The following is a 71,865-nucleotide window of genomic DNA, read 5'->3' as shown; positions in this document are numbered from 1 at the left end:
ACCACTTCTTCCTCTACCACAGCCCCAACTGGATCTCCAGACACGGCCCCCACTACAGCCAAAACCACCGTTTCCTCAGCCACCACATTGGGGCCCACGGACACGGCAACCTCCTCAGCATGGGCGACCACCTTCTCGTCCACCGCAACGGAGACGTTGAGCTCTGCAACTGCATCTGCTGGGACCACGGACATGGCATCCACCTCATCTGGGATGACCGCTTCTTCCTCCACCACAGCCCCAACTGGATCTCCAGACATGGCCCCCACCACAGCCGAAACCACAGTTTCCTCAGTCACCACAGCGGGGCCCACAGACACAGCAACCTCCTCAGCGTGGGCGACCACCTTTTCATCCACCGCAACAGAGACCTTGAGCTCTGCAACCGCATCTGCTGGGACCACGGACACGGCATCCACCGCATCTGGGATGACCACTTCTTCCTCTACCACAGCCCCGACTGGATCTCCAGACACGGCCTCCACCACAGACAAAACCACAGTTTCCTCAGCCACCACAGTGGGGCCCACAGACACGGCAACCTCCTCAGCGTGGACGACCACCTTCTCGTCCACCGCAACAGAGACCTTGAGCTCTGCAACTACATCAGCTGGGACTTCAGACACGGCATCCACCGCATCCGGGATGACCACTTCTTCATCCACCACGGCCCCGACTGGATCTCCAGACACGGCCTCCACCACAGCTGATACCACAGTTTCCTCCGTCACCACAGCGGGGCCCACAGACACAGCAACCTCCTCAGCATGGGCGACCACCTTCTCATCCACCGCAACAGAGACCTTGAGCTCTGCAACCACATCTGCTGGGACCATGGACACAGCATCCACCTCATCTGGGATGACCGCTTCTTCCTCCACCACAGCCCCAACTGGATCTCCAGACACGGCCTCCACCACAGCTGATACCACAGTTTCCTCCGTCACCACAGCGGGGCCCACAGACACAGCAACCTCCTCAGCATGGGCGACCACCTTCTCATCCACCGCAACAGAGACCTTGAGCTCTGCAACCACATCTGCTGGGACCATGGACACAGCATCCACCTCATCTGGGATGACCGCTTCTTCCTCCACCACAGCCCCAACTGGATCTCCAGACACGGCCCCCACCACAGCCAAAACCACAGTTTCCTCAGCCACCACAGTGGGGCCCACAGACACGGCAACCTCCTCAGCATGGGCGACCACCTTCTCGTCCACCGCAACACAGACCTTGAGCTCTGCAACCCCATCAGCTGGGACTTCCGACACGGCATCCACCGCATCTGGGATGACGACTTCTTCCTCTACCACAGCCCCAACTGGATCTCCAGACACATCCTCTACCACAGCCGAAACGACAGTTTCCTCAGCCACCACAGTGGGGCCCACGGACACAGCAACCTCCTCAGCATGGGCGACCACCTTCTCGTCCACCCCAACAGAGACCTTGAGCTCTGCAACCGCATCTGCTGGGACCACGGACATGGCATCCACCTCATCTGGGATGACCGCTTCTTCCTCCACCACAGCCCCGACTGGATCTCCAGACACGGCCTCCACCACAGCCAAAACCACAGGTTCCTCAGTCACCACAGCGGGGCCCACAGACACAGCAACCTCCTCAGCATGGGCGACCACCTTCTCATCCACCGCAACAGAGACCTTGAGCTCTGCAACCACATCTGCTGGGACCATGGACACAGCATCCACCTCATCTGGGATGACCGCTTCTTCCTCCACCACAGCCCCAACTGGATCTCCAGACACGGCCCCCACCACAGCCAAAACCACAGTTTCCTCAACCACCACAGTGGGGCCCACAGACACGGCAACCTCCTCAGCATGGGCGACCACCTTCTCGTCCACCGCAACAGAGACCTTGAGCGCTGCAACCACATCAGCTGGGACTTCAGACACGGCATCCACTGCATCCGGGATGACCACTTCTTCCTCTACCACAGCCCCAACTGGATCTCCAGACACGGCCCCCACTACAGCCAAAACCACCGTTTCCTCAGCCACCACATTGGGGCCCACGGACACGGCAACCTCCTCAGCATGGGCGACCACCTTCTCGTCCACCGCAACGGAGACGTTGAGCTCTGCAACCGCATCTGCTGGGACCACGGACATGGCATCCACCTCATCTGGGATGACCGCTTCTTCCTCCACCACAGCCCCAACTGGATCTCCAGACATGGCCCCCACCACAGCCGAAACCACAGTTTCCTCAGTCACCACAGCGGGGCCCACAGACACAGCAACCTCCTCAGCGTGGGCGACCACCTTCTCATCCACCTCAACGGAGACCTTGAGCTCTGCAACCGCATCTGCTGGGACCACGGACACGGCATCCACCTCATCTGGGATGACCGCTTCTTCCTCCACCACAGCCCCAACTGGATCTCCAGACACGGCTCCCACCGCAGCTGAAACCACAGTTTCCTCAGACACCACAGCGGGGCCCACAGACACGACAACCTCCTCAGCGTGGCTGACCACCTTCTCATCCACCTCAACAGAGACCTTGAGCTCTGCAATCACATCTGCTGGGACCACAAACACGGCATCCACTGTATCTGGGATAACTGCTTCTTCATCCACCATGGCCCCAACAGGATCTACAGACACAGCCTCCACCCCAGCCGATACCACAGCTTCCTCAGTCACCACGGCGGGGATCACAGACACGGCAACCTCCTCAACGTGGATGACCACCTTCTCGTCCACCGCAACGGAGACCCTGACCAACACGGCATCCACCGCATCCGGGATGACCTCTTCTTCCTCCACCACGGCCCCGACTGGATCTCCAGACATGACCTCCACTGCAGCCGATACCACAGCTTCCTCAGCCACCACAGCGGGAACCACAGACACGGTTCCTTCACCAACTGCTCCCCAAAGCACTTCCAGACCCACTGTGACAGCAGGTCAGTTCTCTCTTTGAGAAACAGCAAGGCCTAGAGGAAAGCAACTGGGCCTGGAAGTTTGAGGACCTGGGTTCTAATCCCAATTCCACCACTTACCCGCTGTGTGACCTCGGGCAAGTCACTTCACTTCTCTGGGCCTCGGGTCCCTCATTTGCAAAATGGGGATTCCCTACCTGTTCTCCTTCTTGCTCAGACTCTGGGACCTGAGGGTCAACTTGTATCTACCGCAACAGTCGATCAAGAATATTTACTGAGCGCTTACTGTGTGCAGAGCACTGTACTAAGCATTTGGGATGGTACAATATGACAGAGTTGGTACACACATTCTCTGTCCACTGTAAGCTTTAAAGCTTTAGAGAAGCAGCATGGCTCATTGGAAAGAGTACGGGCTTTGGAGTCAGAGGTCATGGGTTCAAATCCCGGCTCCACCACTTGTCAGCTGTGTGACTTTGGGCAAGTCACTTAATTTCTCTGGGCCTCAGTTACCTCATCTGTAAAATGGGGATTAAGACTGTGAGCCCCACGTGGGACAACCTGATCACCTTGTATCCCCCCAGTTCTTAGAACACTGCTTTGCACATAGTAAGTGCTTAATAAATGCCATTATTATTATTATTATTATTATTATTATTATTATTATTATTACACTGCTTAGTACAGTGTTTGGCACATAGTAAATGCTTTGAGAAGCAGTGTGGCCTAGTGGTGTCAATCATCCAGTCAATCGTATTTATAGAGCGCTTATTGTGTGCAGAGCACTGTGATAAGCACTCAGGTGAGTACAATATAACAATAAACAGACCCATTCCCTGTCTACAACGAGCTTACAGTCTAGGGGGGATAGAGCACAGACATGGGAGTCAGAGGAACCTGGGTTCTGATCCCAGCTCCTCCACTTGTCTGTTGTGTGACCTTGAGCAAGTCACTTCACTTCCCTGGGCCTCAGTTTATCTCCTCTGAAAAAATGGGAATTAAGGCTGTGCGTCCCATGTGGGGCATGGACTATGTCCAATTTGGTGACCTTTCCCCTCTAGACCATAAACTCATTAAAGGCAGGGAACGTGTCTGCTAATTCTGTTGTACGGTACTCTTCCGAGCGCTTAGTACAGTGCTCGTCACATAGTAAGCGCACAATAAGGACCATCAATTGACTGATTAACAATATCACGATGATGATGTCGATTTTCGCTTCTGTCTTCCAGGTCACTGCCAAAATGGAGGAATCTGGAATGGGAACAGCTGTTCCTGCCTCAGTGGCTCTTTCGGCTCCAACTGCCAGAATCTGCAGGACATCATCTTCTTAGGTGAGTCTGCTGGAGCCCCCCAAAGTCCCTGACCCGGGGGACCCCCTCCCCAGTCCACCACTAACTCTGCCCCCGGACCACTGGGCGAGTGAGGTCATCGCCCTCGACCCCCCGGGGGAGCAGGCAGGGGGGAAGTGGGGAGCGTCTCGTACACAGACCCGGTGGGGCCGACTCAGGAGAATGGCCATTTCCCACAGAGCCCCCGAAGAGTGTCAACGTCACGGTGGAGCTGTCCGTCAGGGTGACCAACCATGAGTTCCTCAAGGCTATGGAGAACTCTTCCTCACAGGATTATTGGAATTTCATCCGCTTGTTCCGTGAGAAGGTGAGACAACTGCCGAGACTTACTCCATTTATTCATTCCTTCAATTGTATTTATTGAGTGCTTACTGTGTGCGGAGCACCGTACTAAGCGCTTGGGAGAGGACGATAGAACAATGAACGGGCATGTTCCCTGCCCACAACGAGGAGGATGACCAGCCCCGCTCCGTCCCCTGGGCTGGAATTTGGGAGACGCCTCGTGGTCCCCGGGAGACCCCGACCACCGCTCGGGAAGGGGGGACCAGTTGGGTTGGACCGGACAGCCTGGGGCGAGGGGAATGGGTGAACTCCCAGGCGGTGAAGAGTCGGATGCCAATCCCAATTTCAGGGATTCAGGAAGCGGGAGGGGTGGGGGGGCTGGGCGGGTGACGCGCGACCCCTTTACGTTTTCAGATGGACAAGATTTATGAGAACATCACGGAGTATCGAGGAGTAAATATTATCAGTCTAAGGTAAGGATTGAGGGTCGGTTGTGGGGTTGTGAGGTGATGGGGAGAATGAGCTCTTTTAGTTCATTCATTCATTTATTCAATCAATCGTATTTATCATCATCAACAATCGTATTTATTGAGCGCTTACTATGTGCAGAGCACTGTACTAAGCGCTTGGGAAGTACAAATTGGCAACATATAGAGACAGTCCCTACCCAACAGTGGGCTTGAGCGCTTCCTGTGTGCAGAGCACTGGACTAAGCGCTTGGGAAGTACAAGTGGGCAACATATCCACCCCCATGTCTCTGCTACTCAAGAGAAGCAGCGTGGCCTGGTGGATAGAGCCCGGGACTGGGAGTCAGAAGGACCTGGGTTCTAATCCCGGCTCTGTCGCTTGGCTGCTGTGTGACCGTGGGCAAATCACTTCACTTCTCTGGGCACAGCCCGTTGTTGGGTAGGGACCGTCTCTATATATTGCCGACTTGTACTTCCCAAGTGATTAGTACAGTGCTCTGCACACAGTAAGCGCTCAATAAATATGAATGAATGAATTGATTGATTGATAGGCCCGCTCATGCCACTGTCCCACCCCCTCTGGATGCCAGGCCGGACAACTCCCTGCCCTCATGGAGTTTACCGTCTTCCCCTCCATCCCCGCCCCGACCGCCCCGCCCCCATCACGGCCTCCTCTCAATCCCCGAATTCAGGGTGGGGACCCAATCTGCCCTGGCCCGGTACCGGAGAGGGTTAAATCCTGACTTCCTGTCGCCGTAGAAATGGCAGTATTGTGGTGGACTATGACGTCATCGTGGAGATCGGGTACTCACCCAAGTACGAGGAGATGTCCCAAAATCTCACCAGAGAAATAGAGGTCAGGATCAAGGATGCCACGGCCGCCAACCAGACCGACTGCTCAGGTGAATTCCCCGGGGGGGGTCTCGACGTTCCTGAAGACCGGGGAGATGAGGGTGACGATCGTGGTATTCGTTATCTAATAATAATAATAATAATAATGGTATTTGTTAAGCGCTTACTATGTGCAAAGCACTGTTCTAAGCACTGTCAAGCACCGTTCTAAGGACTGGGGTAATTTCAAGCTGATCAGGTTGGATACGGTCCCTGTCCCACTTGGGGCTCACGGTCTTCAGCCCCGTTTTACAGGTGAGGGAACTGAGGCCCAGACAAGTGAAGTGACTTGGCCAAGGTCACCCAGCAGGCAAGCGGCAGAGCCGGGATTAGAACCTAGCTCCTTCTGAATCCCAGGCCCGGGCTCCACCTACTATGCATGCTGCTTCTAAAGCGCGCTTAATAAATAGGCAATGGGGAAACAAAGGGATGCAGTGTGGCCTAGTGGATAGAGCTTGGGCATGGGAGTCGGGAGGTGTGAGCCCACTGTTGGGTAGGGACCGTCTCTATATGTTGCCAACTTGTACTTCCCAAGCGCTTAGTACAGTGCTCTGCACACAGTAAGCACTCAGTAAATACGATTGATTGATTGCCTTGGGTTCTAATCTCGGCTCTGCTGCTTCTCTGCTGCGTGACTTTGAGCAAGTCACTTCACTTCTCTGAGCCTCAGTTCCCTCATCTGGTGGCTTAGCGGAAAGAGCCCAGGCCTTGGGAGTCAGAGGTCACGGGTTCTAATCCCCGCTCCGCTGCTCGTCAGCTTTGTGACTTTGGGCAAGTCACTTAACTACTCTGTGCCTCAGTTCCCTTGTCTGTAAAATGGGGCTGAAGACGAGTGCTCTGCATACAGTAAGCGCTCAATAAATACAATTGAATGAATGAATGAAGCTAATCAGGTTCATGTGGGACAACCTGATTATCTTGTATCTACCCCAACGCTTAGAACAGTGCTGGCACATACTAAGCGCTTAACAAATACCATTATTATTATTATTATGGGGATTAAGACTGTGAGTCCCATGTGGGACATGGACTAGTGTCCAACCTGATTATCTTGTATCTACCCCAGAGCTTAGAACAGTGCTCGGCACATAGTAAGCGCTTAACAAATACCATTATTATTATTATTATGGGGATTAAGACTGTGAGTCCCATGTGGTACATGGACTAGTGTCCAACCTGATTATCTTGTATCTACCCCAGTGCTTAGAACAGTGCTTGGCACATACTAAGCGCTTAACAAATACCATTATTGTTATTATTACGGGGATTAAGACTGTGAGTCCCATGTGGGACATGGACTAGTGTCCAACCTGATTATCTTGTATCTACCCCAGAGCTTAGAACAGTGCTCGGCACATAGTAAGCGCTTAACAAATACCATTATTATTATTATTATGGGGATTAAGACTGTGAGTCCCATGTGGTACATGGACTAGTGTCCAACCTGATTATCTTGTATCTACCCCAGTGCTTAGAACAGTGCTTGGCACATACTAAGCGCTTAACAAATACCATTATTATTATTATTACGGGGATTAAGACTGTGAGTCCCATGTGGGACATGGACTAGTGTCCAACCTGATTATCTTGTATCTACCCCAGAGCTTAGAACAGTGCTCGGCACATAGTAAGCGCTTAACAAATACCATTATTATTATTATTAAAATGGGGGTTAAGACTGAGAGCCCCATGTGGGACGTGGACTGTGTCTAACCTGATTAGCTTGTATCTACCCCAGAGCTTAGAACAGTGCTCGGCACATAGTAAGCACTTAACAAATACCATTATTATTATTATTAAAATGGGGGTTAAGACTGAGAGCCCCATGTGGGACATGGACTGCGTCCAACCCGATTAGCTTGTATCTTCCCCAGTGCTTAGTATGGCGCCTGGCACATAGTAAGCGCTTAACGGATACCATAAAAAAAGCAAAAGAAAGGCCCTTCCACCCCACGGAGCCCAAGCATTCAGATCATTCTGTCTTGGGGCCCGAAGAAGGTGACGTGCCTGTGTTTTCTCTTTCTCCCTTCGTAGTCCTGAACCTGTGTTACAACGATTCGGACACCAGGCTGATCAAAGTATCTTCCAGCTTTGATCCCCAAAGTAAGCGCTCGGTGTCGGTGGGGAGCGAGGGAATGGGGGGAGACGGTTATTTATTTATTCTCTATTTATTTATTCTCTATTTATTTATTTATTTATTCTCCATTCACTCATTCATTTATTTATTTATTTATTTATTCTCTATTTATTTATTTATTCTCTATTTATTTATTTATTTTATTTGTACATATCTATTCTATTTATTTTATTTTGTTAGTATGTTTGGTTTTGTTCTCTGTCTCCCCCTTTTAGACTGTGAGCCCACTGTTGGGTAGGGACTGTCTCTATATGTTGCCAATTTGTACTTCCCAAGCGCTTAGTACAGTGCTCTGCACATAGTAAGCGCTCAATCAATACGATTGATGATGATGATGATGATGGGCACCTCGCCAACCTCCCGGCCTGACCCGAGCTATCTCCCCTCTGGTCTCCCCCACTACCCCCTCGCTGCGGTAACCAGGGCAGTGCATCAACAAGACGATCCCCGAATTTTCCCAATTCTACCGCGTCCTGGAAGTGGGCGGGAAGCTCGTCTGCGTCAACAACTGCACCCAGGATGTGCCGGGATCCGTGGACTGCAACTTGGGGAAATGTCAACTGGAGCTCTCCGGCCCCCGCTGCTAGTGAGTGACCGGCTCTCCGGGACCCTCGGCTTCTTCCCTCTATAACAATAATAATAATAATGGTATTTGTTAAGCACTTACTGTGTGCCAAGCACCTTTGGAAGCGCCGGAGTAGATACAAGCTAATCAGGTTGTCCCACGTGGGGCTCATCATCAATCGTATTTATTGAGCGCTTACTATGTGCAGAGCACTGTACGAAGCGCTTGGGAAGTACAAATTGGCAACATATAGAGACAGTCCCTACCCAACAGTGGGCTCACAGTCTAAAAGGGGGAGACAGAGAACAAAACCAAACATACTAACAAAATAAAATAAAATAAAATACTTTTATTATTACAGTATTAATTAATTAATTAATTAAGCTCACAGACTTAACTCCCCATTTTACAGAGGAGGGAACTGAGGCCCAGAGAAGTAAACTGGCTTGCCCCAGGTCACACAGCAGACAATCCCCCCTCCCAGCCCCCCAGCGCTTATGTCTATTTATTTTACTTGTACATATCTATTCTATTTATTTCATTTTGTTAATATGTTTGCTTTTGTTCTCTGTCTCCCCCTTCCAGATTGTGAGCCCACTGTTGGGTAGGGACTGTCTCTATATGTTGCCAACTTGGACTTCCCAAGCGCTTAGTACAGTGCTCTGCACACAGTAAGCGCTCAATAAATACGATTGATTGATTGATTGATTGATTGATTATGTTATGGCGTAGTGGGTAGAGCCTAGGAGTCCGAAGGTTGTGGGTTCTAATCTCAGCTTTGCCATTTGTCTGCTGTGTGATCGTGGGCAAGTCAATTCACTTCTTTGAGCCTCAGTTTCCTCATTTGGAAAATGAGGATTAAGACCATGAGCCCCCTGTGGGACGGGGGCTATGTCCAGCCCGATTTGCAGCTTAGTACAGTGCCTGGCATAAGTAAGCACTTAGCAAATACCACAATTATTAGGTCCTTATCTGTCACACAGCAGACATGTGGCAGAGCCGGGGTTCGAACCCATGACCTCTGACTCCTGAGCCCGGGCTCTTTCCACTACCCGGGGTTCGGAGTCAGAGGTCATGGGTTCGAATCCCAGCTCTGCCACATAATATCTGCTGTGTGAACTTGGGCAAGTCACTTACCTTCTCTGAGCCTCAGTTACCTCATCTGTAAAATGGGAATTAAGATTGTGAGCCCCCCATGGAACAACCTGATCACCTTGTATCCCCTCCAGCGCTTAGAACAGTGCTTTGCACATAGTAAGCGCTTAACAAATGCCATCATTATTATTATTATTTTATTATTTATTTATTTCTATTATCGTCTGTCTCCCCTCCTCTAGACCGTAAGCTCCTTATGATCAAGGAATAACTTGCCCATAACTTGCCCCAGACTGAGCCCCTTCCTTCCTCTCCCCCTCGCCCCCTCTCCATCGCCCCATCTTACCTCCTTCCCTTCCCCACAGCACCTGTATATATGTATATATGTTTGTACATATTTATTACTCTATTTATTTATTTATTTTACTTGTACATATCTATTCTATTTATTTTATCTTGTTAGTATGTTTGTTTTTGTTCTCTGTCTCCCCCTTTTAGACTGTGAGCCCACTGTTGGGTAGGGACTGTCTCTATATGTTGCCAATCTGTACTTCCCAAGCGCTTAGTCCAGTGCTCTGCACATAGTAAGCGCTCAATAATTACGATTGATGATGATGAAGGATTGTGTCCGCTCTATTTTTCTACTGGACTCTCCCAAGTGCTTAGTACAGTGCTTGGCCTGGGCAGGGAATGTATCTGTTCTCTTGTTGTATTGTCCTCTCCCAAGCGCTTAGTCCGGCGCTCTGCACACGGTAAGCGCTCAATAAATACGACGGATTGACTGAATGAGTGAATGAGTTGACTTCTCTGTGTCTCCTTGTCTCTGTCCCTGTCCCCATCCCCTTCCAGCTGCGTCGCGACGGACACGCACTGGTATCGGGGCCAACGCTGCGAGACAAGCGTGAGGAAATCGGCGGTGTACGGGAGCCTGGGAGCGGTTGGGCTGCTCCTGCTTGTGGTCATTGTGGCCCTCTCCGTCTTCCTGTGTCAATCCCGGCTCCGATCCCGCAAGTGAGTCCCCAGGCCTGGGAGAGAGAACCACGAGCCACCGCGGACACGCTCACAACCACGCTCTGGCCATATCCCTGGCCCCGGTCAGTCAGTCTGAGAAGCAGCGTGGCTCAGTGGAAAGAGCCCGGGTTTGGAGTCAGAGGTCATGGTTTCAAATCCCGGCTCTGTCCAAGTGACTTTGGACAAGTCACTTCTCTGGGCCTCAGTTCCCTCATCTGGAAAATGGGGATTAAGACTTTGAGCCCCACGTGGGACAACCTGATCACCTTGTATCCCCACCAGTGCTTTGAACATACTAAGCGCTTAACAAATACCATCATCATAATAATAATAATTGGCATTTGTTAAGTGCTTACTATGTGCAAAGCACTGTTCTAAGCGCTGGGGAGGATACAGGGTGATCAGGTTGTCCCACGTGGGGCTCACAGTCTTAATCCCCATTTTACAGATGAGGTAACTGAGGCCCAGAGAAGTTAAGTGACTTGCCCAAGATCACACAGCAGACATGCGGCGGAGCCGGGATTTGAACCCATGACCTCTGGCTCCCAAGCCCGTGCTCTGTCCACTGAGCCACGCTGCTTCTCCGCATTATTATTATTATTATTATTATTATTTACTAGAAGCAGCGTGGCTTAGTGGGGCTTGGGAGTCAGAGGTCGTGGGTTCTAATCCCGGCTCCGCTACTTGTCAGCTGTGTGACTTTGGACAAGTCACTTCTCTGGGCCTCAGTTCCCTCATCTGTAGAATGGGGATTGAGACTGTGAGCCCACAACCTGAATATCCTGTATCTACCCCAGCGCTTCGAACAGTGCTTGTTCATTCATTCACTCAATCATATTTATTGCATGCTTACAGTGTGCAGAGCACTGTACTAAGCACTTGGGAAGTGCAAGTTGGCAACATATAGAGACAGTCCCTACCCAACAGTGGGCTCACAGTCTAGAAGGGGGAGACAGGGAACAAAACAAAACATATTAACAAAATAAAATAAATAGAATAAATATGTACAAATAAAATAAATAGAGTAATAAATATGTACAAACATATATACATACATACAGGTACTGTGGGGAGGGGAAGGAGGTGGGGGGGGGAAGTGCTTAACAAATGCCATCATCATCATCATCATCAATCGTATTTATTGAGCGCTTACTATGTGCAGAGCACTGTACTAAGCCCTTGGGAAGTACAAATTGGCAACATATAGAGACAGTCCCTACCCAACAGTGGGCTCACAGTCTGGAAGGGGGAGACAGGGAACAAAACAAAACATATTAACAGAATAAAATAAATAGAATAAATATGTACAAATAAAATAAATAGAGTAATAAATATGTACAAACATATATACATACATACAGGTACTGTGGGGAGGGGAAGGAGGTGGGGGGGGAAGTGCTTAACAAATGCCATCATCATCATCATCATCAATCGTATTTATTAAGCGCTTACTATGTGCAGAGCACTGTACTAAGCCCTTGGGAAGTACAAATTGGCAACATATAGAGACAGTCCCTACCCAACAGTGGGCTCACAGTCTGGAAGGGGGAGACAGGGAACAAAACAAAACATAATAACAGAATAAAATAAATAGAATAAATATGTACAAATAAAATAAATAGAGTAATAAATATGTACAAACATATATACATACATACAGGTACTGTGGGGAGGGGAAGGAGGTGGGGGGGGAAGTGCTTAACAAATGCCATCATCATCATCATCATCAATCGTATTTATTGAGCGCTTACTATGTGCAGAGCACTGTACTAAGCCCTTGGGAAGTACAAATTGGCAACATATAGAGACAGTCCCTACCCAACAGTGGGCTCACAGTCTGGAAGGGGGAGACAGGGAACAAAACAAAACATAATAACAGAATAAAATAAATAGAATAAATATGTACAAATAAAATAAATAGAGTAATAAATATGTACAAACATATATACATACATACAGGTACTGTGGGGAGGGGAAGGAGGTGGGGGGGGAAGTGCTTAACAAATGCCATCATCATCATCATCATCAATCGTATTTATTGAGCGCTTACTATGTGCAGAGCACTGTACTAAGCCCTTGGGAAGTACAAATTGGCAACATATAGAGACAGTCCCTACCCAACAGTGGGCTCACAGTCTAGAAGGGGGACACAGGGAACAAAACAAAACATATTAACAGAATAAAATAAATAGAATAAATATGTACAAACATATATACATATATACAGGTACTGTGGGGAGGGGAAGGAGATGGCGGGGGAAGTGCTTAACAAATGCCATCATCATTTACTGAGCGCTTACTGTGTGAAGAGCACTGGACTAAGCGCTTGGGAGAGCACAAGAGAATAATAGACAGATTTTCTCCCACAGTGAGCTTACAGGTTAGAGGAGGGGGCAGACTCCTGGGCAGGCCCGGACCCCTCTCTGTCCACTCCCTCATTTTCCTGCTGTGGAAGTGGAGGAGAAGGGGGCTCAGCACCATTTCTGTCTGCAGGGAACTGGATAAACTCATCCCGTGGATGGAGGAGGACAACGGGACGGACGTCAGAGGTTTCCGAAATGTGGCCTGCGATGTCTGGGAAGGTAACGTCCGCCCGGCCCCCCAAACAGCCCCCAACCCCAGGCCCTTCCCAAGCCCTCACGACCCCCTTCCTCCCTGCAGACGACAGATTGAAGAATGACAACTACAGCCTGTCCAGAGTCTTCGGCGCCTTCCAGCCTTCCCTAGGCGGCGTTGATGCCAATGCCAGAGTAAGTAGCAGCGGGGAAGCGGCCTCCCTGACTGGACCGAACCTGGAAATCAGAAGGCCCTGGGTCCTAATCAATCAATCAATCAATCAATCGTATTTATTGAGCGCTTACTATGTGCAGAGCACTGGACTAAGCGCTTGGGAAGTACAAATTGGCAACATGTAGAGACAGTCCCTACCCAACAGTGGGCTCACAGTCTAAAAGGGGGAGACAGAGAACAGAACCAAACATACCAACAAAATAAAATAAATAGGGTAGAAATGTACAAGTAAAATAAATAAATAAATAAATAGAGTAATAAATATGTACAACCATATATACATATATACAGGTGCCGTGGGGAAGGGAAGGAGGTGAGATGGGGGGATGGAGAGGGGGACGAGGGGGAGGGGGAATCCCGGTTCTGCCCCTTGCCTGCCGGGTGACCGTGGGCAAGTCATTTCTTTTAGACTGTGAGCCCACTGTTGGGTAGGGACCGTCTCTATATGTTGCCAACTTGGACTTCCCAAGCGCTTAGTACAGTGCTCTGCACACAATAAGTGCTCAATAAGTACGATTGATTGATTGATTTTGCTTCTCTGGGCCTCAGTTCCCTCATCCGCAAAATGGGAATTAAAACCGTGGGTCCCTGGTGGGACAGGGGCTGTCTCTAACCTAATTATCATGTCTCTACCGCAGCGCTTAGTACGGTGCTTGTAACATAGTAAGCACTTAACGAATATCATTATTATTGCTGTTATCATCATCATTGTCATTATCGTCACGTGTCAGCTGTGTGACTTTGGGCAAGTCACTTCACTTCTCTGGGCCTCAGTGACCTCGTCTGTAAAATGGGGATGAAAACTGTGAGCCCCACTTGGGACAACCTGCTTACCTTGTATCTACCCCCAGGCTTAGAACAGGGGGTGGCACATAGTAAGCGCTTAACAAATACCATCATTATTATCATTACTGTGCAATCAGCGCCCCCTAGTGGACAGAGCCGGGGCCCGGGAGTCAGAGGACCTGGGTTCTAATCCTGCCTCCTCCCCTTGTCTACTGTGTGACCTTGGGCAAATTCTTGTTGCTTCTTTCTGCCTCAGTTCCCTCATCTATAAAATGGGGATTAGGACCAAGAGCCTCATGTGGGACATTCATTCATTCATTCATTCATTCAATCAATTGTATTTATTGAGTGCTTACTGTGGGCAGAGCACTGTACTAAGCGCTTGGGAAGTACAAGACATGGACTGCTCCAACCTGATTAGCTCATATCCACCCCAGCCCTTAGTGCAGTGTCCGGCACATAGTAAGTGCTTAACAAATACTACAATTATGATTACTATTATTATTATCATTGTATTTTTTAAGTGCTTACTATGTGCCAGGCACTGTAATAAGCGCTGGGGTAGATACAAATTAATTAGTTATTATCATCATTATTATTATTATCATTCATCATTATCATCATTATTGTCATTTAATCAATCAATCAATCAATCAATCGTATTTATTGAGCGCTTACTCTGTGCAGAGCACTGTACTAAGCTCTTGGGAAGTACAAGTTGGCAACATATAGAGACGGTCCCGACCCAACAGTGGGCTCACAGTCTAGAAGGGGGAGATTTAACTTCTCTGGGCCTCAGTTCCCCCATCTGTAAAATGGACATAAAGAATGTGAGCCCCCCGTGGGACAACCTGATCATCTTGTCGTCGTCCCCCCAGCGTTTAGGACAGTGCTTTGCACATAGTAAGCACTTAATAAATGCCATCATCATCATCATTATTATTATTAACATTATTATCATCATCAAGTGCTTACCAAATATCATGGAAAAAAAAACCCATGCTTAACAAATGCCATTAAAAAATGATTTTTAAAAGTAGCACCAGATTCCCATTAGGCTCCGCCTTCACGCCACACACTCAGCCCCACCCCGGGTGTCATCTTGGGGTTTATTCATGCATTCATTCAATCACATTTATTGAGCACTTACTATGTGCAAAGCACTGTTCTAAGCGCTGGGGAGGTTACAAGGTGATCAGGTTGTCCCATGGGGGGCTCACAATCTTATTCCCCATTTTACAGATGAGGTAACTGAGGCACAGAGAAGTTAAGTGACTTGCCCAAAGTCACACAGCTGACAACTGGCAGAGCCGGGATGTGTGTTTATGACACGGACGAGGCCCTGGACAGGCGTTTCCTTTCAAATTGTCCGCCCGGTCTGGCCCCGAAGAGAAGCCCCATGGAGATGCTCCTGGGCCTCGGACTCCGTAGCCACTCCGGAGTCCTGTCCGCCCTGTTCTCGCCCCGGGATGAAGCAAGGGAAGGTTGGCATTCCCGGTACCCCAGGCCTCACTGTCGTACCTGGCTCTCCACCCCCGAACAGATGCGGATCCAGAGGCCGGAGGTTGTGACGTCCCTGTGAGGGAGAAGGCGCTGAAGGCCTTCTCTGGGCTGTGCTGAGTTGGGCGAGGACTGGGGAGAGCCGGCATGACCCACGGACCGTATGACTTCTTGGAACGGACCGACGGACGGATGGACGGAAAGCCCAGCGGAAACCACCGGCCCCTTCCAGGTTGGGGGACGTTGAGATCAGAGTCCCCGGAGAGCCGGATCTGCTTCACCCCCGGTCCCAAGGGATCCGGGGAATTGGGGCGGGGGCTGAAATGATTCCCGGGACCCCTGCTGAACTGGGGATGCTACTGATGAACCGGATGGGAGGGAGGAGGGGGCTCCGGACAACTGCCCCATCCTGGGGAGACCGGTGATGGGTAGCACCCCAAAAAGTAAACAGCAATCAACACCGGCCTCCAGGCTGGAGACTCCTGCTTCCCCCCCATCTTCCCGTACACCTCGACCCCAGAAAGTCAGGGCGTCTCTCCCTCTCTTTCTGGAAATTTCCGGGACCAGGAGACCCCCTTCTGCCTGAGCTAAAGAAAGATCCGGCTGGCCCGGAGGCAAAAGATAACCAGGGTGGTCTTGGGGCCCACCCCTAGACATCCCCAGGTGAGAGGGTCCATCTGGTTTTCAGATTTAAACGTAGAGCATGAAGAGTCTTTGATAATAAAATGTGTATTTTTTTTAATGAGCAGTGGCTGATTGAGTGTCTTCTTCTCACCTCTTGGGCAGCGTGTAAGGTTCGTTCGTTCGTTCAGTCGCGTTTATTGAGCGCTTACTGTGTGCAGAGCACTGCACTAAGCGCTTGGAAAGTACAGTTTGGCAACAGATAAGAGACAATCCCTACCCAACAAGGGGCCCACAGTCTAGAAGGGGGGAGGACAGCGCTTGGCACACAGAGTTTTCCAAATACCATCGTTATTGTCATTATTATTATTAATAATAATGATAATAATGATGGTCTTTGTTAAGCGCTTACAATGCTCAAAGCACTGTTCTAAGCGCTGGAGGGATACAAGGTGATCAGGTCGCTGGCTGCCGGAGGGATCCGTTAGGTTGGAAGTTTGTTCCCTCACCTGGATGGCCTCCAATACCTTAGCTAGTTTTCCCACCAATTGTGGAACCGCTCGCCACCTCGTCTATCAAATGGGGATGAAGACTGTGAGCCCCATGAGGGACAGGGACCGAGTCCGACCCAATTTGCTTGTATCTGCTCCGGCGCCCAGTACAGTGCCTGGCATATATTAAGCGCTTAACAAATACCACAAATGATGATTATTAATAGGGTTGTGGAGCAGCCGCCCGGTCTTCAGGACAGGTGTCCGGAAACCGAGACCTAGGGGCGGGAGGGGAGGGGGACAATCGGCCAAACAGTTGTCCGGGCTTCCCACCTAGGGTTAAGGCGGAAGTCGAGGGACGTCAGGTGTTACCGTTTGCGGCACATTTGCTGCGTGAGAGGGGTGAGGAGGAATAAGGGAGAGGAAAGAGGGTGAGGCCCTGGAGCGGGAAGAAAGCCGTGGGAGCGGAACGAGGAGGTTGGAGAGATGTATGCACTTTAGTCCCAATTCCCTCTGTGCCAGAACTCTTGCTTACTCAAGAGTGTCCCAAGGAACTTGAGGCCCTTTACATAATAATAATATTAATGACGGTATTTGTTAAGCGCTTACTATGTGCCAGCACTGTTCTAATCACTGGAGTAGATACAAGGTCATCGGGTTGTACCATATGGGGCTCACAGTCTCAATCCTCATTTTACAGATGAGGGAACTGAGGCACAGCGAAGCCAAGCGACTTGCCCAAAGTCACACAGTAGAAAGCGGCGGAGCTGGGATTAGAACCCACGACTTCTGGCTCCCAAACCCGGGCTCTTTCCACTAAGCCATGCTGCTTCTGCATCTGGATTCCCCTCTCAGGGTCACACCTGGAAAGTTTAGTATAGGTTTAGTACAAGTACAAGCGCTTAGTACAGTGCTCTGCACACAGTAAGCGCTCAATAAATACGATTGATTGATTGATTGATTTCCAGTCCTCTACTAGTCTCGGCTATGGGAGGGAGAGTCAAGCAGAGGCCCATCCATTCCATCCCTAGCTTGGCCAGTGGCTAGCGAGTGGCAGGAAACCTGCTACAAGTCAAAACTCACCCGTGCTGGGCAGCAGCGGCATGGAAGAGAGTCGAGAGCAGAGACTCAAGTTTACTGCGTGGAAGGAGGTGATGGTAAGCCACTTCCCAACCAAGAAAAAACTATGGATGCACTTCCAGAATGGGGAGCGGTGCGTTTTGGGAGAGATGTATCCGTGGTGATGCTATGGGTCGGAAACGACTTGACGGCCTAAGACAAGACATTCGTATGGGCCGAGGGAGTGGCATTCATTCAATTGCATTTATTCAATTGTATTAGCGAGCGCTTACTGTGTGCAGAGCACTGTACTAAGCGCTTGGGAGAGTCCAATAGAACGATAGACAGATTCCCTGCTCTTAATGAGCTGATAGTCTAGAGGACTGTCGAGGGACAGACAAAGCTTCTTGGGGGAATCCCAAAGGGATTCCAGGAGTCCCGACATCAACCAGTATCCCGGGCCCTAATACGTTTGCTCGCTCACTCTCTCTGTGAGTCTCTCACCTATCCAGTGCTTAGAACAGTGCTCTGCACATAGTAAGCGCTTAACAAATGCCATCATCATTATTATTATTATCTCTTTCTGTCTCTGCCTCTCTTTCCTCCCCTCGGCCGTCACCCTGAATTGCTCCCGCCTTAAGAACTCACTTTCTCTTCCTCCTCCTGCCCGGAATTCCCCACAAGGTGCCTCACCCTGGCTCCTTTACCTCCTTCCCTTCCTCCTCCTCCTCCCCCTCCCCCTAATCCCCATTCCTTAGCTTTTTCTCCTGTTTCCTGGTCCAGATATATTGTTTTCTTCAAGGTGATAAATCTGCCATTGCGGGGAGGGAGGAGGGTGCGGGGGCCAAACTGGGGCCTTGGGGCTTCTACTCCCCGCTTCCCTTTGAACTCTAGGGGAGCGGCACATTGGGTCCAGCTTAGTGGACCCAGGAGCCCGGCCTTTGGGGAGTCCAAGCGGTGAGGGACAAAGGTCTGTTTCCCGTCCCCCCCCACCCCACCCCCCTACAGCGTGGGGGCCATTTCTTTCTCAGCTCCTCCCTGCCAGGGCGCTCACTTCACAGAGGAGCGGGTCTGGAGGGGGACGGACGCTGCCCAGAGGGACGTCGGCTCCCTCGGTGACAAAAGAAGATGCTGCTCTACTGGTTTCTAGTCCTCCTGATTCAGCATGGAGGTACCTCCATAACAGCAGGTCAGTCACATTTCCCAAGGGGCTGCTTCTCCTTAATGTCTGTCTCCCTCCCTTTGGACTGTAAGCTTGTTGTGGCCAGGGAGGGTGTCTGTATATTGTTCAAATCCCGGCTCTGCCACTTGTCAGCTGTGTGACTCTGGGCAAGTCACTTCATTTCTCTGTGCCTCGGTTCCCTCACCTGTAAAATGGGGATTAAGACTGTGAGCCCCACGTGGGACAACCTGATTACCTTTTAACCTCCCCAGCGCTTAGAACAGTGCTTTGCACATAGTAGGTTCTTAATAGATGTGATTATTATTATTATTATTATTGTTCTCTTTTCTTCTTCCAAGAGCTTAGTACAGTGCTCTGCAAACAGTAAGCGCTCAATAATTATGACTGACTGACTGGCCAAGGCAGCCATGGGAAGGGGGCTGGATCAATCAATCAATCAATCAATCGTATTTATTGAGCACTTACTGTGTGCAGAGCACTGTACTAAGCGCTTGGGAAGTACAAGTTGGCAACATCTAGAGACGGTCCCGACCCAACAGTGGGCTCACAGTCTAGAAGGGGGAGACAGAGAACAAAACCAAACCTACTAACAAAATGAAATAAACAGAATAGATATGTACAAGTAAAATAAATAGAGTAATAATATGTACAAACATATATCCATATATACAGAGAAGCAGCGTGGCTCAGTGGAAAGAGCCCGGGCTTTGGAGTCAGCGGTCATGGGTTCGAGTTCCGGCTCTGCTGTATGTCTGCTGTGTGACCTTGGGCAAGTCACTTAACTTCTCGGAGCCTCAGTTCCCTCATCTGTAAAATAGGGATGATGACTGTAAGCCCCACGTGGGACAACCTGATCACCTTGTATCCCCCCCAGCGCTTAGAACAGTGCTTTGCACATAGTAAGCACTTAACAAATGCCATCATCATCATCATCATCAGGTGCTGTGGGAAGGGAAGGAGGTAAGGTGGGGGGGGTGGAGAGGGGGAGGAGGGGGAGAGGAAGAAGGGGGCTCAATCTGGGAAAGCCTCCTGGATGGGACCCCCTTCTTCCTTAGGAGACTTTGACTCATTCTCCTTAGTGTGTAGCTGACTCCCCCTCCCCTTCTGACTACCCCCCGCCCCCACCCAACCCAGCTCCAACTCTCTTCCCTACCACTTCCTCAAGAACCTGCAATGGTTGCCATCCACCTTTGCATCAGACAGAAACTCCTCACCTTTGGCTTTAAAGCAGGCAATCCCCTTGCCCCTTCGACTCTCTTCTCTACCACTTCCTCAAGAACCTGCAATGGTTGCCATCCACCTTTGCATCAGACAGAAGCTCCTCACCTTTGACTTTAAAGCAGTCAATCCCCTTGCCCCTTCGACTCTCTTCCCTACCACTTCCTCAAGAACCTGCAGTGGTTGCCATCCACCTTTGCATCCAACAGAAACTCCTCACCTTTGGCTTTAAAGCAGTCAATCCCCTTGCCCCTTCGACTCTCTTCCCTACCACTTCTTCAAGAACCTGCAATGGTTGCCATCCACCTTTGCATCAGACAGAAACTCCTCACCTTTGGCTTTAAAGCAGTCAATCCCCTTGCCCCTTCGACTCTCTTCCCTACCACTTCTTCAAGAACCTGCAATGGTTGCCATCCACCTTTGCATCAAACAGAAACTCCTCACCTTTGGCTTTAAAGCAGTCAATCCCCTTGCCCCTTCAACTCTCTTCTCTACCACTTCCTCAAGAACCTGCAGTGGTTGCCATCCACCTTTGCATCCAACAGAAACTCCTCACTTTTGGCTTTAAAGCAGTCAATCCCCTTGCCCCTTCGTCTCTCTTCCCTACCACTTCCTCAAGAACCTGCAATGGTTGCCATCCACCTTTGCTTCAGACAGAAACTCCTCACCTTTGGCTTTAAAGCAGTCAATCCCCTTGCCCCTTCGACTCTCTTCCCTACCACTTCCTCAAGAACCTGCAATGGTTGCCATCCACCTTTGCATCAGACAGAAGCTCCTCACCTTTGGCTTTAAAGCAGTCAATCCCCTTGCCCCTTCGACTCTCTTCACTACCACTTCCTCAAGAACCTGCAATGGTTGCCATCCACCTTTGCTTCAGACAGAAACTCCTCACCTTTGGCTTTAAAGCAGTCAATCCCCTTGCCCCTTCGACTCTCTTCCCTACCACTTCCTCAAGAACCTGCAATGGTTGCCATCCACCTTTGCATCAGACAGAAGCTCCTCACCTTTGGCTTTAAAGCAGTCAATCCCCTTGCCCCTTCGACTCTCTTCCCTACCACTTCCTCAAGAACCTGCAGTGGTTGCCATCCACCTTTGCATCCAACAGAAACTCCTCACCTTTGGCTTTAAAGCAGTCAATCCCCTTGCCCCTTCGACTCTCTTCCCTACCACTTCTTCAAGAACCTGCAATGGTTGCCATCCACCTTTGCATCAAACAGAAACTCCTCACCTTTGGCTTTAAAGCAGTCAATCCCCTTGCCCCTTCAACTCTCTTCCCTACCACTTCCTCAAGAACCTGCAATGGTTGCCGTCCACCTTTGCATCAAACAGAAACTCCTCACCTTTGGCTTTAAAGCAGTCAATCCCCTTGCCCCTTCGACTCTCTTCCCTACCACTTCCTCAAGAACCTGCAATGGTTGCCATCCACCTTTGCATCCAACAGAAACTCCTCACTTTTGGCTTTAAAGCAGTCAATCCCCTTGCCCCTTCGTCTCTCTTCCCTACCACTTCCTCAAGAACCTGCAATGGTTGCCATCCACCTTTGCTTCAGACAGAAACTCCTCACCTTTGGCTTTAAAGCAGTCAATCCCCTTGCCCCTTCGACTCTGTTCCCTACCACTTCTTCAAGAACCTGCAATGGTTGCCATCCACCTTTGCATCAGACAGAGACTCCTCACCTTTGGCTTTAAAGCAGTCAATCCCCTTGCCCCTTCGACTCTCTTCCCTACCACTTCCTCAAGAACCTGCAATGGTTGCCATCCACCTTTGCATCAAACAGAAACGCCTCACCTTTGGCTTTAAAGCAGTCAATCCCCTTGCCCCTTCGACTTTCTTCCCTACCACTTCCTCAAGAACCTGCAATGGTTTCCATCCACCTTTGCATCAAACAGAAACTCCTCACCTTTGGCTTTAAAGCAGTCAGTCCCCTTGCCCCTTCGACTCTCTTCCCTACCACTTCCTCAAGAACCTGCAATGGTTGTTATCCACCTTTGCATCAAACAGAAACTCCTCACCTTTGGCTTTAAAGCAGTCAATCCCCTTGCCCCTTTCTACCTCACCTGGCTACCCTCTTACTTCAACCCAACCCGCTCGCTGGCCCTCCATCTCGTCTATCTCACAGCCAACTCGAGTCCTGACTCTGGCCTGAAATGCCCTCCCTCCTCCTAGCCGACAATGACTCGCCCCTTCTTCAAAGTCTTATTGAAGGCCCGTCTCCTCCAAGAGGCCTTCCCTGGCTGACTAAGCCCTCCTTTCCTCTTCTCCCACTCCCTTCTGTGTCGCCCTGACTTGCCCCCTTTCTTCATCCAGTGCTTAGAACAGTGCTTTGCACATAGTAAGCGCTTAATAAATGCCATCATTATTATTATTATTATTATCCCCCTTCCAGCCCCACAGCGTTACTCTATTTATTTATTTTGTTTGTACATATTTATTCTATTTATCTTATTTTGTTAACATGTTCTGTTTTGTTCTCTGTCTCCCCCTTCTAGACTGTGAGCCCGCTGTTGGGTAGGGACCGTATCTATATGTTGCCGACTTGTACTTCCCAAGCGCTTAGTACAGTGCTCTGCACACAGTAAGCGCTTAATAAATGCCATCATTATTATTATTATTATCCCTCTTCCAGCCCCACAGCATTACTCTATTTATTCATTTTGTACATATTTGTTTGTACATATTTATTCTATTTATTTTATTTTGTTAACATGTTCTGTTTTGTTCTCCGTCTCCCCCTTCTAGACTGTGAGCCTGCTATTGGGTAGGGACCGTCTCAATATGTTGCCGACTTGTACTTCCCAAGTGCTTAGTACAGTACTCCGCACACAGTAAGGGCTCAATAAATATGATTGAAAGAATCTACATATATATATATATATGTATGTATCTGTCATTTCTTTATTTCTATTAATGTCTGTCTCCCCCACTAGACTGTCAGCTAGCTGTGGGCTGGGAATGTGTCTACTGGACTGTCCCAAGTGCTTAGTACAGTGCTATGCGCACAATAAGCGCCCAGTAAATACGATTGTCTCACTGACTGACTCGTCGTGGGCAGGGAATGTGTCTGTTTATTTTTCTATTGGACTCTCCCAAGCGCTTAGTACAGTGCTCTGCTCACAGTAAGCGTTCAATAAATATGACTGACTGACAGACTTCTTCAGAGATTGGGATTTAGGGGAGAGCCGGCCAGCCAACCCTTACTCTCCATTTGGGTCTCAGTTTCCCCCTTTTCTAAAGCCTCATGGGGAGAAGGAAGTGGCCGTTTCCTTCCAGCCACTGGGGAAGATGACGAGCTGTGTGACTTTGGGCAAGTCACTTAGCTTTTCTGTGCCTCAGTTACCTCATCTGTAAAATGGGGATTAAGACTGTGAGTCCCATGTGGGACAACCTGCTTACCTTGAATCTACCCCAGAGCTTAGAATAGTGCTTGTCACATCATAAGCACTTAATAGATACCATTATTATTATTATTATTATTACCAATCAAGTGGAGGTGGGCAAGTACAGTAGAATCAGGAGTATAAACTCCTCTCAAGCAGTTTATAATCTAGCAAGGGAGACAGACACTAAAATACACTGCAGATAAGAGGAAATGATCAAGTTTATCGACTGTCCTCTCCCAAGCCCTTTGTACCGTTCTTTGCACCCCATCAGTGCTCAATAAATATGACTGAATGAATGAGTGAGTTTAATAATAATAATGATAGCATTTATTAAGCACTTACTACATGCAAAGCACTGTTCTAAGTGCTGGGGAGGTTACAAGGTGATCAGGTTGTCCCACGGGGGGCTCACAGTCTTAATCCCCATTTTCCAGATGAGGTAACTGAGGCGCAGAGAAGTGAAGTGACTTGCCCAAAGTCACACAGCTGACAAGTGGCAGAGCCGGGATTTGAACCCATGACCTCTGACTCCAAAGCCCGTGCTCTTTCCATTGAGCCACGCTGCTTCAGCCTGATGACATAATAATCGTAATAATGTTGATGGTATTTGTTAAGCTCTGTGTGTCAAGCACTTTGCTAAGCGCTGGGGGAGAAACAAGCTAATCAGGTTGGACGCAGTCCCTGTCCCATATGGGGCACGCAACATTAATCCCCATTTTACAGATGAGGGAACTGAGGCACAGAGAAGCCAAGTGACTTCCCCAAGGTCGTAACGTTGTGGAGATGCGATTGATTGATTGATTTTACTTGTACATATCTATTCTATTTATTTTATTTTGTTAGTATGTTTGGTTTTGTTCTCTGTCTCCCCCTTTTAGACTGTGAGCCCACTGTTGGGTAGGGACCGTCTCTCTATGTTGCCAACTTGGACTTCCCAAGCGCTTAGTACAGTGCTCCGCACACAGTAAGCGCTCAATAAATACAATTGATTGATTGATTGATTGGAGAGTGGGTCAGCAAACCAAATGCTTAGGGGAGGTGGAAATGCTGAAGTAATAATTACAATAATAATAATAACGATGGCGCTTACTATGTGCCAAGCACTGTTCTAAACGCTGGGGTCGATGAAAGGTGCAACGTAATCAGGTTGTCCCAGGTGGGGCTCACAGTCTTAATCCCCATTTTACAGATGAGGGAACTGAGGCCCAGAGAAGTGAAGTGGCTGGCCCAAAGTCACTCAGCTGACAAGCGGCAGAGCCGGGATTAGAACCCACGACTTCTGACTCCCAAGCCCGGGCTCTTTCCGCTGAGCCATGCTGCAACAGTTGGGAGGAGGGGGATAAGGGGTGAGGAGGTGAGATGTGAGTCAAAGAAGGCTTCTGGGGGACACGGGATTTCAGAAAGGCGTTGGAAGTAGGGAATGCAGTGGTCCGTCATCATCATCATCAATCGTATTTATTGAGCGCTTACTGTGTGCAGAGCACTGTACTAAGCGCTTGGGAAGTCCAAGTTGGCAACATATAGAGACAGTCCCTACCCAACAGTGGGCTCACAGTCTAGAAGGGGGAGACAGAGAACAAAACCAAACATATTAACAAAATAAAATAAATAGAATAGATACGTACAGGTAAAATAAATAAATAAATAAATAGAGTAATAAATATGTACAAACATATATACATATATACAGGTGCTATGGGGAAGCGAAGGAGGTAGGATGGGGGGATGGAGAGGGGGAGGAGGGGGAGAGGAAGGAGGGGGCTCAGTCTGGGAAGGCCTCCTGGAGGAGGTGAGCTCTCAGTAGGGCCTTGAAGGGAGGAAGAGAGCCGGCTTGGGAGAGGAACAGAGAAGAGAATGAAATCTAACAGGCAGGTGAGCTTGAGAGAAGTGAAGCACGCAAAATGAAGTGTAGGGGGAGAAGAGCGTGAATAACTGATCGAGTGATTTCAAACCAACACTGATGGATTTCTGTTTGACGCGGAGAGGAAGGGGAGAACACTGACCCTTCGAGGTCTTTGAGGACTGGAGAGACAAAAGACTGTGACTCTTCTAGACCGTGAGCCCGCTGTTGGGTAGGGACCGTCTCTCTGTGTCGCCAACTTGGACTTCCCAAGCGCTTAGTACAGTGCTCTGCACACAGTAAGCGCTCAATAAATACGACTGAAAAGATTAGCGTTTTAGAAAAACGAGCCAGGCAGAAAAGTGAAGCGTGGACAGGAGACGGGGAGGCTGGAGATGGGGAGGTCAGGGAGGAGGCCGTTGGAGCAGACATGGAGGGTATGAAAAATGCCTCTACCAGCGAGGTGGAAATTTGGAAGGGAAGGAAGGGGGAGATTCTGGATATATTGTGGAGGAAGACACCAACGGGATTTAGTGGGAGACTCATTCTGGAGGTTGGAAAAGTGGGAAGAGTCAAAAATGATGTCAAAGTTACAGGCTTGAGAGATAAGAGAAATGGGGTTGTTGCCATTTTTGATGATATTTGTTAAGCACTTACTATGTGTCAAATGTCCGCCGTGACAGCCTCCAGCTCCACTTCCCCAGGCCCCAGCAGCACGGTTATCACCACAACAGGCTCCAGTGTCTCTCCCTCAGCTTCCAGTGAAATGTCTACAGTGACATCCTCCAGCCCCACTGCCCCAGCCACCAGCAGCACAGTTATCACCACAATGTGCCCCAGCAGCACAGTTGTCACAACCCACTCCAGCACGACAGAGACCACAACGGGCTCCAGTGTCTCTCCCTCAGCATCCAGTGAAACCTCTACAGTGGCAGCCTCCAGCTCCACTTCCCCAGGCCCCAGCAGCACGGTTATCACCACAACGGGCTCCAGTGTCTCTCCCTCAGCTTCCAGTGAAACGTCTACAGTGACATCCTCCAGTTCCACTGCCCCAGGCACCAGCAGCACGGTTATCCTCACAACAGGCCCCAGCAGCACAGTTGCCACAACCCACTCCAGCACGACAGAGACCACAACAGGCTCCAGTGTCTCTCCCTCAGCATCCAGTGAAACCTCTACAGTGGCAGCCTCCAGCTCCACTTCCCCAGGCCCCAGCAGCACGGTTATCACCACAACGGGCTCCAGTGTCTCTCCCTCAGCATCCAGTGAAACGTCTACAGTGACATCCTCCAGCCCCACTGCCCCAGCCACCAGCAGCACAGTTATCACCACAATGTGCCCCAGCAGCACAGTTGTCACAACCCACTCCAGCACGACAGAGACCACAACGGGCTCCAGTGTCTCTCCCTCAGCATCCAGTGAAACCTCTACAGTGGCAGCCTCCAGCTCCACTTCCCCAGGCCCCAGCAGCACGGTTATCACCACGACGGGCTCCAGTGTCTCTCCCTCAGCTTCCAGTGAAACGTCTACAGTGACATCCTCCAGCTCCACTGCCCCAGGCACCAGCAGCACGGTTATCCCCACAACGGGCCCCAGCAGCACAGTTACCACAACCCACTCCAGCACGACAGAGACCACAACGGGCTCCAGTGTCTCTCCCTCAGCATCCAGTGAAACCTCTACAGTGACAGCCTCCAGCTCCACTTCCGCAGGCCCCAGCAGCACGGCTATCACCACAACGGGCTCCAGTGTCTCTCCCTCAGCTTCCAGTGAAATGTCTACAGTGACATCCTCCAGCACCACTGCCCCAGACACCAGCAGCACGGTTATCCCCACAACGGGCCCCAGCAGCACAGTTATCACAACCCACTCCAGCACGACAGAGATCATAACGGGCTCCAGTGTCTCTCCCTCAGCATCCAGTGAAACCTCTACAGTGACAGCTTCCAGCCCCACTGCCCCAGACACCAGCAGCACGGTTATCCCCACAACGGGCCCCAGCAGCACAGTTACCACAACCCACTCCAGCACGACAGAGACCACAACGGGCTCCAGTGTCTCTCCCTCAGCATCCAGTGAAACCTCTACAGTGACAGCCTCCAGCTCCACTGCCCCAGGCCCCAGCAGCACGGCTATCACCACAACGGGCTCCAGTGTCTCTCCCTCAGCTTCCAGTGAAATGTCTACAGTGACAGCCTCCAGCTCCACTGCCCCAGACACCAGCAGCACGGTTATCCCCACAACGGGCCCCAGCAGCACAGTTATCACAACCCACTCCAGCACGACAGAGACCACAACGGGCTCCAGTGTCTCTCCCTCAGCATCCAGTGAAACCTCTACAGTGACAGCCTCCAGCTCCACTTCCGCAGGCCCCAGCAGCACGGCTATCACCACGACGGGCTCCAGTGTCTCTCCCTCAGCTTCCAGTGAAATGTCTACAGTGACATCCTCCAGCTCCACTGCCCCAGACACCAGCAGCACGGTTATCCCCACAACGGGCCCCAGCAGCACAGTTATCACAACCCACTCCAGCACGACAGAGACCACAACGGGCTCCAGTGTCTCTCCCTCAGCATCCAGTGAAACCTCTACTGTGACAGCCTCCAGATCCACTGCCCCAGGCCCCAGCAGCACGGTTATCACCACAACGGGCTCCAGTGTCTCTCCCTCAGCTTCCAGTGAAATGTCTACAGTGACATCCTCCAGCTCCACTGCCCCAGACACCAGCAGCATGGTTATCACCACAACGGGCCCCAGCAGCACAGTTACCACAACCCACTCCAGCACGACAGAGACCATAACGGGCTCCAGTGTCTCTCCCTCAGCATCCAGTGAAACCTCTACAGTGACAGCCTCCAGCTCCACTTCCGCAGGCCCCAGCAGCACGGCTATCACCACAATGGGCTCCAGTGTCTCTCCCTCAGCTTCCAGTGAAACCTCTACAGTGACATCCTCCAGCCCCACTGCCCCAGCCACCAGCAGCACGGTTATCACCACAACGGGCCCCAGCAGCACAGTTATCACAACCCACTCCAGCATGACAGAGACCATAACGAGCTCCAGTGTCTCTCCCTCAGCGTCCAGTGAAACCTCTACTGTGACAGCCTCCAGCCCCACTGTCCCAGGCCCCAGCAGCACGGTTATCACCACGCTGGGCTCCAGTGCCTCTCCCTCAGCGTCCAGTGAAACATCTACAGTTAAGTCTTCCAGCTCCACTGCACCAGCCACAAGCAGCACGGCTATCACAACCCACTCCAGCATGACAGAGAGCACAACGGGTTCCAGTGTCTCTCCCTCAGCATCCAGTGAAACCTCTACAGTGACATCCTCCACTCCTACTGCCCCAGGCCCCAGCAACACGGCTATCACCACAACGGGCTCCAGTGTCTCTCCCTCAGCTTCCAGTGAAATGTCTACAGTGACATCCTCCAGACCCACTGCCCCAGGCCCCAGCAGCACCGCTATCACCACAACGGGCTCCACTGTCTCTCCCTCAGCATCCAGTGAAACGTCTACAGTGACAGCCTCCAGTCCCACTGTCCCAGGCCCCAGCAGCACGGTTATCACAACCCACTCCAGCACGACAGAGACCACAACGGGCAGCAGTGCCTCTCCCTCAGTGTCAAGTGAAACATCTGCAGTGACAGCCTCCAGACCCACTGCCCCAGGAACCAGCAGCATGGTTATCACAACCCACTTCAGCACAACAGAGACCACAACGGGCAGCAGTGCCTCTCCCTCAGTGTCAAGTGAAACATCTGCAGTGACAGCCTCCAGCCCCACTGCCCCAGGAACCAGCAGCACAGTTATCACAACCCACTCCAGCATGACAGAGACCACAACGGGCAGCAGTGCCTCTCCCTCAATGTCCACTGAAACATCTGCAGTGACAGCCTCCAGCCCCACTGCCCCAGGAACCAGCAGCACAGTTATCACAACCCACTCCAGCACGACAGAGACCACAACGGGCACCAGTGTCTCTCCTTCAACGTCCAGTGAAACGTCTGCAGTGACAGCCTCTAGCCCCACTGCCCCAGGAACCAGCAGCACGGTTATCACAACCCACTCAAGCACAACAGAGACCACAACGGGCTCCAGTGCCTCTCCCTCAGCATCCAGTGAAACATCTGCAGGGACAGCCTCCAGCCCCACTGCCCCAGGCCCCAGCAGCACAGGTGTCACAACCAACTCCAGCATGACGGCGACCACAACGGGCACCACTGTCTCTCCTTCAACATCCACTGAAACGTCTGCAGTGACAGCCTCCAGCCCCACTGCCCCAGGCCCCAGCAGCACAGTTATCACAACCCACTCCAGCACAACGGAGACCATAACGGGCACCAGTGTCTCTCCTTCAACGTCCAGTGAAACGTCTACAGTGACAGCCTCCAGCCCCACTGTCCCAGGCCCCAGCAGCACGGTTATCACAACCCACTCCAGCACGACAGAGACCACAACGGGCAGCAGTGCCTCTCCCTCAGTGTCAAGTGAAACATCTGCAGTGACAGCCTCCAGCCCCACTGCCCCAGGAACCAGCAGCACGGTTATCACAACCCACTCCAGCACGACAGAGACCACAACGGGCACCAGTGTCTCTCCTTCAACGTCCAGTGAAACATCTGCAGTGACAGCCTCCAGCCCCACTGCCCCAGGCCCCAGCAGCACAGTTATCACAACTCACTCCAGCATGACAGAGACCACAACGGGCAGCAGTGCCTCTCCCTCAATGTCCACTGAAACATCTGCAGTGACAGCCTCCAGCCCCACTGCCCCAGGAACCAGCAGCACAGTTATCACAACCCACTCCAGCACGACGGAGATCACAACGGGCACCAGTGTCTCTCCTTCAATGTCCAGTGAAACGTCTGCAGTGACAGCCTCTAGCCCCACTGCCCCAGGAACCAGCAGCATGGTTATCACAACCCACTCAAGCACAACAGAAACCACAACGGGCTCCAGTGCCTCTCCCTCAGCATCCAGTGAAACTTCTGCAGGGACAGCCTCCAGCCCCACTGCCCCAGGCCCCAGCAGCACAGGTGTCACAACCCACTCCAGCATGACGGCGACCACAACGGGCACCACTGTCTCTCCTTCAACATCCAGTGAAACATCTGCAGTGACAGCCTCCAGCCCCACTGCCCCAGGCCCCAGCAGCACAGTTATCACAACCCACTCCAGCACAATGGAGACCATAACGGGCACCAGTGTCTCTCCTTCAACATCCAGTGAAACATCTGCAGTGACAGCCTCCAGCCCCACTGCCTCAGGAACCAGCAGCACGGTTATCACAACCCACTCCAGCACGATGGAGACCACAACGGGCAGCAGTGCCTCTCCCTCAGTGTCAAGTGAAACATCTGCAGTGACAGCCTCTAGCCCCACTGCCCCAGGAACCAGCAGCACGGTTATCACAACCCACTCAAGCACAACAGAGACCACAACGGGCTCCAGTGCCTCTCCCTCAGCGTCCAGTGAAACATCTGCAGTGACAGCCTCCAGCCCCACTGCCCCAGGAACCAGCAGCACAGTTATCACAACCCACTCCAGCGCGACGGAGACCACAACGGGCACCAGTGTCTCTCCTTCAACATCCGGCGAAACATCTGCAGTGACAGCCTCCAGCCCCACTGCCCCAGGCCTCAGCAGCACAGTTATCACAACTCACTCCAGCAAGACAGAGACCACAACGGGCAGCAGTGCTTCTCCCTCAGTGTCCAGTGAAACATCTGCAGTGACAGCCTCCAGCCCCACTGCCCCAGGCCTCAGCAGCACAGTTATCACAACTCACTCCAGCACGACAGAGACCACAACGGGCAGCAGTGCTTCTCCCTCAGTGTCCAGTGAAACATCTGCAGTAACAGCCTCCAGCCCCACTGCCCCAGGCCCCAGCAGCACAGTTATCACAACCCACTCCAGCACGACGGAGACCACAACGGGCTCCAGTGTCTCTCCCTCAGCGTCCAGTGAAACATCTGCAGTGACAGCCTCCAGCCCTACTGCCCCAGGTCCCAGCAGCACAGGTGTCACAACCCACTCCAGCACGACAGAGACCACAACGGGCTCCAGTGTCTCCCCCTCAGTGTCCAGTGAAACCTCTACAGTGACAGCCTCCAGCTCCACTGCCCCAGGCCCCAGCAGCACAGTTATCACCACAACGGGCTCCAGTGTCTCTCCCTCAGTGTCCAGTGAAACATCTGCAGTGACAGCCTCCAGCCCCACTGCCCCAGGAACCAGCAGCACGGTTATCACAACACACTCCAGCACGACTGAGACCACAACGGGCTCCAGTGTCTCTCCCTCAGCTTCCAGTGAAACCTCTACAGTGACAGCCTCCAGCCCCACTGCCACTAGTCCCAGTTCTACGGTAACCGTGGCAGAAACCACTTCATCGTCCTCCTCCCCCCTCACTACGCCTACATCAGAAGGGATCACTACTCCAACAACAATCAAAAGGACAACTCCGACAACTCCAACAACGCCTACTCCTGCCCCGTCGACAACCACGACCCCTACGACAACAAGGACAATCACTACTCCAACCACCCCAGGTTGGTGTCCCTATCTGGATCTTCCTGAATACCCGACATAGAATCTAATCTTTTTAAAAATGGTATTTGTTAAGCACCTACTACGTGCCAGGCAGTGTCCTAAACACTGGGATAGATACAATCTAATCCTGTTGGACATGATCCCTGTCCCACATGGGGCTCCCAGTCTTACTCCCTATTTGACAGATGTGGAAAGAGCCCGGGCTTTGGAGGCAGAGGTCATGGGTTCGAATCCCGGCTCCACCACATGTCTGCTGTGTGACCTTGGGCAAGTCACTTCACTTCTCTGAGCCTCAGTTACCTCATCCATACAATGGGGGTGTAGTCTGGGAGCCCCACGTGGGGCAACCTGATCACCTTGTATCCCCCCAGCGCTTAGAACAGTGCTTTGCACATAGTAAGCGCTTAACAAATGCCATCATTATCATAACTGAGGCCCAGAGAAGTGACAGGACTTGTCCAAGGTCACGTAGGCGACAAGTGGAGGAGCCAGGATTCGAACCCTGCCCCTTCTGACTCCCAAGCCTGTGCTCTAACCACTAGGCATTGCTGTTTCTCTTGCAGAAGTTAAACCCACTATTTTTGTTCTGGGACTTTGAGGAATTGCTTTCTTTTCCTTTTTTTCTTCCTTCTCCTCTCTTGGCTCCCTAGAAACATCCATCCCCCGTCACCTTCTTTTCCACTCTCACTTTGTGACTCTGTTATTTTTTCCTTTATCTCCTTATAGAGTCCTTCGTTTTTCCATAGCCCCCTAAACTTGAACCCGGGAGCCAGTTCTGACCTCTGGAACTGACCCCCAAGAAAACCGTGATGGACAAACATAAATCTGATCCCCAAGTAGAGCTGACTCTGGGTCTTCCCGAAGTCCCACGGTGAGCCGGTCATTGTTCAACCTCTCCCATCAATTCCCCAGGAGCAGCTCCTGGGCCCGGGATGCTGGAGGTGTTCCCAGGATGGCGGTTGTGGATTTAATCAATCCATGGTGTTTATTGAGCGCCTACTGTGTGCAGAGCACTGGACTAAACGCTTGGGAGAGGACAGTACAACAGAGTCGGTAGGCACGGTCCCTGCCCCGAATGAGCAGACAGTCTAGGGAAGAGCTCTTTCTCTCACTCACTCACTCTCTCTCCCTCTGTCTCTCGCTCGCTCATTCTCTCTCACTCTCACTCACTGTCTTCCTCTCTCTCACTCACTTTCTCACTCTCACTTTCTCACCCTCACTCTCTTCCTCTCTCACTCACTCACCCTCTCTCTTTCTCTCACTCCCTTTTCTCTCCTCTCCCTCATTTACTCTCTTGCTCTCTCACTCACTCTTTCTCTCTCTCCCTCACTCTCTCCTTCTCTCATTCTCTTTCTCCCTCAGTCACTCTCAATCTTCTCCCTCTCCCTCACTCATTCTCTCTTTCACTCTCATTCTCTCACTTTCACTCTCTCTCTTCCTCTCTCCCACTCTTTTCCTCTCTCCCTCACTCACCCTCTCTCTCTCCCTCACTCTCTCACTCTTTCTCACTCCCTTTTCTCTCCTCTCTCACTCTCTCCATCTCTGTCTTTCTCCTTCATTAACTCACTTTCTCTCTCACTCTCTCACTCCTTCTCTCACTCTCTTTTCTCTCCTCTTTCCCTCTCTCACATTCTCTCACTCTCTCCATCTAACTCCCTCATTCACTCTCTCCCTTTCACTCTCACTCACTCTCTTTCTCACTCACTCTCTCTCTTTCTCTCTCTCACTCTCTCCTCTCATCCTCCTTCTCCCTCATTCACTCTCACTCCCTCTCCCTCACTCATTCTCTCTTTCACTCTCACTCTGTCTCACGTTCACTCACTCTCACTCTTTCTCTTTCACTCAGTCTCACTCACTGTCTTCATCTCTCTCATTCACTTTCTCACTCTCATTTTGTCTTTCACTCTCACTCTCTCTCTCACCCATGCTCTCTTCCCCTCTCCCTCACTCACCCTTTCTTTCTCTCTCCCTCACTCTCTCTTTCACTCTTTCTCTCGCTCTCTTTTCTCTCCTCTCTCCCTCTCTCATGTTCTCTCACTCTCTCCATCTCTCTCTTTCCCTCTCACTCTGACTCACTCTCTTTCTCTCATTCACTCTCACTCTGTCACTCCCTTTCTCCTTCTCTCTCACTCACTCTCTCTTTCTCCCTCATTCACTCTCACTCTCTCGCTCCCTTTCTTTTTCTCTTGCTCCCTCTTTCTCTCACTCACTTTCTCTCTCCCCCTCTCCCTCACTCACTCTTTCTTTCTCTCTCCTTCTCCCTCATTCACTCTCACTCTCTCACTCCCTTTCTTTTTCACTCACTCCCTCTTTCTCTCACTCGCTCTCTCTCCCCCTCTCCCTCACTCACTCTTTCTTTCTCTCTCTTTCTCACACACATACTCACTCGCTCTCCCTCTCCCTCTTTCAGGATCCTGCCAGAATGAGGGTACATGGATTGGAGATTCCTGCCAGTGTCCCAGTGGTTTCAGTGGGACTCATTGTGAGTTTCCTGTGCCCAATCAGTGCCAAAATGGAGGCAACTGGAACGGAAGCCATTGCATCTGCCGCGTCCCTTATTCCGGCCCCAAGTGTGAACGGGTTGAGGAAACGGTGGCAATGGGTAAGTCAGGTCTTCTTCTCTCCTGCCAAATTGGGATTCACTTTCACCTCCCCTCACCCTTTTTTTATGGTATTTGTTAAGCATTTACTATGCATATTCAATTCATTCAATCGTATTTATTGAGCAATTACTGTGTGCATAGCACAGTACTTGGGAGAGAACAATATAACAACAAACACTCACATTCCCTGTCTATAACAAGCTTACAGTCTAGAGGGGGAGACAGATATTAATAGAAATTAGTAAATGACAGATGTGGACGTAAGTGCTGTGGGACTGGTGGGGCAATCAATATAAGGAGGAGGAGAAGGAGGAGGAGAAGGAGGAGGAGAAGGAAGAGGAGAAGGAGGAGAAGAAGGAGGAGAAGGAGGAGAAGGAGGAGGAGAAGAAGGAGGAGAAGAAGGAGGAGAAGGAGGAGAAGAAGAAGGAGGACTTGCTCAATATAGGGAGCAAGTCAGGGTAACACAGAAGAGAGTGGGAGAAGAGGAAAGGAGGGTTTAGTCAGGGAAGGCCTCTGGAGGAGATGGGCCTTCAATAAGACTTTGAACAGCTAAAGAGTCATTGTCTGTCAGATTCGAGGAGAAAGGGCATCCCGGGCCAGAGGCAGGACTTGGGCAGGGGTGTGGTGGTTAGATAGGAGAGATTAAGTGACAGTGAGAAGGTTGGCATTAAGAGGAGCAAAGTGTGAGGGCTGGATTGGAGTAGAAGAGCAGTGAGGTGAGGTAAGAGGGGGCAAGGTGATGGAGGGCTTTAAAGCTAATGCTGAGGAGTTTTTGTTTGATGCTTAGGTGGATGGGCAACCATCGGTGGTTCTTGAGAAGCGGAAAACATATCCTGAGTGTTTTTATAGAAAAATGATCCAGGCAGCAGAGTGAAGTATGGACTGGTGTGGGGAGAGACAGGAGGCTGTGGTGGGGACGGGGGAAGGGATGTCAGTGAGGAGGCCGATGCAGTAATCCTGGCAGGATAGGATGAATGATTGGATTAACTTGGTTGCAGTTTGGATGGAGAGGAAAGGAAGGATTTGAGTGATGTTGTGAAGGTGGAAGCAATGGGATGAACATGTGGATTGAATATGTGGGTTGAATAATAATGATGGTATTTGTTAAGCGCTTATTATGTGCCAAGCACAGAGAGGAGTCAAGGATTCATTCAATTCACTCATTCAGTCGGATTTATTCATTCGCTCAATCATATTTATTGAGCGCTTACTGTGTGAAGAGCACTGTAGTAAGTGCTTAGGAGAGTACAATACAAGTGACTTGCCTAAGGTCACAGCACCAAGGTTACAGGCTTTTGAGACAGGAAGTGTGGTGGTCCGTCTATAGTGATGGGAAAGTCAGGGGGAGGACAGGATTTGGGCGGGAAGATAAGAAGTTCTGTTTTCGACAGATTAAGTTCGAGGTGACGGGAGGACATCCAAGTAGAGATGTCTTGAAGGCAGGAGGAAATGTGAGACTGCAGAGAGGGTAAGAGAAGGCGGAAGGAAATGTGAGACTGAAGAGAGGGTAAGAGACAGATCAGGGCTGGAGATGTAGATTTGGGAATCATCCGCACAGAGGTGATAGTTGAAGCCATGAGAGTGAATGAGTTCTCCAAGGGAATGGGTGTAGATGGAGAATAAAAGGGGACCCAGAATTGAATTTTTAGGGACCCCCCACTGTTAGAGGGTGGAAGGGGGAGGAGGAGCCCTCAGAAGAGATGGAGAACGAGTGGACAGAGAGATAGGAGGAGAACCAGGAGAGGACGGCGTCAGTGAAGCCGAGGTTGGATAATGTTTCCAGGAGAAGGGGGTGGTCGACAGTGCTCCGACAGTTTGAAGGTCGAAGAGGATTAGGATGGAATAGAGGCCTTTGGATTTGGCAAGAAGGTGACCAGGCACTGTACTAAGCGCTTGGGCAGATAGAAACTAATCCGGTTGGACACAGTCCGTGTCCCATGCGGGGCTTCACAGTCTCCATCCCTGTTTTACAAATGAAGGAACCAAACCCAGAGAAGTGAAGTGACTTGCCCAAGGTCACGCAGCAGACAAACGGTGGGGCCGGGATTAGAACTCAGGTCCTTTTGGCTCCCAGACCCGGGCTGTTTCCACTAGGTCACGCTGCTTCTCTTATTGACTGGCGATTGGGTCTGTCGTTTCTCATAGAGACACCACCAGAGAACGTCACCGCCAAAGTGGAGGTGACCGTGAAGATCACAAGCCAAAATTACACAGAGGATCTTCAAGACACGGAATCGGAGGCCTACAAGGAATTTTCAAAAACTTTTGAAGATTTCGTAAGTGGCGGCGGCGGGAAGGGGGCCAGGTTGGGTGGGGGATTCTCATCCGGGACTCTTTGGATCCTCCTGGGGAAACACAACCCCTCAAATTTCTTGGGGGACACAGCCCAGGACTTTATCCAGTAGGTCACAAATGTCCACAGAGAGTGTCCGATGACACACAACTTAATAAACACCATTTCTGCTACTTCTATTACTGCTACTGCTACTACTTCTTAAGTTACCTAACTTCTCTGTGCCTCAGTTCCCTCACCTGGAAAATGGGAATAGAGACTGTGAGCCCTGTGGGGGACAGGGACTGTGTCCAACCCGATTTCCTTGTATTTATCTCAGCTCTTAGTACAATCCCTGAAGAGCTGAACAAATACCACCGTAATTATTGTTCACTCATTCATTCATTCATTCATTCAACCGTGCTTACTGTGTGCAGAGCACTGTACTAAGCGTTTGGAAAATACAATTTGGCAACAGATAGGGACAATCCCTACCCAACAACAGGCTCACGGTCTAGAAGGGGGAGCGAGACTGTGAACCCCACTTGGGACAGAGACTGGGTTCATACCAACTCGCTTGTCTCCCCCCGCTCCCAGCGCTTAGTACAGTGCCTGGAACAAAGTAAGTGCTTAACAAATACCATTACCATTATCATTATCATTATTATTATTATTATTATTGACAGGGACTGCATCTGACCTGATTAGGGCTTTGCACATAGTAAGCGCTTAATAAATGTCGTTATTATTATTATTATTATTAGTTTATATCTACCCCAGTGCTTGGAAGTGTCGGGCTGAGGGAAGGGGCTTGGGAACTTGGAGGGTTCTTTATTCCCACTTCAGAAAAATCTGACAAGCGGCCCCCCCTCCCCCTTTAATCCTTTCAGATGGAAAATATTTACCAGGAAATCAAGGAGTATAAAGGTGTGAAGATTAAAGCCCTAAGGTGAGCATAAAGGGGCGACTGAGGACTGCTCAGATTATTCCTCTCACTTCCCCCATCACTCTCCTCTTTCCCACCCTTTTCTCCCCTGCTGCCGTGACCTCGGGCAAGTCACTTCCCTTCTCTGTGCCTCAGTTTCCTCAGCTGCACAGTGGGGTTTCGATTCCTCTTCTCCCTCCTCGGCCCGGTCGGTTCTATTCCACTTCTTCGTTCTCTCGCTCATTGGATCGTATTTACTGAGCGCTCACTGTGCGCAGAGCGCCGTACTAAGCGCTTGGGAGAGGACTGTATGATGACAAACAGACACGTTCCCTGCACCGGGGTGGGAATGGGGGATGAGGACGGCTGAGAGATCCAAGCTCCCGTTGAGCCTTAAAGAGGCTTAATGTTTGGGGTTCGGGTCTTCCCAACCACCGGAATATTAAATATTTTGCCCGCATGGGAGGACCAACATGGGAACATGAGGCTGGAGGACTTCATCAATGGCGACACACAGTAAGCCCTTAAAGAATACCATAATTATTCATCGTACCTTAATTATATAATTATAATTATAGCATTATTACTGCGTGCAGAGCACTGGATTAAGCACTTGGGCGAGTCTAATGTAACCAAGTTGGAAGACACGTTCCCTGCTCACAGCGAGCTTACAGTCTTAGGAAGCGGTGTCTTTTTTTGTCTTTTTAATGGTATCTGTTAAGCTCTTACTACGTGCCAGGCACTGTAGTAAGCGCTGGGGGTAGATACAAGGGGGTCTTCCCCTTCTAGACTGTGAGCCCGCTGTTGGGTAGGGACCGTTTCTATATGTTGCCAACTTGTACTTCCCAAGCGCTTAGTACAGTGCTCTGCACACAGTAAGCGCTCAATAAATACGATTGAATGAATGAATGAATAATCAGGTTAGACACAATCCCTGTCCCACATGGGGCTCACAGTCTTCATCCCCATTTTGCAGATGAGGTAACGGAGGCCCAGGGAAATGAGGTGACTTGCCCAAAGTCACACAGCAGACATGCAGCGGAGCCGGGATTAGAAGCCAGGTCCTCCATTCATTCATTCAATCGTATTTATTGAGTGCTTACTGTGTGCAGAGCACTGGACTAAACGCTTGGAAAGTATGATTCATTCATTCATTCAATCGTATCTATTGAGCGCTTACTGTGTGCAGAGCACTGGACTAAGTGCTTGGGAAGTACAAGTTGGCAACATATGGAGATGGTCCCTACCCAACAGTGAGCTCACAGTCTAGAAGGGGGGAGACAGACAAGAAAACAAAGTAAAACAAGTAGACAGGCATTCATTCATTCATTCATTCATTCAATCGGATTTATTGAGCGCTTACCGTGTGCATTGCACTGTATTAAGCGCTTGGAAAGTTCTGTACTTCTGGGAGTCCTTCTGACCCCAGGCCCAGGCTGTAGCCACTAAGCCATGCGACTTCTCAAAGCATATTCATCCCTCTTCTCCAGGAGGGCATAGAGGGCATTTGCCCATTTGCTGTCAGAGCGTAAGCTCCTTGTGAACAGGGAATGTATCTACCAACTCAACAGGAATGTCCTCTCCCAAGCGCTTAGTCCAGCGTTCTGCACACAGTAAGCACGCCACAGAGAAGCGGCACGGCCTAGTGGATAGACCCCGGGCCTGGGAATCTGGAAGACCTGGGTTTTCATCCTGGCACGGGTGACCTTGGACAAGTCACTTCGCTTCTCTGGGCCTCAGTTACTGCATCTGTAAAATGGGGACTAGAGACTGTGAACCCCCTGTGGGACAGGGATGGGTCCAACCTGATTATCTTGACTCTATCCCAGCGCTTAGAACAGTGCCTGGCACATAGTAAGTGCTTAACAGATGCCATAAAAAAAAAAAAACCCACCACCGATTGATTGATGATTGATTGATCGTTGGCTCCTGGCGGTCAGGGAATGCTTCGACTAACTCTTTGCATGTCCTCACAATTAGTCCACCCTGTAAGCACTCAATCTATATGCTTAGAACAGGGCTTAAACATTTAAGCACTATTTAAGCACTATGCTTAAGCACAGATGCCGTAAAAAAAAACCCACCACCGATTGATCGATAATTGATTGATTGTTGGCTCCTTGCAGTCAGGGAAGGCTTCGACTAACTCTTTGCATGTCCTCGCAATTAGTCCACCCTGTAAGCACTCAATCTATATGCTTAGAACAGTGCTTAAATATTTAAGTAATATTTAAGCACTATGCTTAAGCGCACATAGTAAGCGCTTAACAAATACCATAAAAAAAACCCAACAGACTGTGCGCTCTCGTTAGGGGCAGGGATTGGGTCTTTTGTTCTCTCCCGAGCGCTGAGTGCTTTGCACACAGTAAGAGCTCATTAAATACGACCGAATGATGATGATGATGATGGTGGGGGCTTCATCTTGATCCAGATAGCAGCTCCCCTCCCCTCCCAAACCCGGCTTCCCTACGACGGGGTGGTTACTCTGGAGCTGGGCCTTGTCATTCATTCATTCATTCAATCGTATTTACTGAGCGCTTACTGTGTGCAGAGCACTGGACTAAGCGCTTGGGAAGTCCAAGTTGGTAACATATAGAGACAGTCCCTACCCAACAGCGGGCTCACAGTCTAGAAGGGGGAGACGGACAACAAAACAAAACAAAGCATATTTACAAAATAAAATAAATAGAAGATCCTCTATCCGCTGTCACGCAGTAGAGTTGCTAGACATTCATTCATTCATTCAATCAGTCGTATTTATTGAGCGTTGTCCGAACCAGATCACAATCTTGACTTCCTGCCTCCCTCAGTGAAGGCAGCATCATGGTGGAATACGATGTCATCTTGGAGAAAATATTCACCTCCGAATTCAAGAATGATTTTGAGGTCCTCACCAAGGAAGTAGAGGAGAGGATCGTAACTGCCACGCAAGGGAAGAATGAGAACTGCTCTTCAAGTAAGTTCCCTCTTTGCCCCCTGGAAACAGGGAGAAGTCACAGGAGAATAAAAATAATTGGGATATTTGTCAAGCGTTTACTAGGTGTCAGGCACTGTGCTGAGCGCTGGGGTGGTTAAGAGTAATAATGATGGCATTTATTAAGTGCTTACTATGTGCAGAGCACTGTTCTAGGAGCTGGGGAGGTTACAAAGTGATCAGGTTGTCCCACGGGGGGCTCACAGTCTTCATCCCCATTTTACAGATGAGGTAACTGAGGCCCAGAGAAGTGAAGTGTCTTGCCCAAGGTCACACAGCAGACAAATTAGAGAAGCAGCATGGCTCAGTGGAAAGAGCCTGGGCTTGGGAGTCAGAGGTCATGGGTTCTAATCCCAGCTCTGCCACTTCATTTATTCATTGTCATATTTATTGAGCGCTTACTGTGTGCAGAGCACTGTCCTAAGCGCTTGGGAAGTACAAGTTGGCAACATAGAGAGACGGTCCCTACCCAACAGCGGGCTCACACTTGTCAGCCGTGTGACTTTGGGCAAGCCACTTAACTTCTCTGGGCCTCAGTTACCTCCTCTGTAAAATGGGGATTAAGACTGAGAGCCCCTTGTGGGCTAGGAATCATAGCCAGTCTGATTGGCCTGAAACTACTTCAGCGCTTAGTACAGTGCTCTGCACACAGCAAGCACTCAATAAACACGATTGAACGAACAAATACAGTGCCCGGCATACGCAGCGTGGCTCAGGGGAAAGAGCCCGGGCTTTGGAGTCAGAGGTCATGGGTTCAAATCCCGGCTCCTCCAGTTGTCAGCTGTGTGACTTTGGGCAAGTCACTTCACTTCTCTGGGCCTCAGTTACCTCATCTGTAAAATGGGGATTAAGACTGTGAGCCCCCCATAGGACAACCTGATCACCTTGTAGCCTCCCTAGTGCTTAGAAAAGTGCTTTGCACATAGTAAGCGCTTAATAAATGCCATTATTATTATTAAATACCATAAAAACAAAGAGTGGGAGGTGGAGAGGGCTCTGAAAGAGAAGAAGGAAGCTGTTTAAGGGTTGGATCGTTAGCCCAGTTCCACTCAATGAGGACGAAGTTGGTGAGGGGGGAGAATGTGAGTGAATTTGTGTGCGTTTGTGTGTGTGTTTCTCCCTAGCTTCCTTGTGCTTCAGTCCCGAGGCCACCCAGGTGAAGGAAACGACCTTTACTTATGATCCTGAAAGTGAGTGACTTGGGGGGCATCGGGGGGAGGACAGGGAGGGTCCCGGGGCTGCAGGGGGCTGACCTCTCTCCCCTTCGCCTCACAGAGGACTGCAAAGAGAAGGTCGGGAAAGATTACGCCCCCTTCTACTCCATCATCTACGTGAACAACAAGCCCAAATGCCTGAACAACTGCAGCAGCGAGTCGGCCTGGTTCGTTCAGTGCAACTGGGGGCAGTGCCGGCTGGAACGAAGCGGTCCCCGTTGCTTGTGAGTGTCCCCCAAATCCCACCCCGGACGCTCTCAGGAACCCCTTCCTTCCCCTCCTCCCTCCCGTCGCCTTCCCTCCACGGGCAGAAGGCCCACCCACTGGGGGACCACCCCCAGAGCCCCCCAAATCCTCAGCCCCAAGTCCCCATCAATCAATCAATCAATCAGTCAATCGTATTTATTGAGCGCTTACTATGTGCAGAGCACTGTACTAAGCACTTGGGAAGTACAAATTGGCAACATATAGAGATAGTCCCTACCCAACAGTGGGCTCACAGTCTAAAAGGGGGAGACGGAGGACAAAACCAAACATACTAACAAAATAAAATAAATAGAATAGATAGGTACAAGTAAAATAAATAAATAAATAAATAGAGTAATAAATCGCTGCCTGGCCAGCATGACTTGGTGGCTAGAACCCGGGCCTGGGTAGACTGTGAGCCCGTTGTTGGGTAGGGACCGTCTCTATATGTTGCCAACTTGTACTTCCCCAGCGCTTAGTACAGTGCTCTGCACACAGTAAGCGCTCAATAAATACCATTGAATGAATGAATGAATGAATGAATCATCAATCGTATTTATTGAGCGCTTACTATGTGCAGAGCACCGTACTAAGCGCTTGGGAAGTACAAATTGGCAACATATAGAGACAGTCCCTACCCAACAGTGGGCTCACAGTCTAAAAATGAATGAATAAAATAAATAAATGAAAAATAAATAAAAAGGAATGAATGAATGGCTAGAGCCCCGGCCTGGGTAGACTGTGAGCCCGTTGTTGGGTAGGGACCGTCTCTATATGTTGCCAACTTGTACTTCCCAAGCGCTTAGTACACTTAGCACACAGTAAGCACTCACTAAATACTATTGAATGAATGAATGAATGTCAGGAGGTCAGGAGTCCTGATCCCAGCTCCGCCATTTGTCTGCCGAGTGACCTTGGCTAAGTCACTTCACTTCGCCGGGCCTCGGTTCCCTCATCTGGAAAATGGGGATTAAGGCTGTGAGCCGCATGGGGGGTAGGGGCTGTGTCCAACTTGATCCACTTGTATCTACCCCAGTGCTTAGCACATAGTAAGCGTTGTTTAACAAATACCACTGTTATCATTTCCTGACTCCCTGTTTTCCAGTCAGGGGAGGGCCCTGAGAGGGAAGCCCCGTTGGCTGAGGTAGGAGCTCACTGTGGGTAGGGAATGTGACTGTTTATCGTTGTATACAATTATTGTTGTACTACAGAGAAGCAGCGTGGCTCAGTGGAAAGAGCACGGGCTTTGGAGTCAGAGGTCATGGGTTCGAAACCCGGCTCCACCACTTGTCAGCTGTGTGACTTTGGGCAAGTCACTTCACTTCTCTGGGCCTCAGTTACCTCATCTGTAAAATGGGGATGAAGCCTGTGAGCCCCACATGGGACAACCTGATCACCTTGTATCCCCTCCAGCGCTTAGAACAGTGCTTTGCACATAGTAAGCGCTTAATAAATGCCATCATTATTATTATTATTATTATTACTCTCCCAAGCGCTTAGTACAGCTTAGCGCAGCTGCTTGGGAAGCAGCGTGGCTCAGTGGAAAAAGCCCGGCCTTTGGAGTCAGAGGTCATGGGTTCGAATCCTGGCTCCGCCACTAGTCAGCTGTGTGACTTTGGGCAAGTCACTTAACTTCCCTGTGCCTCAGTTACCTCATCTGGAAAATGGGGATGAAAACTGGGAGCCCCCCGTGGGACAACCTGATCACCTTGTAACCTCCCCAGCGCTTAGAACAGTGCACATAGCAAGCGCTTAACATCATCATCATCAGTCGTATTTATGGAGCGCTTACTGTGTGCAGAGCACTGTACTAAGCGCTTGGGAAGTACAAGTTGGCAACAAATACCATCATTATTATTATTATTATAGTGCTCTGCGCGCAGTGGCATTCACTACATACGATTGAAGGAATGAATGAGTGCGGCCCCCCGCCCCCAGGCCTGGTGGTCACCGCGTCTCTCCCTCCTCCCGCAGCTGTTTAACCACGGACACCCACTGGTACCAGGGTTCGCGCTGTGACCACAGCGTGAAGAAGAGCGTGGTGTACGGCGGGGTGGGAGCGGCCGGCGCCGTGCTCTTGGTGGTCATCGCTCTCTTCTCCGTCTACACCATCAGAGTCCAGAGGACCAGACGCAGGTGAGCCACCCCCCACCCACCCAAGTCCAGCCAGGATGGGGCTGGGGGCCCGGAGGAGGGTCTGTACACCCCTCCGCGTCTAACCTAGCTCTCTTCCTCCCTTCAAAGCCTTACTGAGAGCTCACCTCCTCCAAGAGGCCTTCCCAGGCTGAACCCCCTTTTCCCTCTCCTCCCCGCCCTACCTCCTTCCCCTCCCCACAGCACCTGTATATAGGTATATATGTTTGTACGGATTTATTACTCTATTTTATTTGTACATATCTATTCTATTTATTTTATTTTGCTAATATGTTTTGTTTTGTTGTCTGTCTCCCCCTTCTATTTTACTTGTACATATCTATTCTATTTATTTGATTTTGCTAATATGTTTTGTTTTGTTGTCTGTCTCCCCCTTCTATTTTACTTGTACATATCTATTCTATTTATTTGATTTTGCTAATGTGTTTTGTTTTGTTGTCTGTCTCCCCCTTCTATTTTACTTGTACATATCTGTTCTATTTATTTTATTTTGTTAATATGTTTGGTTTTGTTGTCTGTCTCCCCCTTCTATTTTACTTGTACATATCTATTCTATTTATTTGATTTTGCTAATATGTTTTGTTTTGTTGTCTGTCTCCCCCTTCTATTTTACTTGTACATATCTATTCTATTTATTTGATTTTGTTAATGTGTTTTGTTTTGTTGTCTGTCTCCCCCTTCTATTTTACTTGTACATATCTATTCTATTTATTTGATTTTGTTAATATGTTTGGTTTTGTTGTCTGTCTCCCCCTTCTATTTTACTTGTACATATCTGTTCTATTTATTTTATTTTGTTAATATGTTTGGTTTTGTTGTCTGTCTCCCCCTTCTATTTTACTTGTACATATCTATTCTATTTATTTGATTTTGTTAATATGTTTTGTTTTGTTGTCTGTCTCCCCCTTCTATTTTACTTGTACATATCTGCTCTATTTATTTGATTTTGTTAATATGTTTTGTTTTGTTGTCTGTCTCCCCCTTCTATTTTACTTCTACATATCTATTCTATTTATTTGATTTTGTTAATGTGTTTGGTTTTGTTGTCTGTCTCCCCCTTCTATTTTACTTCTACACATCTATTCTATTTATTTGATTTTGTTAATATGTTTTGTTTTGTTGTCTGTCTCCCCCTTCTATTTTACTTCTACATATCTATTCTATTTATTTGATTTTGTTAATATGTTTGGTTTTGTTCTCTGTCTTCCCCTTCTAGACTGTGAGCCCACTGTTGGGTAGGGACCGTCTCTATAGGTTGCCAACTTGGGCTTCCCAAGCGCTTAGTACAGTGCTCTGCACACAGTAAGCGCTCAATAAATACGAATGAATGAATGAATGAATGAATGAATGAGGATGAAGACTGTGAGCCTCCTGTGGTAGAAGGACTGTGGCCAACCTGATCAGCTTGTATCTATCCAGTGCTTAGAACAGTGCCTGGCACATAGTAAGCGCATAACAAATACCATTAAAAAAAATAGGATCAGTAGGATGGACGCTGTCCCTGTCCCACGTGGTCCTCACGGTCAAAGTCAGAGGGAGAGGGGGGATGGAAAGCTTCCATTTGGCCGACATGGAGACCAAGGTACAGAGAAGCAGTGTGGCACAGTGGGTAGAGCTTCTAGACTGTGAGCCCACTGTTGGGTGGGGACCGTCTCTATATGTTGCCAACTTGTACTTCCCAAGCGCTTAGTACAGTGCTCTGCACACAGTAAGCGCTCAATAAATACGATTGAATGAATGAATGAACAGAGCACTGGCCCGAGAGGCAGAAGGTCATGGGTTCTAATCCTGGTTGTGGGACCTTGAGCAAGTCACCTCACTTCTCTGGACCATGGTTACTTCATTTTTACAACGGGGATGAAGGCTGTGAACCACATGTGGGACAGGGACTGTGTCCAACCTCGTTAATGTATCTTCCCCAGCCGCTTGGAACCATGCTTGGCACATAGTAAGCGCTTAACACGTACCATAATTATTATTATTAGAGTAAGCGCTCAGTAAATACGATCGAACGAACGGGGATCAGAACCCGTGTCCTCTGGCTGCGGTCGGCCCGGGCTCTTCCCACGAGGCTCCACTGTTTCGCCTGGCCTAAACACACTTTTAGACTGTGAGCCCACTGTTGGGTAGGGACCGTCTCTATGTGTTGCCAATTTGTACTTCCCAACCGCTTAGTACAGTGCTATGCACATAGTAAGCGCTCAATAAATACGATTGATGATGGCCTTATCTCACTCGCGGGCCCCCCGAAAGCTCCCCAGGGACCCCCAAACTCGGGAGCGTTCCCTCAGTCAAAGTGGCTTTCGTCAACAGGGAAAAGGACAGACAGGACAGGCACTTTCACAACGACAAGGAAATAGCTCCAGGGGCCTTCAGCAACGAGGGATTCGGGATGTGGGAAGGTAAGGGTTCCCCCTCTCCGGGTTCAGGGAAGCGAGCGGGGATTGGGGGCTTCAGGGGGACTCCGGGGGTGGAGAGGGAAGGGCAGATTCCAGGGCTTCGAGGAGGTGGCACTGCCCCCAGCCCTGAGGCCCGGTGCCCATCCCGATCTGATCCCTGCCACCCTAGTTTGCACTGCCGGGCATGGAGAGGGTGGAGGCGGAGAGGAAAGACGTCTTCCTCCGTCTACTTCTCCGCTTGTCCACTCAGTCCCTCTGGGGCTTTCCTCCTTTCAGCTGAAGACTTGGACCAGGATATCTACAACTTCCAGTTGGCGCTGGGAAACATCAACCCCGAGGAGAAGGTAAGGGGCTCGGGGCCCCCGGGATGTTAGGGGACGGCAGAAAGGGAGAGAGTCCCGGCTCTGTCGACCACTGGCAGTGCTTTGCACATAGTAAGCATTTAACAAACACCATTATTATTATTATTATTATTCTCTGGGCCTCAGTTACCGCTTCTGTAAAATGGGGATGAAGACAGTGAGCCCATGTGGATGTACACTGTCCAACCTGATTAGCTTGTATCCACCCCAGTGCATAGTACAGTGCCTGGCTCACAGAAAGCGCTTAACAAATACCACTATTATTATTATTGTTATTATTTGGCTTCCTTCCAGCCTCCCCCAGCTCTTATAATAATAATAATATAATGGCATTTGTTAAGCACTTACTCTGTGCAAATCACTGTTCTATGCGCTGGGGAGGTTACAAGGTGATCAGGTTGTCCCACGAGGCCCCCAAATGGCCCCATTTGACAGATGAGGTAACAGAGGCCCAGAGAAGTTAAGTGACTTGCCCGAAGTCACACAGCTGACAATTGGCATAGCCGGGATTTGAACCCATGACCTCTGACTCCAAGGCCTGGGCTCTTTCCACTGAGCCACACTGCTTCTCAGCTCTTGACCTGGTTCTTCAGTCAACCGATCAACATATGGTATCGCTTTGCACATAGTAAGTGCTATATGCTTTGCACATAGTAAGCACTTACTAAATGCCATTATTATTATTATTATTATTATTCATTAATATTAAAAGAAGCAATGTGGTCTAGAGGATAGACCCCGGGCTTGGGAGTCAGAAGGACCTGGTTTCTCATCCCGGCTCCACCACTTATCCGCTGGGTGACCTTGGGCAAGTCACTCCACTTCTCTGGGCCACAGTTACCTCTCATGTAAAATGAGGATGAAGATTGCTAGCCTCATGTGGCCTCATGTAGCCTCATATGAAGAGAAACAGCGTGGCTCAGTGGAAAGAGCCCGGGCTTGGGAGTCAGAGGATGTGGGTTCTAATCCCGACACAGCCACTAGTCAGCTTTGGGCAAGTCACTTCACTTCTCTGGGCCTCAGTCACCTCATCTGTAAAATGGGGATTAAAAGAGTGAGCCCCACGTGGGACAATCTGATTACCCTGTACCTACCCCAGTGCTTAGAAAAGTGCTTGGCACATAGTAAGCACTTAACAAACACCATCATTATCATCATTATTATTAGGAGAAGCAGCGTGGCTCAGTGGAAAGAGCCTGGGCTTTGGAATCAGAGATCATGGGTTCAAATCCCAGCTCTGCCAATTGTCAGCTGTGGGACTTTGGGCAAGTCACTTCACTTCTCTGGGCCTCAGTTCCCTCATCTGTAAAATGGGGATGAAGACTGTGAGCCCCCCATGGGACAACCTGATCTCCTCCCCAGAGCTTAGAACAGTGCTTTGAACATAGTAAGTGCTTAATAAATGCCATTATTATTATTATGCGGGACAGGGAATGTGTCCAACCTGATTAATTTGTTTCTACCCCACCGCTCAGTACAGTTCCTGGCACATAGTAACCGCTTTACAAATACTTAGAAAAAAGAAAAATAATTATATTAGGGTATCCGTTACACTTGGATAGGCTGCTCTCTGCTTCTCTGAATGGAAAGAAATCCCTTATCCCACCGCCGGCCCAACCCCAGCCCTAGCCTCACCCTGCCTTTCCACACCTCTCTCCAGATTCACATCCAGAGGCCTGAAGTGATGACAACACTCTGAAGGGAGAAGAAGTTTAACCAGGATTGAAGGGCACCCGGCTCCCCCTCTCCCTCCTCTCGCCGAGACGACGGAGCACCTCGATTGTCTTCAGAACAAAACACCTCTGCTCTGGATCGTGACCGGGCGTCTTCTCTCCAGCCGTCCGCCATCTCTCCCCGCTGTTCTCGGCTGCCTTCTCTCCAGAGCTGAGTTTGTGGGGAGAGGCCCGGTCCCCTCGAGATCTGAAACTAGGGGTAAAGACCAGAGGGCCGTTCGGCGGAAAGAGTTGAGGGCCGGAGGAGGAGAGCACGTCATCCCACCGTCTCGCCCCAATTTCCGAGCCCGGAGTCCGGCGGGGCTGGGAGGGGCCCACCCAGATGTCCGGCCCCCTGGGATTCTTCCACTCTCTGACTGGACCATCCTGGTCCTGGTGGTTCCAAAATCCGAATCCTCCCATCGGACCATTGTAACCTTCCTTCCGTGCTCTCTTCATCTCCGGCCTCTCTCTCCCTGGCTCAGGGCTGGCTCCTAAAGCCGTCTTCTTCATCCCTCTTTCCCTACGGCCCCCAGCCCCCAAATGTGATTAAGACCCTCTCCATCCTTCCTCATAGATTCCAGGCCCTTTCTTCCTCCATCGCTTCTCGGAAGCCTTATTCATCCCTTCTTCGGGACTTCCTAACCTTCTTTCTCCACCATCGTCTAGGATGCGTTCCCTCTCGACATCAATGGGGAAACCCTCCTCCCTCTCCTCTCTCCCGTCCTTTCCCCTCAACTCCCTCCCAGCCCTTTAGGTTTCACCAAATCTGAAGCTGAGACCAGTCACCTAGTCTCAGTGAGTCCAGAGAATCCCTGTGACCACTGGCTGCCATTTAGGAGTTGCCCTGTGACCGCTGCCCGCCCTTTTGGAGCTGCCCTGTCATCTCTGACCACAATGTTAGGGATACCACGACCTTCCTGGGTTGGGGACTCCCTTTCCCAGTTTTCCCTGTATTCCCTTCTCCCTCCTGGGCCCCGCCGTCAAAATTCCTTCTCCTCTTCTCCGTGGAAGCTTTCTCTCTCTTCCTCTCCTTTCTACCTCACATCCGCACCTGGCATTCTGTCCTGAGGACCCCAGAGAAACCCCACTCACTGCAAAAGTCACAGCCCCCCTGTAGTGGGAGGGAGGCAGCCTGCCCCCTGATAGCCCCCAGGACACCCTCAAAGCTCACCCAGATTTGGGGGGGTTTCATCACTGGATTGAAAGGACATTAGAGAAGCAGCATGGCCCAGTGAATACAGTCGAGGCCCGGGAGGGAGAAGAACCTAGGTTCTAATCCCAGCTCTGCCACATGTCTGCTGTTTGACTTTGGGCAAGCCACTTCACTTCTCTGTGCCTCAGTTTCCTCATCTGTAAAATGGGGATGAAGACCGCGAGCCTCACGTGGGACAGGAACTGTGTCCAGCCTGATTACCTTGAATCTACTCCAGCGCTTAGAACAGCCCACTGGTGGGTAGGGACTGTCTCTATATGTTGCCAACTTGTACTTCCCAAGCGCTTACTACAGTGCTCTGCACACAGTAAGCGCTCAATAAATACGATTGATGATGATGATGATAGTAAGCGCTTCACAAACACCATCATAATCATCGTCAACTCCAACCGGTTTTAAGGTGCTCCTTCCACGGCCTTTATTTTACAGCGTGGCCTAATGGGTAGAGCTGAGCCTGGCAGTCAGAAGGACCCGGGTTCTAATCCCAGCTCCGTCATTTGTCTTCTGGGTGAGCTTGGGCAAGTGACTTCACTTCTCGGGGCCTCAGTTCCCTCATCTGGAAAATGGGGATTAAGACGTGAGCCCTATGTGGGACAGGGATTTTGTACAACCCAGTACCTTCCCAGTGCTTACAACAGTGTCTGGCATGTAGTAAGTGTACCGTGTCCAACCCGCTTTGCTTGTATTCACCCCATCGCTTAGTACAATGCCTGGCACATAGCAAAGGCGATAATTATCAAGTGCTTAACAGATACTGCTTAGTAGATTCCCAGGCCCATGCTCTATCCACTGTGCCATACTGCTTCTAAATTCAGCAGCCACGATGAGGCAAAAATGAACCCCAAGATTGTAAGACTCCCAATTGTTTAAATCAATCAATCAATCAATCGTATTTATTGAGCGCTTACTGTGTGCAAAGCACTGTATTAAGCGCTTGGGAAGTACAAGTTGGCAACATATAGAGACAGTCCCTACTCAACAGTGGGCTCACAGTCTAAAAGTTTAAAATGGCACGCGTGTGGGATAGACTCATTTTAATCCAATTTTGGGTTTTCCAGGTTGGGAGTCATTCGCGTTTACCAGATCAATTTTCAATTTCAGCGAGAATCAGAATGCGGTAGCCCTCCTGAGCACCTCTCTTAGCAGCCGGACTCGTCGATTTATACTTCCCAAGTGTTTAGCACAGTGCTCTGCACCCAGTAAGCGCTCAATAAATACGATTGAATGAATGAATGAATGAATAGATGTCCTCTCCCACTCCAACCTAACCTGTGTACTTTGCTCCTCCAAAGGTCGGCCTCACCCTGAGCCCCTTTCTCAATTCACCTCCCTCTGACCCTTGACCCCTACCTCACGCCCTCCTTCCTCCCTGTAACATCCTCAACTAAGAGCGTAGTACAGTGCTCTGCACATAGTAAGCGCTCAATAAATACGATTGATGATGATCCTCCCCCCCACTTCAAATCCTCCAGACCCCAACTCTCTCCCCTCGTCGAAGCCCCCCTGAGACCCCGTCCCCCCCACCAGACTTTCCCCGATGAATCTTCCCCCTCCCACACCCCCACACCCCTTCGTTTCGCACACTCCAAGCGACCGGTAGCACTTTCATACTCTACTATTTAAGTATTTATTTATTCAGCCCTCCCTCCATCTTTCTATTATTTTTCTCCTCCAGCCTGGAAATTATTTTCTATCCGTCTGCCCCCTTGAAATCGTAAACTCCTCGAGGACAGGGACTGTGTCTTCCACCCCTGTTGTACTTTTAGCGTGGCACTCTGTGCCTGGGAATCGCTCAATAAATGTGATCGTTTGACTGATCGGCTGGTTGATTGAAAAGCGCTTAGCACATTGTAAGCACTTAACAGACACCATCATCATTATTATAAGGTGCGGACAAGACCGCTGAATCCACCCGGGCTGGCTTTGAATGTTTTTACCTCGGGTGTGTTGTGCTGGCTTCTCCCAAGTGCTTAGTACAGTGCTGTGCACACAGTAGGTGCTCAATAAATATGATTGACTGACTGAATGACTAAGCACCCGTCTTATCTTTCTGATGGTTCTCACGCCTCTCCTGTAACTTATGGTTATGCTCTTGACAAACCCTACGTTGTTGGGTAGATATTGTCTCTATCTGTTGCCCAGTTTTATTTTCCAAGTGCTTAGTACAGTGCTCTGCACACAGTAAGTGCTCAGTAAATACGATTGAATGAATGAATGAATGAAATCCTGCGAGAAGGAAATCTCGGGTTTGAGTACCCACGCTTTAACCGGCCACAGGCGCACAAGATTTCCAACAATGAGAAGCAGCGTGACTCAGTGGAAAGAGCCCGGGCTTTGGAGTCAGAGGTCATGGGTTCAAATCCTGACTCTGCCAATTGTCAGCTGTGTGACTCTGGGCAAGTCACTTCACTTTGGGGCCTCAGTTCCCTCATCTGTAAAATGGGGATTAAGACTGTGAGCCCCACATGGGACAACCTGATCACCTTGTAATCTCCCCAGCGCTTAGAACAGTGTTTTGTACACAGTAAGTGCTTAATAAATGCCATTATTATTATTATTATTATTATTATTATTATTATTATTATCTCCAGACCCTGAGCTCCTCGTGGGCAGGTACTGCATCTAACCGCTCTATTGTTTTGGACGCTCGCAAGTGCTTAGTGCAGTGTTCTGCACATGGGAAGCACTCAGTAAATACGACTGAACGATGCCCCAACTCCCTGAGGAAAGGGATCGCATTTAGCAACTACTGAATTGGACTCTCGCAAGCGCTTAGCACAGTGCTCTGCACACCAGAAGCGCCCACTGAATACCACTGATTGACTGAATGTCGCAAATTGCCACCAGACCCGAGCGCACGACCTTTTCTAACAACGTCTCTAGACCAAAAACTCCTTGTGCGCAGGGATGGTGTCTATTCACTCAACTCTATTGACAATGATGATGATGATGGTATTTGTTAAGCGCTTACTACGTGCAAAGCACTGTTCTAAGTGCTGGGGGAGATACAAGGTAATCGGGTTGTCCCATGAGGGGCTCATAGTCTTCATCCCCATTTTCCAGATGAGGGAACTGAGGCCCAGAGAAGTGAGGTGACTTGCCCAAAGTCACACAGCTGACAAGTGGCGGAGCCGGAATTTGAACCCATAGCCTCTGACTCCAAAGCCCATGCTCTTTCCACTGAGCCACACTGCTTTTATTGAACAAATGCTCAATAAATATGATTGACTAAATACCAATGATTGATTGAACAATTGAATGTTGCATGTGCACATTAGAGAAGCAGGGTTGCCTAGTGGATAGAACCCAGGCCCGGGAGTCAGAAGGGCCTGAGTTCAAATCCCGGCTCCGTCACCTGTCTGCTGGGTGACCTTGGAGAACTCACTTCGCTTCTTTGGGCCTCAGTTCCCTCATCTGTAAAATGGAGATGAAGACTGTGAGCCCCATGCGGTACGGGGACTGCATCCAACCTGTTTGCTTGTCTCTACCCCAGTGCTCAGTACAGTGCCTGGCACATAGGAAGCATTTAACAAATGCCACAGTTCTTCTTCACTTCTTTGTGCCTCAGTTCCCTTGTCCGTAAAATGGGGATTAAGGCTGCGAGTTCCACGTAGGACATGGACTGCATCCAACTCGATTAGCGTGACTCTATCCCAGGGCTAAGTACAGTTTCTGGCATATAGTAAGCACTTAACCAGTACCATAAAAACAAATAAAAACCATCATTGTCAGGAGAACATTTTCCCTGCCAACATCCGATCCGGAGTCCGAGGAGAAAACGAGATAGGGAAGGGCCACATGTGGCGTCAGACTGATGGAGACGCTTCCAAACAGCCCTTTGGACCCTGCGATCAATGTCAGTCATCGATCAATCATATTTATTGAGCGCTTACTGTGTGCAGAGTACTGTACTAGGAGCTTGGAAAGTACAATTCAGCAACAAATGGAGACAATCCCTGCCCACAGTGAGCTCACAGTCAAGAAGGGGAGACAGTCATTCATAGAAATAAATAAAAGACAGAGACATAAGTGGTGTGGGGATGGAAGGAAGGGATGAATAAAGGGAGCAAGTCAGGGCAACCCCGAAGGGAGTGGGAGAAGAGGAAAGGAGGGCTTAGTCTGGGAAGGCCTCTTGGAGGAGATGGGCCTTCAGTAAGTCTTTGAGGGAGGGGAGAATTGTTGCCTTTTAAGCACAGGAGGGTATCATCATCATCATCATCATCAATCGTATTTATTGAGCTCTTACTCTGTGCAGAACACTGTACTAACCGCTTGGGAAGTACAAGTTGGCAACAGATAGAGACAGTCCCTACCCAACAGTGGGCTCACAGTCTAAAAGGGGGAGACAGGGAACAAAACCAAACATACTAACAAAATAGAATAAATAGAATAGATATGTACAAGTAAAATAAATACATAAATAAATAAATAAATAGAGTAACAAATATGTACAAACATATATACATATATACAGGTGCTGTGGGGAAGGGAAGGAGGTAAGATGGGGGGATGAAGGGGGGACGAGGGGGAGGGGAAGGAAGGGATCTGTGGATCTGCAGAATGGTCAAGGAAAGGGTTCTGTGGTGAGCGTGGCCAGGGAACAGGTCCGATCATTCTGCTGTATTGTTCTCTCAGCCTCAAACAGAATAATAATAATAATAGTAATAGTATTTATTAAGCACTTAGTATGTGCCGAGCACTGCTCTAAGCACTGGGGTAGATACAAGGTAATCAGGTTGTCCCATGTAAGCGCTCAATAAATACGATTGAACGAATGAATGAATGGTGGGCCAGCCCACTTGGGAGGAGCTGGAGTGTGGGGCTGGATGGGCAGGAGAGTTGAAGTTGAAGGCCTAGAGACTCACCAACTAATCAATCAATCGCATTTATTGGCATTAATCAATCAATCAATCGTATTTATTGAGCGCTTACTGTGTGCAGAGCACTGTACTAAGCACTTGGGAAGTACAAGTTGGCAACATATAGAGACAGCCCCTACCCAACAGTGGGCTCACAGTCTAAAAGGCATTCTGCTGTAGTGTGGCCTAGTGGAAAGAGCCCGGGTTTGGGAGTCAGAAGGACCTGGGTTCTAACCTGCTGCGTGACCTTAGGCAAGTCACTTCACTTCTCTGTGTCTCGGCTACCTCATCTGTAAAATGGGGATGAAGACTGTGAGCCCCAAGTGGGACGGGGACTGGATCCGATCTGTTTTGCTTGTATCCACCCCACCACTTAGTACAATTATTATCATTTTTTAATGGCATTTATTAAGCGCTTACTATGTGCAAAGCACTGTTCTAAGCGCCGGGGAGGTTACAAGGTGATGAGGTTGTCCCACGTGGGGCTCACAGTCTTCATCCCCATTTTACAGATGAGGTAACTGAGGCACAGAGAAGTGAAGTGACTTGCCCAAAGTCACACAGCTGTCAATTATCATTATTATTATTATTATTATCCAAAGTTGTCAGTACAGTGCTTCGCACACAGTAAGGCCTCTCGGAGGAGATGTGACCTTCCAATTAAGCCCTCTTTTCTCCGCCTCCCTCTCCCTTCTGCGTCATTCAGGCATTTGGATCTGTGACCTGCGGACACAAATACACCCCACCCCTAATCCCACCGCACTTCCGTACGTAGCTTGAAATCATATATTATATATTATAAATTATTTATTCATATTAAGGCCCGCCGACCACTCTAGACCGTTTGCTTGTTATGAGCAGAGAACACGTCTGCTAATTCTGTTTTATTGTACTCTCCCAAGTGCTTAGTTTAGTGGTCTACACAGAGTAAACACTCAATAAATGCCACCGCTTGACTGAGTGCTTACCGTGTGTGGAGCACTATACTGAACGCCTAGGAGAGGACACTGTAGCAATATTACAGAACTGGTTGACATGGTCCAACCCACCCTGGCTCTCGACAATCTGGGCTCTGGCTTGAGAAGAAAAAAAGTCCCAGGAAAGATTTGTACTTTGGAGATGGATTTTGACCTTGTAATGGTGCAATCTTGTTATCTACTGAAAATTGTTGACAACGTTTATGGCCTGCGATCATACGAACTATTTTCGGACCAAGCAAGATATGGATTTTCCCCTTTTCTTCCAGGAAACAGAAGGTCTGGGTTTCTTTCCTAAGCTCCCTGAGGGCGGGGATCAGCCCTCTGGACTGTGAGCTCGTTGTGGGCAGGGAATGTGTCTGTTTATTGTTGTATTGCACCCTCCCAAGTGCTTAGTACAGTGCTTCGTACCCCGTGAGCATTCAATAAATACAACTGAATGATTGAATGAAAGTGCTTAGTACTAGATCTGCAATGTATTTATTTCTACTAATGCCTGTCTCCCCTTCTAGACTGTAAGCTCGTTGTGGGCAGGGAATCTGCCCAATTATTGTTGTAGTGTATCTTCCCAAGTGCTGAGTACAGTGCTTTGCACACCGTAAGCGCTCAATAAACACAACTGAATAATTGACTGGAAGTCCTTAGGACTAGATCTGCAATTTATTTATTTCTATTAATGTCTGACTCCCCCTCTAGACTGTAAGCTCATTGTGGGCAGGGAATGTGTCTGTTTATTGTTGTATTGCACCCTCCCAAGTGCTTAGCACAGTGCTTCGTACCCCGTAAGCATTCAATAAATACAACTGAATGATTGAATGAAAGTGCTTAGTACTAGATCTGCAATGTATTTATTTCTACTAATGCCTGTCTCCCCTTCTAGACTGTAAGCTCGTTGTGGGCAGGGAATCTACCCAATTATTTTTGTAGTGTATCTTCCCAAGTGCTGAGTACAGTGCTTTGCACACCGTAAGCGCTCAATAAACACAACCGAATAATTGACTGGAAGTCCTTAGGACTAGATCTGCAATTTATTTATTTCTATTAATGTCTGACTCCCCCTCTAGACTGTAAGCTCACAGTGGGCAGGGAATGTGTCTGTTTATTGTTGTATTGCACCCTCCCAAGTGCTTAGTACAGTACTTCGTACCCCGTAAGCGCTCAATAAATACAACTGAATGATTGAATGAAAGTGCTTAGTACTAGATCTGCAATGTATTTATTTCTATTAATGCCTGTCCCCCCTTCTAGACTGTAAGCTCGTTGTGGGCAGGGAATCTACCCAATCATTGTTGTAGTGCATCTTCCCAAGTGCTTAGTACAGTGCTTTGCACACCATAAGCGCTCAATAAGCACAACTGAATAATTGAATGGAAGTCCTTAGGACTAGATCGGCAATTTATTTATTTCTATTAATGTCTGACTCCCCCTCTAGACTGTAAGCTCATTGTGGGCAGGGAATGTGTCTGTTTATTGTCTTATTGTACTCTCCCAAATGTTTATACAAATGCTCTGTGCACAATACAAGAGAGAAGCAGCGTGGCTCAGTGGAAAGAGCCCGGGCTTGGGAGTCAGAGATCCTGGGTTCAAATCCCAGCTCCTCCACATGTCTGCTGTGTGACCTTGGGCAAGTCACTTAACTTCTCGGAGCCTCAGTTACCTCATCTGTAAAATGGGGATGATGACTGTGAGCCCCACACTGGACAACCTGATCACCTTTTATCCCCCCAGTGCTTAGAACAGTGCTTTGCACATAATAAGCGCTTAACAAATGCCATTATTATTAATAGGCAGTGGAGAAATACAACTGAATGAATGAGTGAATACAGTGCTGTGCGCTCAGAAAGCGCTCAGTAGATCCATGGATTGATTGATTGATGGGTGGATTTTGTCAGCCCTCTGGATCTTTTTAGCTCAACACTAATTTATTTAGCTCAATAAATACAAGTGATTGATTGACTGGACATGGGTTCTAATCCTGGCTTCGCCACCTTCCTGCTGCATGACCTTGAACAAGTCATTTAACTTCTTACCTCCTTCCCTTCCCCACAGCACCTGTATATATGTATATATGTTTGTACATATTTATTACTCTATTTATTTTACTTGTACATATCTATTCTATTTTATTTTGTTAGTATGTTTGGTTTTGTTCCCTGTCTCCCCCTTTTAGACTGTGAGCCCACTGTTGGGTAGGGACTGTCTCTATATGTTGCCAACTTGTACTTCCCAAGTGCTTAGTACAGTGCTCTGCACACAGTAAGCGCTCAATAAATACGATTGATTGATTGATTGATTGATTTGTTCTGGACCACCAGGAGCCAAGGGAGGGGCTAGCAAACCTGGAGCCGGGGCTCGGAGCCACCCACTGGGTCCCAAAAGGATGCAGCGTGATCGATCCAGAAGCAGCGCGGCCGAGTGGCTAGAGCCCGGGCCTGGGACTCAGAAGGATCTGGGTTCTAATCCCACCTCCGCCCCTTGTCTGCTGTGTGACCCTGGGCGAGTCACTTCACTCGTTCATTCACCCAATTGTATTTACTGAGCGCTTACTGTGTACTAAATGCTCTAGAGAGTACAATATAACAATGAACGGACACATTCTTCTAGACTGTGAGCCCACTGTTGGGTAGGGACCGTCGCTATATGTTGCCAACTTGTACTTCCCAAGCGCTTAGTACAGTGCTCTGCACGCAGTAAGCGCTCAATAAATACGACTGACTGATTGATTGACTGGACATGGGTTCTAATCCTGCTCCACCACCTTCCTGCTGTGTGACCTTGGGCAAGTCATTTAACTTCTCAGACCCTCAGTTACCTCATCCGTAAAATGAAGATTAAGCGGGTGAGCCCCACGTGGGACAGGGACTGTGTCCAACCGGATCACCTTGTATCTACCCCGTGCATGCAACGGTGCTTGGCACATAGTAAGCGCTTAACAAGTACCATAATTATTATTATTATTGTTAACAAATGCCACTTTACAGATGAGGGAATTGAAGCACAGAGAAGTGAAGTGACACCCAAGATCGCAGAGCAGACAAGGGGCGCAGTCGGGATTGGAACCCAGGTCCTCCTGACTCCTAGTCCCGGCCCTAGCCATTCGACCTCACTCGGATCCCCTTTCATGTCAGAAGTTCCCTTCCCTCCCTCCCTCCCGACTCCCACGCCCTTGGTCCATCAGGACAGCCGGTCACCCTTGCCCTCCTGGAGAACGTCCAGAATTTCCACCCCTTCCTCTTTCCTCCAATCGGCTCTCTGCCCTTGACCCAATTTGGCCCCTCCGCAGGACTTGGGGGGTCCTCAGACCTCCTGCATGGCCTCTCCCCCCCCCCAGACCAACCCATCACTTCATCTAGACTGGAAGCTTCTTGCGGGCAAGGAACGTTTCTATGAACTCTGTTATAGTGTCCTCTCCCAATCACTTAGTACAGTGCTCGGCACATAGCACGCACTCGCTAGAGAAGCAGTGTGGCCTAGTGGATAAAGCTCAGGCCTGGGAATCAGAAGGACCTGGGTTCGAATCCCAGCTCTGCCATTAGTCTGGTGGGAGACCCTGAGCAAGTCGCTTCATTTCTCTGGGCCTCAGTTCCCTCATCTGGAAAATGGGGGAACTGGGAGTCCCATGTGGGGCAAGGATTGTGTCCAACCGGATTACCTTACATCGACCTTAGTGCTAGGAGCAGTGGCTGGTACATAATAAGAATAATGATGGCATTTGTTAAGCACTTACTATGTGCCAAGCACTGTTCTAAGCACTGCGATAGACACAAGATAATCAGCTTGTCCCACGTGGGGCTCACAGTCTTCATCCCCATTTTACAGATGAGGTAACTGAGGCACAGAGGAGTGAAGTGGCTTGCCCAAGGTCCCACAGCTGACAAGTGGCGGAGCCAGGATTAGAACCCATGTCCTCTGACTCCCAAGCCTGTGCTCTTTCCACTAAGCCACGCTGTAAGCGCTTAACAAATAGCATGAAAAATAAATAAATACCATCGCTTTTTTGAATGGCGTTTGTTAAGCCAGTGCCAAGCGCTGTTCTAAGCACTGAGGTAGTTTCATTCATTCATTCAGTCATATTTATTGAGCGCTTACGGTGTACAGAGCACTGTACTAAGCGCTTGGGAAGTACAAGTTGGCAACATATAGAGACGGTCCCTACCCAACAATGGGCTCACAGTCTAGAAGACTAATAATAATAATAATGATGGCATTTATTAAGTGCTTACTATGTGCAAAGCACTGTTCTAAGCACCGGGGAGGTTACAAGGTGATCAGGTTGTCCCACAGGGGGTTCACAGTCTTCATCCCCATTTTACAGATGAGGTAACTGAGGCACAGAGAAGTGAAGTGACTTGCCTGAAGTCACCCAACTGACAATTGGTGGAGCCGAGATTTGAACCCATGCCCTCTGACTCCAAAGCCCGGGCTCTTTCCACTGAGTCATGCTGCTTCTCTAGACTAGACTAGACTAGAAGTCTAGGTTGGACACAGTCCACATCCCATATGGGGTTCACGGAGTCTTTATTCCTAACTGACGGACGAGGGAGGCCCAGAGACGTGAAGCGGCTTGCCCAAGGTTCATTCATTCATTCATTCAATCGTATTTATTGAGCGCCTACTGTGTGCAGAGCACTGGACTAAGCGCTTGGGAAGTCCAAGTTGGCAACATATAGGGACGGTCCCTACCCAACAGTGGGCTCACAGTCTAGAAGGGGGAGACAGAGAACAAAACACATTAACAAAATAAAATAAATAGAATAGATACGTACAAGTAAAATAAATGGAGTAATAAATATGTACAAACATATCTACATATATACAGGTGCTGTGGGGAAGGGAAGGAGGTAAGGTGGGGGGATGGAGGGGGCTCAGTCTGGGAAGGCCTCCTGGAGGAGGTGAGCTCTCAGTAAGGTCACACACAGAAGGCAAGTGGCAAAGTCGGGATTAGAACCCAGGTCCTGGCCCTTTCCACTAGGCCACGCCGCTTCTCTTCTCAGCCCCAGAGAGGAGCGGGGGGAAACCCGGAGCCCGGGCCTCTCTTCGGTCCTCTTGGAGGCCAGCTAAAGCCATCGGGAAAGCGGAGGAAAAGCAGAAGTGGTTCTTGTCACCGGATGGTGATCTGCGGAGTCAAGGGCGGAGGCCGAGGGACGGGAAGAGGGGAACCCCAACAGGAGCAGGAAATGGCGGGGGCGGCGGCCCGGTCAACGCTCTCTGTCACGTCAGGACGTGATGTGACAGGGAACGTTGACTGGACCTTGGATTCTGCCCTCTCGCCCCTTCCCTCGGCCAAGGGTGAGGGCCTCAACTCCCTGGCAAGAGGCCTGCCGGGATGGAAATCCCTTCCGCTGCGGCCGGCCATGCCAGGCAGTGGCCCAGGGCCCGGCGAGTGACAGAGTCGCTAGCCATGGGCTAGTAATGGTTGCGGGGACCAGTTGGGGTGGGGGCCACGAGGGATGAAACCCGAGGGTAAGCCCCACCACCCGGGACGGCCCCACCGGTGCCGGACGCTCGTGCAGGACGTCCCCGGGGCCGTCCCGGATGTCGCAGACGCATGTTGTGTTTTGCACCGCAAGCCCGTTGCACAACCCGGGGGGGACACGTCAACCGGGACGTCAGGGGGAAGCGTGAGGGGGTCCGGGCTGCTTCCCCCGGGGCGGACCCCTCATTCATTCATTCAGCTGTATTTACTGAGCGCAAAGCACTGCACTAAGCACTTGGGAGGGGACAATACAATAACAGACACACTCCCTGCCCACAGTGAGCTCATAGTCTAGAGAGGGAGACAAGAAAGAAAGAAATCCATAAATACATAAATTAGCGTATGCACACATGCGTTGGGGGGCTGGGAGGGAGGATGAACGAAGGAAAAGTTGGGGAGACGCAGAAGGGAGTGGGAGAAGAGGAGAGGAGAGCACAGTCAGGGAAGAGCCGGAGCCGGGGCGGAGTCAAGCCAGAGGTAGAAAATAGAGACGTGCAACACTTCCCAAGCGCTTAATACAGTGCTCTGCACATAGTAAGTGCTCAATAAATACGATTGATTGATTGATTGATTGATTGATTGAAAGCGTCCAGCGTGGGCACCCAAACTGGACCGCTCACAGGTCCACCTGAAAATGAGATAAAGCGGCCACCTTACTTGCACTGGTAATAATGTATAACAATATTATTATTATTATTATTATAGTACTTGTGAAATGCTTGTTAAGTGCTTACAGTACATAACATTATTATAAGAGTAATAATAATAATAATGATGGTATTTGTTAGGTGCCAAGCACTGTTCTAAGCGCCGGGGTAGCTACGAGGTCATCAGGTTGTCTCACGTGGGGCTCGCAGTCTTCGTCCCCATTTTACAGATGAGGGAACTGAGGCACAGAGAAGTGACTTGCCCAAAGTCACCCAGCTGACCAGTGGCGGAGCCGGGATTAGAACCCGGGAGCGGGGCAGTCCTCAGAAGAGTTCACGGCTTCGGGCTTTAAGTTCCTTGAGGGCAGGGGTGAGATCCGCCAACACTAGTGTGTTGTCAGTCAAGGGATCAGTCATCATCATCATCATCATCAATCGTATTTATTGAGCGCTTACTATGTGCAGAGCACTGTACTAAGCGCTTGGGAAGTACAAATTGGCAACATATAGAGACGGTCCCTACCCAACAGCGGGCTCTGACTCCAAAGCCCCGGCTGTTTCCACTGAGCCACGCTGCTTTTCCAAGCAGGTGGCTGATGGCAGGTGGGTCGGTTTCTGTTTTATATTCCCAAGCCGGTAGAACAATCCTCTCCTCACTGAAAGGGGTCAATAAATTCTGCTAATGTTGATAAAATCGGTGATAATTTTGAAGGCCTCCTAAAGCCAAACCTTCCTTTGTTCGTCTACTTTCATCTCCCCGACAGCCGCACCTGGAAAACTGTCCCCTGTCGCTCTTTTCCTTCTCCCTCCCACCTGTAAAGGATTTGGAAGCTCTTCCGCCGTCATTTTCTGGAAGGCAAGGAGCCAGTCAACAACCTCCGTGGTAACAATCGTGCTATTATAGTTGTGGTATTGCAGTCAGTCAATCAATCGTATTTATTGAGCGCTTACAGTAATAATAATAATAATGATGGCATTTATTAAGCGCTTACTCTGTGCAGAGCACTGTTCTAAGCACTGCGGGGGGGGATACAAGGTGATCAAGTTGTCCCACGTTGGGGCTCACAGTCTTCACCCCCATTTTACAGATGAGGGAACTGAGGCTCAGAGAAGTGAAGTGACTGGCCCAAGGTCACACAGCAGACATGTGGTGGAGCCGGGATTCGAACCCATGACCTCTGACTCCAAAGCCCGGGCTCTTTCCACTGAGCCACGCTGCTACTGTGTGCAGAGCACTGTACTAAGCGCTTGGGAAGTACAAGCTGGCAACGTATAGAGGTGGTCCCTACCCAACAGTGGGCTCACAGTCTAGTCTAGTCCTTCTAGACTCTGAGTTCGTTATGGCCAGGGAATGTTGTGTTGTGTTCTATTGTTGTGTATTTGTACATATTTATTACTCTATTTTATCAATGATGTGTACATAGCTATAATTCTATTTATTCATTCATTCATTCAATCGTATTTGTTCAGCGCTTACTGTGTGCAGAGCACTGTACTAAGCGCTTGGGAAGTACAAGTTGGCAACATCTACTCTGAGGGTATTGACACCTGCCTACTTGTTTTGTTTTGTCGTTTGTCTCCCCCTTCTAGTCTGTGAGCCCGTTGTTGGGTAGGGACCATCTCTATATTCATTCATTCATTCATTCAATCGTATTTATTGAGCGCTCACTGTGTGCAGAGCACTGTACTAAGCGCTTGGGAAGTACAAGTTGGCAACATCTACTCTGAGGGTATTGACACCTGCCTACTTGTTTTGTTTTGTTGTCTGTCTCCCCCTTCTAGTCTGTGAGCCCGTTGTTGAGTAGGGACAATCTCTATATGTTGCCGATTTGTACTTCCCAAGCGCTTAGTACATTGCTCTGCGCACAGTAAGCACTCCATTCATTCATTCAATAGTATTTATTGAGCGCTTACTGTGTGCAGAGCACTGTACTAAGCGCTTGGGAAGTACAAGTTGGCAACATCTATTCTGAGAGTATTGACACCTGCCTACTTGTTTTGTTTTGTTGTCTGTCTCCCCCTTCTAGTCTATGAGCCCGTTGTTGGGTAGGGACCGTCTCTATATGTTGCTGATTTGTACTTCCGAAGCGCTTAGTACAGTGCTCTGCACACAGTAAGCACGCCATTCATTCATTCATTCAATCATATTTATTGAGCGCTCACTGTGTGCAGAGCACTGTACTAAGCGCTTGGGAAGTACAAGTTGGCAACATCTATTCTGAGGGTATTGACACCTGCCTACTTGTTTTGTTTTGTCGTCTGTCTCCCCCTTCTAGTCTGTGAGCCCGTTGTTGGGTAGGGACCGTCTCTATATTCATTCATTCATTCAATCGTATTTATTGAGCGCTTACTGTGTGTAGAGCACTGTACTAAGCGCTTGGGAAGTACAAGTTGGCAACATCTACTCTGAGGGTATTGACACCTGCCTACTTGTTTTGTTTTGTCGTCTGTCTCCCCCTTCTAGTCTGTGAGCCCTTTGTTGTGTAGGGACCGTCTCTATATGTTGCCAATTTGTACTTCCCAAGCGCTTAGTACAGTGCTCTGCACACAGTAAGCGCTCCATTCATTCAATCGTATTTATTGAGCGCTTCCTGTGTGCAGAGCACTGCACTAAGCGCTTGGGAAGTACAAGTTGGCAACATAGAGAGACGGTCCCTACCCAACAGCGGGCTCACATCCATTTTGCAGTTGAAGAAACTGAGGCACAAAAAGGTGAAATGACTTGCCCAATAAATATGATTGAATGAATGAATGAATATCGTTGTGTTGTCCCCTCCAAAGCGCTTAGTCCAGTGCCCGGCACACAGCAGACGGTCAATAAATGTGACTGATTGATGAGACGCGACATGGCCAAGTGGATAGAGGCAGAATGATCTGGGTTCTAATCCAGGCTCCACCACTTGTCAGCTGTGTGACCTTGGGTGAGTCACTTCACTTCTCTGTGCTTCGGTTACCTCATCTGTTAAATGGAGACTAAGACTGTGAGCCCCAGGCGAGATTATCTTTCATTCAATTGTATTTATTGAGCGCTTACAGTGTGCAAACTTTTAGACTTTTAAACTTTTAGACAGTGTGTAAACTTTTAACACCACAATTATTAATATTATTATCATTCATTCATTCAATCATATTTATTAGGTACTTACCATGTGCAGAGCACTGTACTAAGTGCTTGGAAAGTATAATCTGGCAACAGATAGAGACAATCCCTAACCAACAATGGGCTCACAGTCTAGAAGGGGGAGACAGCAAAACAAAACAAGTAGATAGGCAACAATAGCATCAGAATAGATAAATAGAATTATAGATTTATATATTATAGAATTATAGAACTATAGATCTATCTATCTATCTATCTATCTATCTATATATATATATACCTTTTATATTGTGAGCCCACTGTTGGGTAGGGACTGTCTCTATATGTTGCCAGTTTGTACTTCCCAAGCGCTTAGTACAGTGCTCTGCATATAGTAAGCACTCAATAAATACGATTGATGATGATGATGCAAAGCGCTGTATTAAGCGCTTGGGTAAGTACAGTGCAACAACAGACAGACACATTCCCTGGCCACAACGAGCTCACAGTCTACCCCACTGCTTCAAACTGTGCCTGGCACATAATAAGCGCTTAACAAATATTATCATCATTATTATTCTTCTTCAATCAATCAGTGGCATTAATTGAGCTCTCCTTGTGTGCAGAGCACTGCATTAAGCACTTGGGAGAGCCCAATACAACGGAGTTGGAAGGCCCGTCCCCTACCCACGGCGAGCTTACGGTCTCAAGTGGGACGTCATCATCAGTGGCATTTATTGAGCGCTTACTGTGGGCAGGGCATTGTGCTAAACGTTTGGGAGAGTCCAATACAACAAAGTCAGTAGGCACGTTCCCAGCCTGCCATGAGCGGTGGGAAGCAGTGTGGCTCAGTGGAAAGTGCACGGGCTAGTCAGAGGTCATGGGTTTTAATCCCAGCTCCGCCGCGTGTCTGCTGTGTGACCTTGGGCAAGTCGCTTAGCTTCTCTGGGCCTCAGTTCCCTCATGTGTAAAATGGGGATAAAGACTGTGAACTCCCCTTGGGACAACCTGATCACCTTGTATCCCCCCCAAGTGCTTAGAACAGTGCTTTGCACATAGTAAGTGCTTAACAAATGCCATTATTATTATTATTATTATGAGCCTACTGCCTAGACGAGGAGCTTAGAGTCTAGGGGTCTGTACTGTTAAGCGCTTACTATGTGCCACACACTGTACTAAGTGTTGAGGTAGATACAAGTTAATCAGAGTGGACACAGTCCATGCTCACTGTCTGAAATCCCCATTTTACAGTCTCCCGGGGGCTTGGAATAGGGCTCTAAACACTAGCATCATCATCATCAATCGTATTTATTGAGCGCTTACTATGTGCAGAGCACTGTACTAAGCGCTTGGGAAGTACAAATTGAGACAGAGAGATAGAGATAGAGACAGTCCCTACCCAACAGTGGGCTCACAGTCTAAAAGCAGTGTGGCTTAGTGGATAAAGCCCGGGCCTGAGAGTCAAAAGGCCATGGTTTCCAATCCTGGCTCCACCATTTATCTGCTGTGTGACCTTGGGCAAGCCGCTTCACTTCTCTGGGCCTCAGTTCCCTCATCTGTCAAATGGGGATTGTGACCGTGAGCCCCACGTGGGACAGGGCCTGGGTCCAACCCGATTTGCTTGGATCCACCCCAGCGCTTTGTATGGTGCCTGGTGCGGAGTAAGGGGTTAACAAATGCCATTTTTTTTTTATTTAATGAGGAAACTGAGGCCCAGAGAAGTGAAGAGGCTTGCCTAGGGTTACGTAACAGATCAGTGGAGGAAACATGGCCTGAGAGGTGGTTCCTGAGTCCCTTTAAGGCTGAGGAGGAGGATGGCGGGGGTCGGGAGGAGGGACAGGGTCACCCCAGGGGGGTAGCTGTGGGAAGGTAAGGTGTGGCTCTGGCCTTTCCAGGAAATTGGTCCTTCGGTGCGGTTGGTTTTGGTTTTGTTTCTGCTCTGGGACGCCCGAATGTGGAACTGCCTCACCGTTCTCCCTGCATCATCATCATCATCATCAATCGTATTTATTGAGTGCTTACTGTGTGCAGAGCACTGTACTAATCGCTTGGGAAGTACAAGTTGGCAACATATACAGTCCCTACCCAACAGTGGGCTCACAGTCTAAAAGGGGGAGACAGAGAACAAAACCAAACATACCAACAAAATAAAATAAATAGAATAGATATGTACAAGCAAAATGAATAAATAGAGCAATAAATACGCACAAACATACATACATATATACAGGGGCTGTGGGGAAGGGAAGGAGGCAAGATGGGGGGATGGAGAGGGGGACGAGGGGGAGAGGAAGGAAGGGGCTCAGTCTGGGAAGGCCTCCTGGAGGAGGTGAGCTCTCAGCAGGGCCTTGAAGGGAGGAAGAGAGCTAGCTTCCTGCACCGTCCTGCCCACTCCCAAGCCCGTCTTCTAGACTGTGAGCCCGTTGTTGGGTAGGGCCCGTCTCTATATTCTGCCAGCTTGTCCTTCCCAAGCGCTTAGTCCAGTGCTCTGCACTCAGTAACCGCTCAATAAAGACGATTGAATGAATCATCATCATCAATCGTATTTATTGAGCGCTTACTATGTACAGAGCACTGGACTAAGCGCTTGGGAAGTACAAATTGGCAACATTTAGAGACAGTCCCTACCCAACAGTGGGCTTCCAGTCTAAAAGGGGGAGACAGAGAACAAAACCAAACATACTAACAAAATAAAATAAATAGAATAGATATGTACAAATAAAATAAATGAATGAATGAATGAATGAATGAATGAATCCTCTAGGGATCAGTTCCAGGCAGTTGAGGAGCCCAGCACAGTCTTGACCCCAGGATCAAGGGCTCCCAGGATCAGGGACTGCGGGCACCTCTGGACGGGTAGCTGGCGGGGCCTGGGTTCGGGGCGGGCAGGGAGAGAGGGAGAGCCTGTCACCTCTTTATTCCTTTCTTTCTTTCTCCGACCCCCTTTTCTTGTCTCCTTCTGGGGAATCCCCCTTTTTCAGGCGGGTAGAGAAGAAGCCGCTCTTTGGGCTGAGGAGGAGGACCTGAAGGAAGGGGACGAGATTGTAACGATTGTGGTGTTTGTTAAGCGCTTACTTTGTGCCAGGCACTGTACTAAGCGCTGGGGTGGATGCAAGCTGATCGGGTCGGATGCAGTCCCCGTCCCACGTGGGGCTCAGTCTCAATCCCTCCGCACATCCGCCAAGCTTCCTCCCTTCAAAACCCTACTGAGAGCTCACCTCCTCCAGGAGGCCTTCCCACACTGAGTCCCCTCCCCATCCCCCCCGCCTTACCTCCTTCCCCTCCCCACAGCACCTGTATATATGTATATATGTTTGTACGGATTTATTACTCCGGATTTATTACGGATTTAAATTTATTACGGATTTATTTAGTACAGTGCTCTGCACATAGTAAGCGCTCAATAAATACGATTGATTGATTGATTACTCTATTTTATTTCTACATATTTATTCTATTTATTTTATTTTGTTAATATGTTTTGTTTTGTTCTCTGTCTCCCCCTTCTAGACTGTGAGCCCGCTGTTGGGTAGGGACCGTCTCTAGATGTTGCCAACTTGGACTTCCCAAGCGCTTAGTCCAGTGCTCTGCACACAGTAAGCGCTCAATAAATACGATTGAATGAACGAATGAATGGGGTGGATGCAAGCTGATCGAGTTGGATGCGTCCCCGTCCTACGTGGGGCTCAGTCTCAATCCCCATTTGACAGACGAGGGAACTGAGGCCCAGAGAAGTGAAGAGACTTGCCCAAGGTCACACAGCAGACAAGTGGCAGAGCTGGGATTAGAACCCATGACCTTTTGACTCCCAAGCCCGGGCTCTAGCCACTAAACTAATGAGAAGCAGCGTGGCTCAGAGGAAAGGGCCCAGGCTTTGGAGTCAGAGGTCATGGGTTCAAATCCCAGCTCTGCCACTTGTTAGCTGTGTGACTCTGGGCAAGTCACTTAACTTCTCTGTGCCTCAGTTACCTCATCTGAAAAATGGGGATTAGGTCTGTGAGCCCCACATGGGACAACTTGATTACCTTAGAACAGTGCTTTGCACATAGTAAGCACTTAATAAAAGCTATCATTATTATTACCTTGTATCTACCCCAGCACTTAGAACAGTGCTTTGCACATAGTAAGTGCTTAATAATGCCATTATTATTATGACTATTATTATTATTTGGAGTCAGAGGTCATGGGTTCAAATCCCGGCTCCGTCAACTGTCATCAGCTGTGTGACTTTGGGCAAGTCTTCTCTGGGTCTCAGTTCCCTCATCTGTAAAATGGGGATTAAGACTGTGAGCCCCACGAGGGACAACCAGATCACTCTGTTACCTCGCCAGCACTTACAACAGTGCTTTGCACATAGTAAGCGCTTAATAAATGCCATCATTATTATTACATCATGTTGCTTCCATGGTGGATGCTTGGCTCTCTTTTCAGCCCCCTCCCCACCTCCGCCAGTTCTTCAGTTTGGCACGGGGCGGGTGGGCTGGAGAAAGCTGAACTGCATTATTGCTCTCCCCTACACCTACTTTGCATTAATTAGTTCATTCAACTGTATTTATTGAGCGCTTACTGTGGGCAGAACACTGTGCTAAGCGCTTGGAAAGTACAATTCAGCAACAAGTAGAGACAATCCCTGCCCACAAAGGGCACAAAGGGTGAGGGGATGGGGGGAGACAGATATCAAAACAAGGAAACAGGTGTCAATAGCATCCATATAAATACATAGAATTAGAGATATACACGTCAGTAATAAAATAAATAGAATTATAATTATAAATACGCACATATATATATATTTATAAATACGTATATATATATATATATATACACAAGTGCTGTGAATACTGGGGACTGAGTGGGACCGACTTCTTCGTCACCTCTCCACTCCCCAGACCTCCATGCTGCAGAGAAGTAGCGTGGCTCAGTGGGAAGAGCACGGGCTTTGGAGTCAGAGGTCATGGGTTCGAATCCCGACTCCCCCACATGTCTGCTGTGTGACCTTGGGCAAGTCACTTAACTTCTCTGAGCCTCAGTTACCTCATCTGTAAAATGGGGATTAAGACTGTGAACCCCACATGGGACAACCTGATCACTTTTTATCCCCCCCAGCGCTTAGAACAGTGCTTTGCACATAGTAAGTACTTAACAAATGCCAACATTATTATTATTATTATTATTAAAATGTTGGAGGCTTTCCAAGGCCTTTCTATAGATTCAGAGATTTATACTGGGCTCTCCCAAGCACTTTGTACAGTCTTCTAGACTGTGAGCCCACTGTTGGGTAGGGACCGTCTCTATATATTGCCAACTTGCATTTCCCAAGCGCTTAGTACAGTGCTCCAAACACAGTAAGCGCTCAATAAATACGATTGAATGAATGAATGAATGCCCTGCACACAGTGAACACCCAATAAATTTGATTGAATGAGTTCCGAGAGGGACCCTTCCCGCCCGACTCCTCGCCCTCAGTCAGTCAATTGTATTTATTGAGCGCTTAGTGTGTGCTGAGCTTATTACCATTAACAAATACCATTTTTTGAAAAAATCCAGCCAAAGGTCCAAAGTCTTGGGCTATAGCCAGGCGCAAAGCCACCGGAGTTGGGCAAAGAGTAGCCGTGCGGATCTTGGTCTTCTCATTTATCTTTATTTTGAATTGTGTCACCTGCATTTCTGTCTGCTAACTCCTCGCATGTTCACTCAGTCCCTTGTCTTTGCTCCATTAGTAGAGCTGGCATTGTGCCTTTATTAATAATAATTGTGGTATTTCATTCATTCACTCATTCAATCATATTTATTGAGCACTTGCGGTGAACAAATACGGTAGAGAAGCAGCATGGCTCAGTGGAAAGAGCCCGGGCTTGGGAGTCAGAGGTCATGGGTTTTAATCCCGGCTCCGCCACGTATCGGCTGTGTGACTTTGGGCAAGTCACTTCATGTCTCCATGCCTCAGTAACCTCATCTGTGAAATGGGAATTAAGACTGTGAGCCCCACATGGGACAATCTGATCACCTTGTAACCCCCCAGCACTTAGAACAGTGCTTTGCACATAGTGAGTGCTTAACAAATACCATGATTATCGTTATTAAATCATTGTACTAAGTGCTTGGGAGAGTATGATACAACAATAAACAGACACATATCCTGCCCACAGTGAGCTTACGTTAAGCGCTTACTACAGCCTAAGACAAGACAAGACTGTGTGCAGAACACTGTCCGATAGAACTGAGACAATACCACAATTGTATTTACTGAGCGCTTACTGGGCGCGGAGCACTGTACAGAGCGTTTGGGAGAGTACCATAGAACAGAGTCGGCAGACACGGTCCCTGTCCACAGCGAGTTTACAGTCATCATCATCATCATCAATCGTATTTATTGAGCGCTTACTATGTGCAGAGCACTGTACTAAGCGCTTGGGAAGTACAAATTGGCAACACATAGAGACAGTCCCTACCCAACAGTGGGCTCACAGTCTAAAAGGGGGAGACAGTGAACAAAACCAAACATACTAACAAAATAAAATAAATAGGATAGATATGTACAAGTAAAATAAATAAATACATTAATAGAGTAATAAATACGTACAACCATATATACATATATACAGGTGCTGTGGGGAAGGGAAGG

At 49.2% G+C, this 71,865-nt stretch overlaps 2 protein-coding genes across 2 annotated transcripts; both read left to right on the top strand.

Moving 5' to 3' along the window:
- Nucleotides 1–5,620: 5,620 nt before the first annotated feature.
- LOC119946787 (mucin-17-like) lies at nt 5,621–16,479 on the top strand. The gene is made up of 8 exons (XM_038768238.1): nt 5,621–5,676; nt 5,769–5,911; nt 7,935–8,003; nt 8,461–8,623; nt 10,547–10,708; nt 13,202–13,290; nt 13,370–13,458; nt 15,828–16,479. Exons 1-8 carry the CDS (start codon nt 5,621–5,623, stop codon nt 15,864–15,866), a joined length of 810 nt encoding a protein of 269 aa, XP_038624166.1. The 3' UTR covers nt 15,867–16,479.
- A 13,292-nt stretch (nt 16,480–29,771) lies between these two features.
- Nucleotides 29,772–61,425, top strand: LOC119946785 (mucin-5AC-like). The gene is made up of 17 exons (XM_038768237.1): nt 29,772–31,940; nt 32,030–32,124; nt 33,038–33,066; nt 34,536–34,727; nt 36,874–37,004; nt 37,891–37,949; nt 40,736–40,881; nt 42,024–42,089; nt 42,175–42,337; nt 44,334–44,495; nt 46,827–46,915; nt 47,189–47,256; nt 49,472–49,531; nt 51,730–51,798; nt 52,480–52,510; nt 61,096–61,149; nt 61,259–61,425. Exons 1-17 carry the CDS (start codon nt 29,772–29,774, stop codon nt 61,423–61,425), a joined length of 3,750 nt encoding a protein of 1,249 aa, XP_038624165.1.
- Nucleotides 61,426–71,865: the final 10,440 nt, after the last annotated feature.

This window comes from Tachyglossus aculeatus, chromosome Y4, assembly GCF_015852505.1.
Source record: "Tachyglossus aculeatus isolate mTacAcu1 chromosome Y4, mTacAcu1.pri, whole genome shotgun sequence".
Taxonomy (NCBI): Eukaryota; Metazoa; Chordata; class Mammalia; order Monotremata; family Tachyglossidae; genus Tachyglossus; species Tachyglossus aculeatus.
This window is presented reverse-complemented; position numbering and strand designations above follow the sequence as displayed.

Bases quoted from the DNA above. Each gene is read 5' to 3' on its own strand.
- LOC119946787 (XM_038768238.1), top strand. From the start codon at position 5,621: ATGGAGTTTACCGTCTTCCCCTCCATCCCCGCCCCGACCGCCCCGCCC. The intron at 5,912-7,934 runs GTGAATTCCCCG...CTCCCTTCGTAG, and splicing joins CAACCAGACCGACTGCTCAG to TCCTGAACCTGTGTTACAAC. The intron at 8,624-10,546 runs GTGAGTGACCGG...ATCCCCTTCCAG, and splicing joins CTCTCCGGCCCCCGCTGCTA to CTGCGTCGCGACGGACACGC.
- LOC119946785 (XM_038768237.1), top strand. From the start codon at position 29,772: ATGACGGCGACCACAACGGGCACCACTGTCTCTCCTTCAACATCCACT. The intron at 44,496-46,826 runs GTGAGCCACCCC...TTTCGTCAACAG, and splicing joins GTCCAGAGGACCAGACGCAG to GGAAAAGGACAGACAGGACA. The intron at 61,150-61,258 runs GTGATCTGCGGA...CTGTCACGTCAG, and splicing joins GTGGTTCTTGTCACCGGATG to GACGTGATGTGACAGGGAAC.